Here is a 64384-nt window from a genome sequence, read left to right as displayed (position 1 = left end):
TGTGCTGAGAGGGGCCTTGGAACCTGGAAAGTGAGCTGACTGCAGACAGATGAGAGGGTTCAGAGCACAGACTGTAAAGATGGCCGACGTGCCTGCTCCCCTGAAGTGAAGCCAAAGTGACTCCATCACCCCCTAGTGGCTGCCTGCAGATGATTTTACATGCTTTTATTTCATCACGCCTCTCCTATTGAAACAGCCTTTTTACTTCCCTCACCCAAAAGTCTATTGATGGACTCCAGACTGAACAGAACTCAGCTGCCAGGCTTTCAAACAGAACCATAAGACCACATCACTCCTGTTCTAGTGTCTTCACACTGGCTTCCTCTATGTTTTAGAAGAGATTTTAAGATTTTGCTGATTACTTTTAAATCTCTCCGTGGCATTTCTCCCAGCTACATATCAGACCTTTTAGTATTTTACTACCCCTCACGTACATGGACATCCTCAGGCAGAGGTCTTCTCTGTGTTCCAAACACTAGATTAAAAACTAAAGGGGACAGAGCGTTTGCTGTGGGGGCCCCAAGACTCTGCAATAATCTGCCTGAGGAAATCAGGTCATCTGAGATCTCTTTTTACATCCTGTGTTAAAACACACTTTCATCGAGAGGCCTGGTTTCTGAATTTTTATTCTTTTTTTAATAAATGATAATTTTAACACTTCATTTAAAAAAAAAAAAGAATTATGTATCTTTTCGAAGTTCTTTTAAATGAATACTGTCTTTAATATTTGTGATTTGTTCATTCTTGCTTTGCTCTGTTTTATTTTGCTGCCGCTTGTAAACTATTTGTTTTCTATATATAAAAGTTATTATTAGGTCAAAACCTAGCTCCTCCAATATTGAATTCCCATCCACTGACCAACATTAAATGTACATATCAAATACCTTTTTTGATAGTTCTCATCACACTGATGTATGTTTGAGTGTTAATCTTTCAGTAGCTGTGGTTTCAATTGGTTATTGATGACATAAAAAGGGTTAAACATCATGATTGACAACTGGGGCCGGTTGGCGGTTGGTGAGGCGTGCTCGTCAGGACCTACCGATATTGCAGCCCCATCCATAGTCTGTTAATGCAGTCGCTAGCTCCACATGAAATAAAGGCCGAAAAATTTGAGAATTCCTATGTGCCATCTATTTTAGCTTCCTCTCTGGAAAGTGGGAGGAAATGGAGGCGCGTTGTCCATCTATATTTAGACACTATGGTTTGGAAGATGCAACACTGACACTGCTTTACTGCTATGAGGAGCTTTGTTTGACCTTCATGCCTCAACTACGTCCGTTACTATCAGCAGAGGCAAAAGCTTTTATTTGTACAACAAAACATTGTCAATTCTATTGTCACGCATTTGTTACTTTAATTTCAACATCCGGGGGATAAAACCATCACCTTTATTTTTACAAACTCATCACCATAATTAACTCTCATTAATAACATTCCTCTGCTCATCTTATTGTAGTAAGAGGATGCATAGCTGCAGTACGTCATGTTAGTTTAATGTTTTACACAGAGCAGCCAGATGATAGTCAGGGATAATTTGGTAAATACTGCCTCCCTGTGGTTGAAAGTGACTTTGCACAGAGAGGCTAAGATGAGTACATTTGAAGTCTATTTCTACTAAAGTTTTCTTTACGTCATCTTTTATCACATCACACACATAAAATACCAGAAATGATTCAAAGTCTTCTGAACAATCTATGAACACAACTGCTCCCGTTCAACGCATCAGCATATCTAACCACTGGGTAAGGGGTCTAAGGTCTCTGAAGCCCTTTCCTCCTCGCTCTGATCAGCGTTGTTCCCCTGACAATCCTCCTGTCAGGAGCCCTCATCTGTGCCCGCAGTGGAGACCTCAGTCCAACCCTGGGGTGAATCCTCGGTATGGGTCGCTCAGGCTGAGTGGATCTGCCGTTCCTGGGGTCGTCCACAAAAGCCTCCACTTGGTCAAACTTTGTGCTGAGGCTCCCCAGCTCGTCTTTTAGCGAGTTAAACTGCCTGTAGAGGTCTCGCAGTGCTTCTGACAGAGGCTGGATCCTGGACCAATGCAGAGACATTTGGGAAGGTGCAAATAAATGGTTTCAGTACGGCCAGTCAACAAACGGCTGGCACTGCAATGCCCCATAAGCTTTCATGTAAGTGAGAGGAGAACAGAGTCAAATTGGACGACCGCAACATGAAAGTCACGGCATGCTGTTAAACAGAAACAGCTCCATCATCTGCGGGAAAAACATCAGGATAACAGACATAAAGATCAGTACAAATTTAATGTTTTGGCCTAGTTTTAACAAAGGACAGAGCCTGCAGCACTGCTGGAAAATAACTGAGTACATTTACTCAAGCCCTTTCTGTATAGTACAGTGTTTATGTACTTACACTTGACATGGATATTTTCATGTTATTCTATATGCATCCACTCCACCACATTTCAGACGGAAATACTGTTCTTAAATTATACTCCAATACATTTTATATTTACTTGAGTATTCAAGTATACTCAAACATTTTACAGAAATGTAAAAGTAACACATCAACTCTTCTACTCGAGTAAAAGTAAGTACTTGCATTAACTATACTTAAAGTATTTGAAAAAAAGTAATTGCAGCTATTCCCTAACGTAAAGGCCCTCTACATTATTTTTGTCAAGTCTCAGCTCTGGACTAGAAAGTACAGATATGTGTTTATATATATATATATATGGAGTATTATTGAAAAGAACCTGAAAACCTAATTACAGTAAGGAAGTACATGTACTTTGTTTCATCCCACCACTGCAGGTTGCTTAAAAAAGGATTTTACAAAAAGAAAAAAATACAATACATTGTTAAAGATGAAAAAATTAGATTTCTCGTATGTTTTGATTTCAATAAATGTCCTAATGATCCAATATCTCAAAATAAATCAAAGTTTAGAGAAGAAGTCTCAAAAATAACTGAAAACAGATTTGTGCATCAGAACTTGGTTTTCTCATACTTTCCTCTTCCATTCTGATATTTCCCTCAATGGGCCTTCACTGGCCTGCACTCCACCGGAAATGGCTATTCTGGAATGTCCGTGTTAAATATGGTCCCAGCTGTTGGCGTAATTGTCTCCAGAGGAAAAGTTCAATGACTTTGAGTATTGTCTGCCAGGATCTCTTCACCAGAACAGGAGGCTGAAACATTTCCCAGCTTCCTCTGGCACGGTCTGCGTAGGGTGAGGTCATTTACAAAGCTTAAGGCTTGTCCTTGCAGGGACCTTGGCAATTCACCACCTCTGGCTCCGAGCGGTCCACGGTCTTATGTAAAGCTTAGCGAGTTGAGCAACAACCTAATTTAGTACGACTGCGAGGAAGAATCAAATCTTCACTTTCATCAGAGTCTTGTTATGCATTGCACATCCCCCCTCTCTTACTCAACATTTAAACTTGTTTTCTTTTCTAGCTTGTTTGTGCACCAGCACGGCACTATGGCCTACAGTTAGTCCAATAAGATGCTTGAGTGACCCACCTGTTGTATTCAGGGAGGACGGAGGCATGGTCATTAATCAGCAGATCTTTCACTTGGCTGACAATAGCAAATTTCCAGTTATCCAGAACCTGAGTCAGGTTGGAACAAGTTTTGCCGTAGGTGTGTTCTGCTGAAGACAGAAACTTTTACTAAGACTGTGTTTGGCTGCTTAAAGTAATTTGAACACAATATTTTTTTTTTTACATGTAACATCACTGTTAATCATTTACAGATTGTGGAGTGTGATGTCTCTGACCTGCAGCGTCCCAGCGCTGGGTTTTCTGTTTCCATTTCTGAGCTCCACACGTTGAGACCATGCAGAGAAGGACCAGAGCCCCCTTCATCCTCATCTTCCTCACTGAACAAAAACAGCAATATGGGACACGGGTGCTGCCGAGAAACAAGTACACAGGGAAGTGAAGAAGGACAACTCGCAAGTGGACGTGGCAAAGTTATAATTTAGATAAATGTGAAAATCATCATCATGCACTGGATTTTACGGTACCTTTCTGTGAAGTGTTTTTTTTTTCTTTCTCTTTCCAGGTCAGAGCAGGACCACGGTCTTTGCGATGGAATCGTTCAACAGTGACACACTGACAAACCATGACCTGGCCAGCACGCTCTTATAAGTGCCTCCCTTAACTCCTGCAGCCAATCCGCTCACCACCTGCCCCCGCCCACTCCAGAAGGGCTGTGACACACTCTGTAACATGTGAGCACACTGGACGAAGACACAACATGTTGAACACATGCACATGCACATGCACACGCACACACACACACACACACACACACACACACACACACACACACACACACACACACACACACACACACACTGGGGACATTTTGGGGACAATGCCTGCCCAAAATTTACCTCTAACCTTAAACGTGAGCAATTCTTACTTAACCCAAAACTTAACCTTGAGTTCAGAAATGATATTTTAACCTCATTAAGACCGGGCTTTGATCCCAATGAGGTGTACTGGTCCTGACAAGTTCAGTGTTCAAAGATAAGATAAAATAAAATTGTGTTGATCCACACACCGGGGGCAATTCACTTTGCAGACAAGTCAGAATTATTAAAAAATGAAAAATAACATTTCCAAAATGCAGAATATGTACATTCAGAAATATTGTTTGTATAGAATTTTTATTCAGTAAAGTGCAGTGGCACAGGCTGATTGCACAAGCATGTAAAACTGTATTTGTGCATAAGTAAGGAGATATTGGGATACACGTGTCCATATATATGCCAATTTGACTGTTTATACGTATATAGGCAGATACGGTATACAAAAAGAATATGAGTATAGCATAATAAATATAATGTGTATATTTGGTAATAAATTCTCCCTTGGTAAACAACATTTTCTATACTACAACTATAGAACGTTGTATATGATTATACAGGTATAAAGGTCCTTAAGCGGTAACAACAACGGGTGTACACAAACGCACACACATACATACACACATGGTTCCCAGGGGCTCTTATCAGATGTGTCTTGCAGCCCCCACATCTGCACTGTAAAAAAATAAAATAATAAAAGATCCTGAGTGGGAGGTCCTGATAATCCCCAATCTATGCTCCATCTATCCCCCATGTGTCTTTTAGCTGCTGTGAGTGTTGCAGGGCGACTGCACTCCCTATGGGCCCTAATCCAGGGTGGGTGTTTGATGTAGCAGTGTGGCTCCAGCCAGCGGAGCATTCTTACTGCCGACTGTAATCCAATCTGCTCGGCATCTGGGCTAGGACAATCCCGGCCAGCACTGGTCCCTTTAGTTGTCCTGATAGATCAAAACCCGAGGGGCTGCATTCAAAGCAGCTGGAAAGAGAATGATATGGTAATAATGTTTGTATTCTTCTTTAATTCATTGTGTAGTTATTACAGGAAACTCTAACCTCGGACAGGCTGCTCACTGATCCACTCAATTATTTTGCTCAGAGTCAGTTTAATTCACCTTTTGTCAACCCAAGAAATATTCCTTAAGTTTTAGGCGGTTGGACGCTCAAGCATTTCTTTTTCCAGTCAGAAATTAAATAGCTTTTGTTGCATCAAGTGTCTTACTCCATCTGAAACACTGCGCTGCAAGCTGTGCTGATGCGTGCAGGTATTTGTAATGACACAAGGTCAGCTGCAAGGTCAGCTGCTAAAAAAGGAATCTGGCTGGGCAACAGTCACATGGAGACGACAGAGTGTACTGCATGCTTTTTAGTTTCACATTGGTCAGCGCGGAAAACATTAAAGAATATATGGTGGGTTCGGCTAAGGGAGTGGGAACTAACCGCACCTTAAATCACAGCCTCTCAAAAGATTTATGAACAAGGAAACACTGTGATTTAAGGCAGAATCTCACATCCATCTTTGATTCTGTCAGCAAGTCACCATAACCTGTAAATCTGTATAATCTTATTTAGCTGTGAAGCACACTTCCTTTTCGATCAAATGATTTAACGGCTCATGATCGTTCCTTGTTTGTCAAGTGTAATATTTTCTCCGACACTGATGTGCAAGATACTTAAGATCCTGCAGTACTGTGTTTGCAAGATTATGTATACACCTATGAGCGAGAAGACATTCAACCTTTATTTATATAATAATTATTATTATTATTATTAAAAATGTAAAATGTATTTTTTTTTGTTTCAACAGATTAATATGGAAAGAGATTTATGACAGGACAAATTTCTGGAGTCCACCGCTCTGCAGGAGTAGACTGACTTTCCTCCAGCTCTGCCGCTTGGATCGTCACAGGCCGAGGAAAGTATGACAGCAGAGGACTTGCAGAGCCAGAGTGTGAGATAACCAGGCCTCAGTCTTTCTTTTTTTAACTCACTCGCTGCTGGTTATTGACCCACAGCAGCAGATCTTCCCATAATGACTTCATCAGAGGAGCCAGTCGCCAAACAAAAAGGTGAAACATGTAGATTCTCGCTCTTCCTCCTGAATCAAATGTTGGTGTTGGGCATAGACACGAGTCAAGCAGGATGATGAACTGAGCTGTTGTCGTGCGTCATTCGGATTCAAAGTCTGGCCTGGCAGGTGGAAAATAATCACTCCCACATTGTAGCTGCTACTCCATGCCCTCACTGCTCTAAACAAAAACCAGGGCAGATGTATTATAGCTTTAAAAAAAAGCATTTACAAAAACAAATACATACGATACTTTCATTTTGAAACGGTTAAATAGGCTGTCTCCCAAAAGATGAGCAATGGGGAGGTGAGAAATCTGTCCTTCCATATGTGTCATTTAAAAGGAGCTTATTGGTTCTACCAGTGCATGATGTGGTTCAATGTTTTTGCTGGGATTAATGCATGGATGGCAGCTCAGGTAAAAATACATTAAATATGAATATAATAATAATTTGATCGTCTGCCAGGTCAGTTCTTTGTTTTATTAATCAGGTCATGGTCCGTGTAGCTCTTATCAGCAACATTTTCTTTATGAAAAATTAAGAATTGAGAATTTAATTCATTTCAATTGATTTAATTTGGTTCTTACCTCTGCCGAGGAGGTTATGTTTTCCTCAAAGTATATTTGTCTTCTTAAAACTTGGTGGTAGGGTGGAGGTTTGGAAGAACTCACTAACTTTGGCCTGGATATTTATTTTTATTTTTAATTGCGTAAACATTACATTACAAATTTCTTTTTGATAATTTCACTCATTTTCCAGGGAATAAATCGTGGCTCCTAATCGATGAAGAAAATAGGGCATATCTAAGGGACTGATATAAAAGAGTTTGTGCAATTTAGTGCGGCTTGATTTGATTTAAGGACAATGTTGGGCCTCTGTTGAATGATTTTCCGCAAGTAAATTTCACGAGTCAAAAGCCTCTTGTCCTTCTTGGTTTGAGTTTCACTGTTGTGTGTGTGTGAGAGTCTCTCATACTGCGATGACCGTGTAATCCCCTCACTGTGACTCTCACATGATGAAGAAATCTCACGTAACACAGCAGCCCGGGGCTGAACGTGGTTACTCCACCTCAGCTCACATGCTCCTCTGTTGCCCCCCCTGTTCGTCTGTGCTCCACATTAGCTTTAGTCATTCAGACCTGATAAAAGCACGGGGAGGATCATCATCTCCCACTGGTTGACAACATGAGGAGATATTTGGATATAAGACGGATTCCTTTGCCGTGGTCGAGGAGGGACAATACGCAGAATGAGTCCAGTCCCCTCATACCAAAGGTAAGGGGCTGCATTTGAACTCTTGCTTTTTCACATTATGTTTCCTTCTGAACATCTGGCACCTCTTTGTTCTCAAAACTTTGGCTTTTATCTGTATTCGTGTGTGTCCATAGGCAGACTCAGCCAAAGAGGATGCTCAGGAGCTCGGCTATGTCACCGATGAATTGAAGGGGGCAGGGACAAAGAATGGACAGGACCACGACAGCCCTGCATTCTCAAGGATCCAAACCTACTACAGATATTCATTGATGGACTATTTCCTAAAATATTTCCTGTTCCTGTGTAACCTGGTGTTTACGGTTCTGGGCCTTGTGGTTCTTGGTCTGGGGATGTGGGGCCTCATCACCAAAGAGTCATTTGCCCAGGAGAAGATCGGCAGCATCGGCACCGACCCCATGCTGATACTTGTGACTCTGGGCTTCGTGCTGACTGTGCTCTGCCTGTCAGGCTGTGTGGGCGCCCTGAGAGAGAACTGCTGCTTACTGAAGCTGTTCTCCGTCGCCGTGCTGGTGCTTATCTCAGCCCAGGTGCTGGCGGCCATTATTGCCTACAGTCTCCAAGATCAGATCGGGAGCTACCTGCGGTCAGGAATGTTAACTGCCATGGCGCGCTATCAGGATGACCTGGACCTGAGGTTCATCACAGATGAGATTCAGTCAAATCTGCAGTGCTGTGGGGCAGATAACTACCGTGACTGGGAAGTCAACATGTGAGTAGTGTGGCCAACTTGCATATACATAAAAATATACACCATGACTTATTGTTCATGATGTAGAAATGCATTTAGATGAGATGTAATGGTCAGCACGTTATCCCCCTCCTCTTCCCTCAGATATTATAACTGCTCAGCCCCAGGAGTGCTGGCCTGCGGTGTTCCTGCAACCTGCTGTGTGGACCCTCTGCAGAACGGCACAGTGTGGAACTCGCAGTGTGGCTTGGGAGCCCAGCTGCTCGATGAGTTCACCGCTCAAAGTGTGATCTTCCTGGGCGGATGTCTGGGGGGGATTTCCCGCTGGATCGAGCAGCACAACGGCCTGATAGGGACGGTTGGCGTCGTCGTACTCGGGGTCCAAATTCTGACTCTGTTTGTGACTACGCGACTGCTGGAAATCTTCCAGAGGCATAAAGTGTATATGTGATCTATCATAGACATCGCATGAGTGCTGACTGCTTTTTTTGCATTCTGGTTTTGTTTGTTTGACACAACCACAAGCATTTTCTTTCAGCTTGCTTGTCAAGAAAGTTTACTGAACCTGTGCAGCTCCAGAGGAAAAGACAAAACAATTAGACATTTAGCTAACTAAAAATGTCGAGGTGCAAAATGCAGAATGCATTATTCACCCAGCGAATATACAAATTCCATCAAAACAAGCTAAGACACAAAATCACACTTGGCTGCAGCCTTCAGTGACCCTCAAAGAACAAGCAGCACAGATAATAAATGGGTGGATGAGACCCAATCTAACATTTACCACTGAATCCATAGTATGTGCCTTACACCTTCATTGTGCTTGAAAACCGTCTCTTCTCTTGGACAAGTTGTGTTCCTTCCCCCGACATCAAACCAGGACACGAACCGGTCACAATCTCACTAAGGTTGACTTGAACATAACAGAAGCTTATTTATAGCCTTATGACCTGTTGAAGAAAATGAAAATAATTCTCAAAGATATTATGTGATATTTAAAAAATGCACTCCTTTGATTTTGTGCCACGGGTTAAATGAAAAGATCAATACTTCCCTATCGGTACATTATTGTGAACACTGTAAAACCACAATTTGTCATTTGTATAGACTGTGGATATTGTACATATTAAACAAACAAAATATAACATGTTGGTGAGCTAAACAAGATTCATCAGCTATTTTGCTCTACTCTACATTTAAAAAGGGACAAATAAAGCATTATAATGGAAACGGTGTAATACTTCCAACACAGTCGCATGGGTTTCATGCAAAACTGTTCAGTTTGTGAAGAGGAAAATAAAGGAGAACAAGAAAATGGAATTTGAAATTGTTTTTAAAAAAACTTCAAAGCTTTATTCTGCGTTTGATTAAAGACAATAAACATGATGCCGACAGTTGTGCAGAAACCTCGACTTTAAAGCCAAGCTTCCAGTTACAGCTCCCACTATAACCTCCATGACATATAAGACACGTGCTTGAGAGTCTTACGAAAAATATATTTGATGTATAAAACAACAAAGAGCAGCATCCACAATATGCCGATACATAGTTCACATACTAGAATTCACACAAAGCCGATATTGATGATGACATTTAGTGGGGCCACACTGGTTCCCTTTGGTGAATATGAAAAGAATTTCACAGTGAGGAGAGTCAGATGATCCCATACTGAGCCAGTTCGTGTAGCTCGAGATGGCTGTTGGCTTCCCACGGGCAGATCACAGTGATGTCTAGAAGAGAGATGACAAACAGTGAGGAGCAAAAAGGAGATGTTGCCTTGTTTGAAGACAAATTCTCTAGATGACGCACCCGATGACGTCCCTCTTCGGAGGCTTGCTCTTGAACCGGCGGCGGTTCCTTTGCCTCCAGGCTTCGCTTGAGCTTTGGCCCCGTCCAAATTGACTTTTCTGTCGTTGGACATTCAAGGTCAATTTGCATCGCATTGCATTCCATATTAATTTGAGACTGTGGTCCTTGAAAACCAATAACTATCATCAAGTTCATCCCTATGATTATAAAATAAATGAGTATCTTAAACACACATGCACAGACGATGGAGGCTCCCGATATCTCATATACTCACATTACTAATTAAAACACCACGGTGCCTTCATAATCAGATCACTGAGAGGACTTGCTGAATCTGCTACTGCTCCCATAACCTAACAACAGTTTATAGATTACATGATAACATTTTCAGAGGGAGGTTTGAAAAAGGAAACTGCAAAACTGCAAAGCATCATCGAAAACAGGAGATATTGCACCCAGGTGGAGAAATTAAATTTAAAAATTGTTTTAATAAACCCACAGCAGATATATCAAATCAGATACTTTTGTGTAAATAATTTAACTACATGTAAACTATCGATTTTGGTCAGCAATATGTTACATTTTGTTTTTAAGGATTTATTGCATACACAGAGCCACCACTGTATTTGGATAAGAATAAGAATAAGAATACGAATAAGAATAACTGTATTGTAATGTTGAGCTTGACATGCATGAAAGCACGGTGATTTAGCCTTTTTTAAATACAATCCTAATAGAAGTGTCCCAGATTACCAAGTGACCTGTCCCAGATTATCAAATTCTGGCAGAATTTTTCTTTTTTGGCACAACCCTGTGTCATGTCTCCTCTGAGTATGATATCTCCATTATTTCTTCTGGTGTGGTTAGAAAACATTTTAAGGATCACAAGAAGGTATAATATGTTGATCCAATGTGTAAAACAGATATCGGAATAAATCGCAGAAGTCAGAAATAGCAACAATAAATCCCATATTACCTACCTACATATTATTACTGATATCACTAAGTTTGAAGCAGTCAAAATAAAAACAATGTCTGAGTCAACTACACTGCCCCCGCGTGGTGGTGCGCGGAAGTAGCAGCAGTTACTAAAGCCAATCAGGGTGTCCTTCCCGGTAAAGATCGTCTATTGTCTGTGCATCACTCTGAGACCGAATTAGTCCACCTTTCAGGAACCTGAAGTGATTTATCTCCATTTTTTTGTAATATTATATTCAACACAAACAAAACTCCATAAAGCAGCTTATGGGAAAGTTTAACCAACAAACAAGAGGCACAATGTCGTAAATCAGCCTATCGACCGTACAGACTGAGGTACCCGAGAACAGCGACAGAGTGAGGCCTCTTCTCTTCACCGCTCCCTGGCGCCGGAGGGGGGTGAGAGTTCACAGGTTAGAGGTCGTGCACGCTGCTCGCTCAACGTGCGCGGTTGTGTTGTCGTGCACTGAACGATCACACAGCAACATGGCGAAGAAAAGGGGGAACAGGAGCCGCACGGCAGCAGAACCGCCGAGGTAACGAAGCTCGTGTTTGAACCGAGCCACTGCTAGCAGGTTAGCTACAGCAGCTAGCTAACGTGTAGGGACTGCAGTTGAGCTAGCTACGGCAGCTAGCTGCTGTTAGCGCTCTGACGTAGTGGGGAGTGAACTAAGTTAAACTCTTTCTTGGGTTGAAGACGGGACAAGAACCTGTTATACACAACACCCGAATGCTTACGTGTATTTAAATGTGTCCTTGTTATCTGGGCTGTGTCTAAATATCAGCGATAAGACGCTCAAGTTAAAGTAGATGTCCCTGTTTGTTCGTCTAAAGCTACTTTAACCAAGATGGATATCCACGGTAGCATTTTAAAACGATCTCAGTCATTAAAGCACATTCGGCCACTGTGTGTGTGTGTGTGTGTGTGTGTATCTGTGTCTCTGTGTCTCTGTCTGTCTGTGATGATTTACCGTCCACTCTGATTCATATGCAACAAACATGCATGTTGTGAAAACAATCAAATGTCATTGTTATGTAGCAAACTCAAATCCTCAGTGCAATCCGCTTGGGAAGAGCGTCGCATGCGTTCACTGTTGGATTTCACGGTTTGTGACCTCTCCAAAATTGTAATCCGCTCTGTTATGTGTCTAAATATCAGCGATAAGAAACTCAGGCAAGATGGCAAACCCCAGAAAGCCAGAGAAGAGGACCACCTCGAACACATCCCCTTCAGGCTCCGAGAGATAATGAAGAGCAAGGAGAGAATGAAAAGTGGGCCATTGAAATCCAAAAAGCTAAAAGATGGTGAGTAAAGATGAATTCCACACGTGCCTCAGTCGTGACGTTGTTTTGTAAACAGTGAAGGACTGACTTTCTGTCCTACAGCCATCTTCCCCAAAGGTAAACCAGAGGAGTCCCAGGATGGAGACATACCTGTGCCACACTTCAAGAGGGGGAAGCACGAGAGCGTGAAGGGGTATCTGCAGCGCATGGAGGCTGAGACAAAACATGTCCTCTTCCTCACCAATAACCAGATAGACAGAAAGCCCGAGCTGGACGCAGACAAACAGGAGAAGTCCGGAGGCAAGTCGGAGAAAAAGAAGGAGTGAGTAAAGCAGCTGTTTGTAATAGTGATGTTTTGTGGTCAGACAAAAGTTTAAACTGCCTTCGCCAATATCTCCCTTTATTGGGATCCGAAACACATGGAATTTAGCTTCTTTAGGCTTCTCATTTTCTCATGGGGATTGGGAAGGGGATTCACCTCCCAGTACAGAAGATCCACAGCAGTTTTGTAAGAGGGGGGGCTGGTTCGGTATGAATTTAAATGAGCCTATAAGGGCTGTCTATTGGACAATGTAATTAATGCTGTCTGCTGTTTGTCACTAATCCCAATGCAAAATCAATGAAAATATTTTTTTAAATTACATTTGTCTGATGATTTGACATGCAATGACCCAAATACATTCAAATATTCACTATCCTATATCCACATATTTTGTTTTCTCATCAAAGAACAGCAGATCCTCAGAGTAGAGGAGCAGTAACTCAAAATTAAAGTGTCAACTGATAAAGTAATTGCCGATTAATTTGCCAATTATCTCTGCCTCACACTGTAAAATAAAATTGTAAAAGCCAGCATGCATTTAAATGTCCACACTTAGAGAAAGACTTGTATTATAATGCATTGGATGATAAATGTCTGATTTATTTATTCCTTGCCGTCTTTCTACAGGTATGATAAAGGGAAAATACAGAGGCTACAGCAGAAAAAGTTGAACAGACAAGAGGCCGAGATGGAGAAAGAGATGTTTGTGGGTAGGTGATTTAGTAGTTAGCACAATAAAGGTAGTGAGATATAGTTGTTCTTTCCTCTGTAATTTAGCACAAGAATGTATATTAACATCCTTCAGTTGAAACATGTTGAAGATCATTAGGAGGTATTTACCATCTCTGCAGTTGCATTGTGTTTGGCATGGTCCTTCAAGTAAATTGTTTTGTCCACAAGCCTTTCGGTGTTTTTTACACTAGCAGTGGTAGAAGGCTGTATTCTGTGGAAAATGAGAATATCAGCTACTGCCAACAGTTGTTATCATTAAAACACTCTTACAGACCAAGTGTACACCACGTTCACAGCACCCAACAGCAGGACGTGAGGAGAATTTAGTAGCTAAAGTCACGGATACCACAGACAGAAATCAGAGTTCCAATTAGAGTGACTGGTGGACTACGATGTGTAAGATGGACACAAAGACAACTCCAAATGACTGCTTATGTCGCTCTGTGTTTGATATGGGATATCCGTGTGTTTGACGGATATATATGTCTGGGCAATTATTTGCGAAACAATTAATCATAACCACTTTATAATCATGTTAATATTTCCAACATGCTGCACAGTGGCCCAAAAATGAAATGACATCAGCTAAACTTGAAGCTGAAAGAAGTTCTTTCTATAGTTAATCATAATTAAATGATAGTTTTTGTATTGTAGATCATGTTCCATTTGGGGAAGTTTCAATGGCTCCACCGTGTCTAAGCGCCAAACCCAAGAAAGCTCCGGTCAAATCTCAGGTAACAGCTCTGTGGGTTTATCACATTATCCCATTGATCTTAATGCTTGATTAAGTGGTTAACTGTTTTTATCCTCTGCCTCCATTATCTAGAACTCTTCGAAGGGACTGCTCCTCAACTCTCTCCTGGGTAACAAGGTGATCTCCACAGTTAAGCCCTCTATGGCCAGAAAGAGGATCGTGGAGGAGGAGAGGGAGCGAGCAGTGGAGGCCTACCGTCTCCTGAAGAAACGGAAGCAGCAGAACCAGGAGGCCAGAGCTGCCAGCCTGAAAAATATCAAAGACTTTGATTGATCTCTCATGTCACTGAATTCAAGCAGGAAGTGTGAATGACCGCAGTGAACATTAATATTCAGCCGACTGTATGTGTCAGAAAGATGGCTTACCACACTTTAGCTATCTGTCAGGGAAAGAAGCCTCCACAGGCGACAGTTAGAGGTAAGTTGCACCTCAATCCCCTGCCTCATATTCACTTCCATGGAGAACTGGATGCTATGATTAGTGTAACTGATAGCTCAACTATTAAATACATGTAGATAGTTGGATTTCATATTTTTCTGTTTTCATATTTCCATCTTTAGATAACCGCTATGGCATCAAGTGTGATGTGATGGACAATAAAAATAATGTTATCTCAAGGAAAATATAAACCTCTGATTGTTTTCTGTAGTTCCACTAGATGGCAGTCTTCAGTGGTTCCAGCTGGTTTCTTACAGTTTGCATGGAGGACTGAAGGCAAATGCAGGCTGAATAATTGTTGACCTTTTTTGCATAAAATGTATTTTTGGGTTGTACCCCATGCCATACAATACTATATATGCTTGTTAAAACTAATTTAAATTGTCTTTTAGCATATTTTAGAGTGGAAATCAAGCACAATTTTATAAATAAAGGAAAACAAATTAATTTAACAAACCAGTCTCACCATGATGTGTCTTTAATAGCTGTTCCGGAGCTTTTAATTATATCGCATAATCTTCATCAGCAGCAATTTCCGGGTTTTCCCTCTAAACCTCAACGTACCTCAAAGCTCACTCCTGACGGTGTAAACATCTGCTCAGAAAAGAATCTAACTATCGGGTCCAATTAGTATTTATCCTGTAGCTTTCAGTTATATGACCTGTAGATCTTTGAATAACATCCAATGGGCTTCTCAGCTTTCTCAGAGCAGTTTGCATTACCTAGTTGTTAAGAGGTTCTACATACAAATAAATTTGCCTCGCCTTGTCTTGCCTGCTGTTTTTGCCAGAACCATCAGTGAACCTCGGTGGAAGTAACATAAACAAAGCTTTCACGGAACAAAATGTAAAAACTGGTAATGCCTCGTTTCCCTTTGTACCTCACTGAGAGCCTGAATCCAGGGATAAATGAATCACATCGGTCTTTTTAAATGTGGGAGAATTGGCACTGCTATTTCCATTTGTAATCCTGAAAAGTTGAACCCTCGTGAACAAGGCCACTGTTTCATTATTGGCCTTAGGGGACGAACTGTACAAATTCATATGTTTGGTTTGAAACATTGATCTTTCAAAGCATCCTAGATCAAAAAGCAAACACTGCAATGTTAATATTTCTGCAATATCTATCTACTGAATAATATCACCTGATGGTAATAATAGTAATAAACCTGTGGGTTCAGTCTTTTCGGTTTGTTCAGCTTGACCAGCAAGTTTTGTTTTTTTTTCCGCTGTCTGTGTTTGTCCTCTGAGGGTTGTCACAGTGACAGGGAAATGCAGTAAGTGGGGACAGCTGCCTGTGATTGGTAGTGCTGACTCCCTCGAGCTGAGCCCAGCCACTCACTGGTCACGAAACCAGCCGTGTCCATGTGCACAAGACAGCCATTCATAACGTCAGGGGATTTACAGCAGCTGCCTGTCAGAGAAAGATGCTGTTTGTGTGAGTTAAGCACAATTCACTGATCTGGAATTAAAGTCTAATAGACTGTAAATAAGCGCATTGGCGAGGTTTACTGTATTTGCAGATCCCCTTTTCTGCAGAGTTGGACAGTAACTGCTTAGCAAAGACTAAACTGTAGTTAGACAAAATATTGTCTCAAACGTCTGTTCTCTTTTTGTTTACATTTGGATACATTTTTCTTGTTGACAAGCTGCACTGCTTATCTGCATGGAGTTTTTTTCTTTTGCAGCTCTATTCACAAGTTTGTTTTTCTCATGTGCACTGGAGATCAGATGGAGCTGTTTGTGATCTGACTGATTTCTAGTTTGCAAGGAATTACATGTGGCTGCTGACACTACGGGATGGAGGGAGTCATTGGGAGAGAGCTTAGTCAGCCTGCTGCTAGGCAGCCGCAGCTCACCCTAAACTGTGTGTGTGTGTGTGTGTGTGTGTGAGTAATTAAATGTGATCAAATGTTCCCCTCTGTGTAGTGAACAGGAAGAACTAATCGCAAGTCAATGTAGTTGTCCATTTTTGGTTTCCTAAAACTAATTTAACCACATTGTATATCCACAGTTGCGTTTTAAAACGGTCTCAGTAAATACACCACATTCAGTCTGTATATAGATGAGTGTATGAATTGTGCCATTACTCATGATTATCGACTGTCCACTCTGATTCTTATGCAACAAACATGCTTGATTCGAAAGCTCCTGGCAGCATTTTATTGTTGCTGCTTTCAGATAGTGTAGTTTCTATCACACGCTCCATCAAACCTCATTGTTATGCTCCAAACTCAAATCAATAATGCATCGACCTGGCTCTACTAAGAATATCGCAGTCCTAAATTCAAACTTGTGAGGAGCATTACATGGATTTACTGTTGTGTTTTACTGTCCCGTGCCATGTTTTTGCCTTGTAAAGCAGTGAAAAAACCGCTCTCCACAAAGTGAGCGCCTGCCCCTGTGAGCTTATCAAGCCAAAATATGTAAATAATTGTTCCAGGTTGTTCCAGATGGAAAGCCTGGTCACACTTCCTCTTTCAGTACCTGTGTCACCTCCCTGGCTGCCTCCTCCTGTTGTTTCCCGGTGAAAACCAATGATCCAGCCGCCTTTAGTAAGCTTCACAGGTTTAATACGTTACAGTTTACACCTTTTACATCCAATATATATCATTTCTTTATAAATCCAAGACGCTACAAAATCATACGGCTTTCAAAGGAAGTCTGAATGACTTTATTTCACAAGTGAACCTGACGAGCAACAGACGAGTTTGAATCAGCAGATTGTGACGGCACAAAAAAAATAATTGGTTATAATGTAATCGCAGCTAGAATAGACAAAGACATTGGCTTTACACTGCACACAACTGAGGCTATAGACACTTGTTTTATTCTGCTGGTACTTGATCCTTCTCTTTAGTTTTTTTTTTACACGACTAAAATATGCTGCTTTCACACATGCACTAAAGTCTGAACGTTTCCTGCTTAACCCCCTATTGTAAAATGTCCAAGTGACCCCTTGTGAGAATATTGTAGTGTGAGTGGACGTGTCAAAGATGAACACATGACGGACACAAAAGTGACACAAAAAGAATACGAATATCTCAGGATGAATACGACTTGCATTCTTCATATGTGAAAGACAATCTGCCCCGATCTGATTTTCCAGACATTTTCCGGAGTTCATGTCTGAAACCGACAACACAATTGATCAGTTGTCACCTAAAATTGACTATAGCTCAAAGAGAGATGCATACAGTACATTCTGCTCTTTCTGGATTTCTGGTTAACAGTTGAGAGTAAAGGGGAAAGCATTAGTTTCCATATACTGGTGAGAATGGAAATAAAATAGAGGAGCTACACTTGTGAACCTTTCCATATGGAAATATTCACATTGTTCTATGAATAGATTGGCCACCCGTCTACAGTAATTGTAATATTTTATTTATAATACTCTGCCTACTGCACAAACAATATAAAGTATAAAACGGGTAGGAAGCGTGTGAGATGTGCTCATAGTGCGAGATTCAAGCATCTTCCTGAGGAAGAGAAAGGGACGATGCATTACATTTGCTATTAGGAACTCTTACGCTTGAACAAACCCCTGTTGGGGATTCATTTCATCGCTTTAAAAACTGAATGTGCAATGTGTTCTCTACAGTCTTCCTGTGGGACACTCCCTAGGATGGCAAGGAATTTGCTGAATGAGGCGGGGAGCTGCTGCCGCCTCCTGAATTCAAAGAGGGGGATGTGGCTCGAAACATCACAGCATCTTGGTCCCTCTATAGAAACGCCCAGAGAGAGGAAGGATTAGTTCAGATGTGATGACGAGGAGGATTTTTTTTTTCTGTGGTGTAAAGTATCATGAACACACTCACCTTTGTCAGACCCTTGGCTATCAGGGCAATTTCAGTGGGCTGGTAAACACAGCTTCGCAACAGACCATTGTACCCCCCATATGGAGACACTGGCTTTGTGGGCACTGGTAAAGAGAAGGTGGAAGAGGAAAATGATCTTTGTTCAGTGGACTATGATACTTGTCTCAGGTCGGACTTCATCATAAACTGTAAAACAGGAATGACACTTGGAAGATAAAGAGAACAGTCATTTACCCAAACCTGACCAGTTATGTGAATCAGTATTTGCAGCATATATCAAGATAACCATGCACAAGCTGGATAAATAAATGGAACAGGAAGAAAACCGTCCAAACTTGCAAAGCCGCTACAACTTACTCTTTAATTATTTGTGGACTTACTTCAACTTTTAGATTTGCTTTTCAGTTAAGTATTATTCTTATTTTCTTCTCTGATTATTGCCATGTGGCTGATAATTTCCACCAAAAAAAAGTAGATATTTTATGCCCCTCTATTTAACACTATTTAAACACCTCTATTTAATTATTACTGCCATGTCCTACCTGTTGGAGGCTCGTCCATTGTGAAGGCTTTGTTCTCCAGGTACACGTTCTGATGAGGCGTCTCCATCTCCTTAAGGATGTTGTCACAAACCAGGCTCCTGGTGGGATAGATATGTTCTCCATCATGGGGCTCCTCCTTGTCTGGGTCTTGCTGAGTCAGTAAGCAGACTTCTGGGATAGTGTAGAGGAAGAGGAACACCCAGGCGTTTGACACCACAGCTACAGCCAGAGTGGGATCGTCCCAAGTTGGATTCCCGGCCACTCTGTTCCCATGGATGTACATGACAATCCAAGCTACCCAGATAGCCACAGTGAGGAGCCCTGTGACCAGGATGAAGGCTCCATCTCTGCGCCACTGCTTGTGTGTCAGTGAGGGTATAGCCATCAGCACCACAGCTAGCAGCAGAACCATTACATAGATGAGTGCCATCACAAAGTCCTGGTTAGCAATGCTGCAGGACAGGTCAGGGACAGTGACGTTGCCCTGTGGCCTCCAGACCAAAGTGATGACGAGCCACTCGGTGTTGATGATCACCTCAACCAGCCACAGACCCAGGGCTCCCAGGCACAGCATCCAGCCCCTGGGAACCCAGCCTCTCCGCTTCATCAGGGCAAGCCACAACCCATGCATCACCAGGCAGGCTAGACAGCCTGAGAACAGTACTCCGAACAGGAACCTGCGTGCAGCACAGCTGGTGGAGTACCGGTCCACGATGAAGGCGAACGTAAGTCCAAAGAGTCCCAGAGTAAAGATTAGAATGCCAGCCTGGAAGGCCACCGTACCCTTTCTCTTCTTGTCCGTCACAAACGGTAAGCCGGCCATGAGGATGATGAACAGGACAAAGGAGGCCACCACGCCAGAAGCGGCAACGACCTCCACCACGACCCCCCACATTTGAGTCAGGTCACACAGGTTGTAATATATGGAGCTGATGCTGGAGCCACATCCCCTCGGAGCACTGGTTGGGTCCATGGCTTCGCTGCAGATTCTGTTATTCTATTTGAAAACCTGCCACAAAACACATTGATTATTTAAACATGATTTAAAGGCAAATTGTATTATTTGCATCGCTTATTATTAAAATAAGATACTCTAGATATCACATGCATCGGATCACTCTGCTCCTTCACGGAGCAGAGTGATCCATGTACTGGGCCTGGGGGAGTTTCACAATGAAAACTGAACTCAGTGGTGTGAAGGCTTATCGTGCCAACTTTAAATTCATCCAAGTTACTGAAGAATCCAACAGTTACAAGCAACATTATCATCCAGATGTGAATTTGAATCAGACCAGACAGTCTATCTATGCTGAACTATTTAAGTTATAGAGGCACTGTTTTAGTTTGAGTTTTTTGCCACTGTACTAACTTTATACTTTATATTTTGTCATCTTGTTATGTATTTTTCTATCCATTTGTATTATTTTTCACTCTTTTTTTATATGTATAATTCTGCCTTAGGTTAGGCCTACTTGGGGGTGGGGGGTGTTTTTTGTTATCTTAAGCACTTAAATTTAGTTTGTATAAAAAGTGCTTTATAAATAAGGTGTTATTGTTTGACTGACTGATTGTTTATTGGTATTAATGTTTTACATTCACATAAAAAAAATCTACAGTTCTGAGTAAATCCTTAAATTAGGACTTTGAAGTTATAAGTTAAAAGAAAATGCTTGTACTTCTTCAACAAAATAAACCATTGACAAATCTATTTGATTTGTTTATTACTTATTGATTAGTTACAAAGCTAAAAAAAAAAAACGAGGTATTTCCCTTTGCTCCTAAAACAAAAACACAACACTGAATACAAAGTAAAAATCGAATGTATTTACAGGAGTATCACAAGTGTATGGGGATTGTTTGTTTGGGATTTCTTACCTGGACGGATGAGAGCAGCTCCAACAGGTGGATGAGCTCCGGTGAGGATATCCCACCTCTGTAATCACACTCGCCTTGTTCCCGAATTAGATGGTTTTATCGAGAGTGTTTGGAAATTATTACAGAAGTTAAACAACCCACTTCATCGATCCACGACTTTCCTTTTCCCAGTTTCACTCATACACAGTGCTCCATCCGCCCACTCCTTCCTTCTCCGGCGTTATTAAACCATGTCGTCGTGTTATTACAATTATTGTTCTTATAATTTTAACTATGATAGTTATGCTACAGATGCATTCGTTCCTGCAGCGTCTCGGCTCCAACCGTGTCTCTTCCTCCTCCAGCCACTCGGGTGTTTGCAGCTTTGCATATTCTGCGAGATTAGCAGCCAGCCCTACTTATTTGTTTCAGGCGGTTTACATCCAAACAAAGGCACCACTCACCTCTCCTGTGACACTTCCACCCCTACACACAGGCTGTGCCACATGTTCTGAGCTGTGACCCCCACCCCCCACCCACCCCCCTCACATGCAGAGACTTTCATTTCACTGATGAGTGGTGATTAATGGCGTTAAGTGATTTGATCAGTTTTGTGATTAGTCAGTTTCAGGGTGAGTTTCTGAGTTTGGCCCATTTCTGTTTCCTGGAGCAAAGTGCCCTTCACACAGTTGATGGATTTAAGGATGATCAAACTCTAAAGTCCGGCATTAGGTGCATGCTTTAATAATCACATTAATACCTTTTAAAATGACATATATTCCAGTTTTTTTCCCCCTCCCATGTAAAAGTACTTCTGAGCCGTCATCATCCAGTTTGCAGCGCCACCTGCTGGATTTTGTTTGTCATTGGAGGACTCCTTTGTTTGTCAGAGAGACACAATCGAATTAGGTTACACAACACAATAGATCTTGCGATTGATCTGCCGCTCGGCCACGCCACTTAACAGCCATTTGATAAATGAGAGCATTGACTGACACCATTGATTTTAAGCTTTTAGAATAAAAGTTACGCTCTCGACGGTCAAAGTGTTGTACATGTGAAATTTGCTGAAATACTGGGGTGTGATTCCATTGTTGGGATTTGAAAGTCAAAAGATGATTTCAAATGTGAAATTTAACAAGTTGTGGACATGACGAACTGTGACAAACACTTTTTCCATCAGACAATACAGTGGTCACATGGTCCTTCCTTTGCCAAGAATCACAAAACTAGTTAAACTCTTACTTAGCCCATTATTGAGTTGTAAAATTGTATATCATAACAAGGAAAAACCTGTGCTGCAAAATATTGAGCAACCACCCGATGCAATTGCTAGATTTAATTTTTGACATAATAATTTCTCTACATATTCCACTGTGTTACTTGGAATAATAAGATGTATCACTTTTCTGTTTGTTTTTATCATTTCATCCATTCTTGCATGTAAACCTTTTACACATTGATATGCTTTCAGCACATTTGTCATGTTTTGGAGACCTGATTATCCGGTGCATTCCCTCTGGGTCCGGCACAAGAGTAAGGTCATCCAGGACACCTTGTTGAAGCAAACTCTGGCATGCAGCCTGCACTAAACGCACTGTTTATACTGTGTGATGGAGCTCCCCTGTGGTGCATCGATCCCTCGATAGATCTTGTCCCGAGGGGGTCCTCTCACAAATCCAGCATCCATTCCTTTGCACTGTGGTCCTGTTAGCAGATTCTTAATAGGAGCTGAACTTGAGGGGGGAAGCAATGTGACCTTAATGAAGGACATACTCATTTTCAGATGCACACATAATTAAATGGGCTCTGGGTCTAATTCTGTAGTTAAAACAACTGTTGCCTGAATCATATTTTATTGTCCAGGTACACTTTAAATTGCCTATTTGCATTCATACATATTGATTGCACTGATATAAAAAGGATGTATTTTATGTTTGTGCATCCGCAGTCACTTTCAGAAGACGGGAGATCCACAAAGCCTGGTCCATATTGCCTCGTCCAGTTTGTTGCAGCATGCTTCATTAGGGCACCTCAGCACCGCTCTTCTCCACGAACCTGTCAGGTTATTCATAGCAGTGGCTCAGGTTGGGGTCTCGCAGGACGTCTCCTCTCCTGCATTTCCACCGCAGCACCCTCAGGGCTTCATCACAACCCGAATCCCTCTTTGTGTCCGTCCCACAGTGAGCATTGTATAGAACTGGAGCTCTTTCACTGTAAACACCTTCATCCCAATGCAGTGCGTTGGTATAACTATTGCAACTGGACTAATGGCTCGGTCGGATGCATTGATGTTTTTTTGTTTTTTTTATATCCAATCCATATTTTATAATTTTAGGGATCTCAGTATTGACTGACCCATTTCTCTGACTACCATTTCACTCCCTTTGTATTAGTGCATGTTATTCTAGGATGCATGACTCTCTCATGTCACGTGGGGCTTGGGCTCACTTTGAGTCATTACAGCATTTCATATTGATTATCATAGCTCTGAGGTTAGTATGTTCCCTGCCAACAGCAACATTAGCTCCATGCGTATCCAGCAGGAAATGGTCTATATTTTGCACAACCTTCTGCACTCTGTGAGGTTCGTAGTCCCACAACTGCTCTTTTTCGTGGCACCTACAAAATTGTTTTTTCACACGGGACACAAAAAACATTTCAATTTAAATCTCAGTAGACGACATGATAATATTGAATCCTGATTGGCAGTTGAGTTTTATAAACAGAGCTCGCCTTAAATTGAGTGGACCCAGCATCAATGAAATTATCCTCCCATTACTTTGATTAAGATGCCGAGAAATAAGACGATGAGAAATAATTACTGTCAGATGAAAAACTGGATTATGAAATTTGATTGACTGCGGTATAGGTCATACATATCAGCACTTCAATTACTTTTGGCAGATAGTCTCAGTGGCAACCTCTTCTAATTAAGCTCTAATTAATAGATTAATTAAATGGCACTGATTGTACTTAGCGTAGATATCATAAACAAAATGTTGCCGTTCAGAGAAGTGTTGCATTCTGAGTTCCATTCAAACATGAAACAGTGTTAATATTGATTGTTGATAGTGCTCCCCCCCCCCCCTGACTTTTAAACAAACATTAAGCCGCTGATCAATGCCATGTATCATCCAAAAGGGGAGAAATTCAAAATCAAAGCTGTCGCTATAGCAACGCCCTACCAGATTCCACCAATCAATGGAGTCTGTGAGGTTGCGAGATGCGCCAGGGAAAGGCCAGCGTCCTACATAAAGAGTGCGGGACAGGGAGCCGGGCAGCACAAGAGGGGCAACGCACCTTTCTGCGCTCACACGACCAAGGCACAGCAGCAAGAGGACGGGTCAGGAAAGAGCGGCACTGAGAAAGGAAGAGGAATAGCTGAGAAGATATGGTGCGCTCATCTGAACAAGGGATCCCTGCCTGGGTCTATGTGGGCACCCTGTTCTTCTTCATCAACTTCCACTCAGTCACAGTTACAGGGGGTAAGATAACAAACAGCATGACTGGTTTGAATTTTTTTGCTTTGGAAGAGTCAACCCACTTTTATTTTTTTTTATCTTTTTGTTAATATCCTATATTGTGAGTAGAGGCTGCATTGTTCTATTTCAGTCCAGCTTCCCCCATACTGTCAGTGGGTAGTAGGGCACAGCATGAATGCGTGGCTCTCACCCAGCCTCGGGGTCGGGGATGGATATTCATCTATTCTACTCATCCTGTCCTCATCTATCTGTCTGCTGGGTGCAGGGATAGACAGGCGAGTGCATTTGCTGCCTGGCTTAGTGCCGGCTCAGTGATACAGTGCACTACAAACACTGAGGGGAAGCTTGTCTTACTCCTAAGAAGATCTGACTTTGGCTGATTTCGACCAAAGCTTGAAGGCCACATTCCTTTGCTGTCAGATTAGATTTCATTTGAAATTCCTTTTGAGCACAGATTCATCTGATCCAAGATATTTGGGGAACTGTGTATAAAATGTTCCATTTAGTGTTTTCATTTCTTCTCAGCTTGAGTGGAAGACACAGGGGAATCATTCTTTATACATTGTTTTCATTGTTTGTTTGTGTCGACTTTAAATTGAATCTGCCTTGTGTTGTTTGTTTTAAGAATCAGGAATAGAAAATGTCCTAAAAGATTGTTTTGTTCTCCAGTTATAATTAATTTGTGCCACTAACTCAGTCCTGCTCAGCTGACTCAGGGTGCTGGCTGACTAATTGGAAAAAAGGTGACTTTGAAGTTGGGGCACTTGATTGTGGTGAGGAAATGAAGACTGTGAGAGGCATCCCGGGGAGCCGAGTGCGCTCCCCCTGTGTCTCATTAAACCCCCAGTAACAGGCCAGCAAAGCTGCTGATGGCTGTGGCAGTGCGGAATGGAAACAGCAGTTTGTCATGCTGAGTCTTTCATGTTTAGATTCTCCAGTAAGTGCCACTTGTACTTAAACTCGAGAGTGCCCATAGAAGCAGCAGCCATCTACAATGGTGCAGCAAATTCAGGATCCTTTTTCCCGGGCACCTGGTATCGGAGGTTTTCTGAGTCAGCCGCCTGGCTTTATGCTCCCTTTCCCGTGTTAATTGAAATCCGAAGAACAGACGGATTTTGCAAGTCTCCTTCTTCCGTGACACACACACAGTATTATCAGTTGTGGTTCAGGTTGGGGAGGGCTTTTCCATTTCTTGGTGTGTCAAATCTGAGTTTATTGAGCAAATAAAGATGAATTCTGCTGTGAAATCCCAGAGAGCAGAGTCAGGTTGATGCAAAATAGGGCCATTAGGTATCATTTCTGAATGCAGACGTGAATAAAGACAATCTTATGAATCCTGAAATAGCTGATTCTCTGGAAAATTGCAATTGCAAGAGGACAAGAGAGATGTCCTTTGCATGTTAACGGTGGTTACAGAGTCTCTGTCGTGTGTTGTTATTGTCCATGTTCGTGCTCTTTCCACAGCTGCTCTGAAGCAGGAGGCAGCGTTGGACAGCGGCGCCACAGTGCTGAACAACTCCATGGGTTTGGTGCAGCGCATGGAGACGCTGCTGGCCATGGGGAACGGCAGTGATGTCACCCTCCGCGTACAGACCATCAACACGGACGAGGTGAAGGTGATCCAGGCCCACAGCCTGCTACTCACCCTGCAGAGTGACGTGTTTGAGGATCTGATGCTCAGCCGCAACAACAGTGCTGTGGTTTTGAGGGAGACGCCCGAGTGTGCGGCTGTCTTTGACAAGTTCATCAGGTGAGGGTGACTCACAGTGGAACCATTTGCTTAGAGCTAATGAGTTTTGGTTGAACGAAACCATTCGAGAAACTGTCTGCAGATGCCTTTGGATTTGCCACAGGTACCGAGTTATAGGTCTTTACCCGCCATTTTGCTTCTCTTCTTTCTATTTGGAGAAGTGGGATGCTCCATCCTGCGAATTATTCTAAATTTACACCTGCTGTTTGAGGCTCAGTCAAATATCGGACAGTGTGGGTTTTTTCAGTGACTCAGAGCACATAGCTTCTCAATGCAGTGAGCTTTTGTATCAGTTTTTCATTTTAAGATGACTGTCTCAGGTTGTTTCTCTCTTGCAGGTATCTGTACTGCGGTGACATCTCAGTGCGGCTAGATCAGGCCATCTCTCTGCATAAGCTGGCCAGCAAGTATCATGTGTGGGGCTTGCAGCAGGGTCTGACCCAATATATGACCCAGCATCTCTCTAGTGACTCCCCCACGGGTCATGTGGTTGGTTGGTACAACTACGCACAACAAATCGGGGACATGGCCCTGCGGGACAGCTGCCTGCAGTACCTGTCCTGGAACCTATCTTCCGTGCTGCAGAGCGGAGAATGGGGTTCCATCAGTGAAGACCTGCTCCTCTCCTTGCTCCAGCGCTCTGACCTCATTTTGCAGAGTGAGCTGGAGCTTTACGAGGCCCTGGAGGCCTGGATTAGCCAGAACCAGCCAGTCAGTTCGACAGTGGAGAGTGCCCTTAAGGCTGTTCGATATGGCATGATCCCACCCCAGCACCTCTTCCGTCTTCAGAGGCAATCGGCCCTCATGCTCAAATATTACGAGTCCATCCGCGATCTCCTCTACCTGGCATTCCAATTTCACGCCGCCTCGCCTATCCAGCTGGCCAAGTACTTTGATGTCAACTGCAGCATTTTCACTCCCCGCAACTACCTGTCCTCTTCCTGGGGCTCCCCTTGGGTCATCAATAACCCCACTCGTGATGACCGCAGTTTCAGCTTCCAGACTCAGCTCGGGCCCAGCGGCCATGACTCCAGTAAGAGGGTGACATGGAACGCCCTCTTCTCCCCTCGCTGGCTCCCGCTCAGTGCCAGGTCAACCTACACGGAGCTGGGCGCTATGCAGCCCACCCGCACAGACGGAGGCCGGCCTCGCATTATTGTAACACCAGCCACTTCTAGTCCAGACTTTGCTGGAGTGAGTTTCCAGAAGACGGTGATTGTAATGGCAAAACAGCAAGGAAAAGTGCTGGTTCGCCACGTCTACAACTTCCACCAAAGCACAGAGGAGGCCGGGGATTTCCTGGCCGACGCTGACCTGCAGCGTCGTGCATCCGAATACCTAATTGACAGCTCCCTCTATCTGCACGTTATTATAAAACCCCTCTACCATACCCTCCTCGTCGCTAGGAAATGAAGGCAGGAAATTGGCGTGGCCTCATCATTCAACCTCCACCCACACAACCACATGCACATATTCTAAAGTAAAGTACAGTCATATCACAGGCACGCATGCTTATGTGTCAGGTCTGTGACATCTCCATTGTTATTTAGGTTGTACACTTAGTCGTCTTCCAACTATTTAGCAGGGAGTTGTCTGGTGCAATAAAGGATTCACAGTTTAACAGCTCAGCTTTGATTATAACATCAGTGGTGGTTTTTTTTTCATTAATTCATGCATACTAAGTAAACCAACTCACTGTACTGTATCTGTTCAAGTATTTTATGATGGTCCGACTGTTTGTTCCTTGAATGTATTAAATCTGTGTGATGGCAAAAGTACTGTAGAAGATTTACTTTAAAATAAACTGTTATTGGTGTTAAATTTAGGCATTTCACAATTCTGAATTGAAAAATAGATTTTTAGTTCACCGCTCTTACGAACCAAAATGTGTAAATTAAAGTGCAATCCTATTATCAGTATTCCTTTGTGTACAGTAGTTGACTTGCAAGACAGTTGAACCAATGGTATATTTCTTCTCTTATTTACAGTTACAAAAGCATTTTATTCTTGCTTTTAAAGCAACTTTAGAAAAGTATGCATTTTCGTCCTGAAACCAATAAAATACAATAAAGTAAATATCTGTTGTGTCCTGTAATTAATATATGATCTTTTCACTTTATTATTTTTGATCATCTCTGCCAGGGAGGTTATGTTGTGTTATGACACCCCTGTAAATTTGTTTATTGGTTTGTTTATTTGTTTGTGGGATTATGCAAAAGGTACCGACTGATTACCGCAAAACTTGGTAAAAGGACGCGGCATGGGTCAAGGTACAGAACCCATAACATTTTGATGTGGATCCAAATCAGAGGGCGGATCAAGGATATATTTTTTTCACTTTCTTTAACATTGCAAGATAACATTTCCCTTGATTTCTCATTTAATCATTAATGGATCTTGATGAAAAAAGAGAGGCATGTTTAGGGAACTGATATTCATGAGTTTGTGCAATATATGGCAGATCCAAATAAAAAATCTGGATCTAGTGAATTTTAATGAGTTATTTATTGAGTCACACATTGAAACCATAGACCGTATACAAATATTAAATACTACTACTAGTGCTAGTGCAAGTAGTATTAGTATTTAATAAAATAAAAACATCGACAATAATAAGATAAGATAGGAGATAAGATAAGTTAATCCTTTATTAGTCCCACAATGGGGAAATTTGCAATATTACAGCAGCAGGAGTCAAAAGTAGGCATCAGTAAGTATTAATAAGTAACATGCAATACTTAAGTGCAAGGATAATAATACTTAAGTGTAAGGAAATATGTGCAATATGTACAGTGAATGGATTGCACATGAACCATTGTATTGGACAGGCGGAATGAATATTGCACAGTTAAGAGCGTCAAACCCGAGTTAAAGTGCAATAATTATTAATAATAATGTATTGTTCATATTATTAATAGTTCTTTGTATATATATACAAAGAACTATTAATAATATGAACAATTATTAATAAATAATAGCATTTCATATTTATATACAGTCTATAGTTGGAAGTTATCTTGCTTTGTTCGGAGCAGTCTACGGTTCTGAGAAAAAAGGCGCTCACCCGATCCAAACTCCACCTCCCATGATGCCCGGCGCGCGGCAGGAAGTACGTCATCACGTCGCTTGACTCTTCAGCTGTCAGACTTTGGCCACCCTAAAAAAAAAAAAAGTCCAGGTCTTGTTAGGAAACTTAACTCGAAGTGTCCGAGCCGCGGAGACTCGATTTAAACTCGTGCATTGATCCGCTGATCGAGCTTAGGACGCGCGAGCCGCAGATCGAAGCGCTGCGCGTGCACGGAGACGAAACATCGCGTTTTTAATCGCTGCTAGTTTTTCTTTTTTTCTTTTCTTTTTTTTTGTGCACGACAAGCCAGCGATCCTGAGCGGGTGGAAGGGTAGATGCAGGGAGGGAGTAAAAAAAAGGCAAAAGTCTTTGTGCTTCCCTTCCCCCTCATCACAGCAAAGGGGAAATGTCTCTGTCCAAAGGAGGTGAGTGCTTTTTGTTTGGTTTCATCTTCACCCCCCCACTTCTTTTCAAAACTGTATTTTACAAAAAAAAACATGGAAGTAGTTCCGCTCGCTATGTTTGAAAAAATGTAACCTCGCCAGGTGGAAGGCTGCATGTGTGAGAGCTGGGGGAAGAAGTAGAAGAAGTAGAAGCTAGCTAGCGTGTGTCCCTGCCGCGCTGTCCCTTCACATCCCCGTGTCTCATAGGTGTAAGCTAGCCATAGCATGTCTTTTTAACGGTTAATATTTCTGAAGCTAAAGGCTACACTCGCACCGCGTCGTTTTTTTTAAACGGTGGCTAGCTAACTTAGTTTGCGGGCTAATGACGGGAGTGTGGCCGGGGCTGTGATTCTCCACCAAGTCGTCCCAGAGCTGGAAGTGACCGCGCACACAGGAGTTTGTCCCCCCGGGTGGAAGCGACGCAAACTGGGACCACAGGTGTTTGTGTTTTTCGGCCTCATGACTCATCGATTGCGGCGGGTTCTGTCCAGGTTTGACCGAATATGTCAGCTTCAGTGTACAAATGTGAATTCATGCATACACGTACACGCATCTGCACAGATTTAAAAAAAAAAAAAAAACTTCCCCTTTTCCTTGTGGTGTTTTTATAAAAAAAAAATTGTACCAAGGAACCAGGGCGCTATCACACACTTGGCTTCCGCCTGTCAGTCAGAGAGTGTGTGCTTTGTAATTACTGAATAAAACACACACCTTGGCAAAATCAAGGTCCTTCCTCTGCCACACACACACCTCGACACCCTTACACCCTAACCCTAACCCTTTGACGACACTCATTGACATAATGCATTTCCTAGCCCCTTACCCTAATCTAAACCATCACAACTAAATGCCTAACCTAACCCTAACCCCAAAACCAAGTCTCAACCCTCAAACAGTCCATTGAATTTGTGAGGACCACCCACAATGTCCTCACAATGATGGTATTGAACCAAAATTGGCCCTCATAACTATAGATGGACATGCGCTCACACACACACACAGACACACACACACACCCAACATGATGGCGATGATGTCAATTTACATTTCACGTTCACCGCTGCTGCTGTTACACAATCATACTAGCGTTACCATGGTCGGGAGTACACACGGCTTCCTCAGAGCCCTGTGCAGATTGGCTGTGTTGCAGCTCAGGCACTCGCAGCCTTTGGCCTACCGTGGCATGTTTTGACTTGCAGCACCAATACCTTGTGCAGCCTCTCTCCTTTTTGTTGACAGCTCGCTGGCTGCAAGCAGACACTCCATAGCTGCTGCACAGGTTCTGACTGCGCTGATATTGAAGTTGTGTGCAGAGAGGCAGGCCCCGAGATGTTTCCGTGGAAGTGCCTTTTTTATTTGTTGTTGGACTCGTCCCTTCCCTGTTAATGGGTGGAGTGGGCCTAAGTTAGTTGCAGCGCTGCTCATTGTATTGCCGAGGCATGTTCAGAGACTGGGTTCTCCCTCACAGCGCTGATAGGGTAGCGTGGAAGATTATCTGTGCATGAGTCATCGTTGTCTGTATAAGGACCCACACTCTGAGCTCCAGAGCTTCCTGATGGTGACTTGCCACACAGCTATTGGCACTTTGATCCAATGCACAATCCAGAAATTCTTGTTCCCATTACGTACATGGGTACTTTCCACTGAACATCTTTGGTTTTCTAAGTATGACTGCATTTCCTGTTAAAGTGCACCAGTTTACTGCTAACACGGCATCAAAAAATATTAATCTGATGAAGACGCCATAATCAGAATAATGAATTGCTCAGGAGAGGGCTGTAGAGTGGAGCTGGCCTCGGCTGGCCCGAACAGGGACAGTGAGCTCCAAGCGGGCCAAGTGAAGTGACATCATATTTCCCAAAGGGTCCTGACAGTTGTTGTGTTTTCAGCGGATGTGTCCAGTCTGACTGGCCATGAGTCATATCCCACCCCACAGCCCTGGCTACAGGGTCACTGCACACACCACCCACTGGCTCCCCGAACAGGACTGCTTCCTGAGAGGGCCAAACACTTATGATGTTAGATATAATGGACAATATGCAGTTTATTTTCTGCAGGAGAAAAGGATTGTTAAATATGTCAACTTGAGTAAACCCAATTTATGTCATGTGTAGGATGCTTTTCAACTGCACCACCGTGTTTGTGCCCTTCATTTGTCTTGCTGCATGAACAAAACATTGTCCTGCGATGGCTGTGAGTGCTCAATGCTCATATACTTTATGCCACGCAGAGGAACTGCAAAATCTTTTTTTGATTCAGCATGTGTGAGTAAATCACACTTCAAACTCTCCTTACCACGTGGAACTATCATAGTTTGTCCAGACACCCTAGGCCTATTTTAGGGCTGCAACACAAAATGGATCTGTGTGATGTTTTCAGTGGTCGGCCACAGAATCTAAAAACTTCACTTCCCTTCCAGCTTCATCTAGCTGAGGAGGGGTTTGCCCAATCGTACTTCCTCCAGACTGGAGTGGTGTGAGTCACTCATTCATAAATACAAGCCCACAGAAATAGTGACAGTTAATTTTTTGAAAACTTTTGCTAGTTTTATTAAGTGTTGTTGCATTTGTTCCAAAGTGAAGATACCTTGCCAGTGCATTTAGCCAGTTTCTCTGAACTGGGGTAGAATCATTACACTTCTTGCTTTGACCCTTGTTTGCAGCAAGAACAGAAGATAACCAGTTGGGACCATATTGTTTTTCATCATATAATCCCAGTGAACATCTGAACAAGTCCTAGCACACGCAGATAAAGGTCAAGAAAAGTGTTATGTTTTTCCTGTTGACCTTGCAACACGAGCAAACATGCTGAACACAAATGTCCATGTCGAGGAGGGTTGGGCTGTTTTTTCCCCTGTTTTTGCTCGTAAGCCCGGTAGCTGTGTCATTCTGGCAGAGGCTCCCAGCCCCTTGTGGGAAGTCCTAAAGGCTGCTGGTAAACTGTGTTTATGAATGGACTGCTGTCACTGACTTAACACAGAAATATCCTGGAGCTGCACAGTTTACAGCAGACATGCAGAATATGAGACGACTGCTAAACTGAGACAAAACAGGAAAACGTATTGAGAAATGATTTTCCAGCAAAAAGTTAAAAAAAAAATATGACAGGAAAAAGCCCCCACCGAAGCATTTGAGTCATCATACCAATGTCGATTAGTCACTCAGTCCACCTCCTCTGTGTTGCTGGGCCTCAGCTTTGAGTACACCTAATCTCCAGTGAGATAACAGATCATTTGGTATGGTTTGTGTCAGTGGAAACTCCAAATTGACTGCAACCTTCAAAACACTCCTTACTACGAGAATAGAATACAATCTATCAATAGGCCAATATGGACACTTAGTCGGCACTGAGTGGTCTGATTCAGAACTTTTGCGGAAAGCCTCTGTTTTAAATTCAGAGTAATGTTGCAAATGGACTATGTGGATGTGCAGTTAATTTGCCTCGGTCCAGCAAAACACTGCAAATTATACTCGCTTGTTGTAGCTTTATTGATTGGGTCTGAGATTGTTATGGTGTTCTGTGTTCTTGTCTTTAAGGGAAGAAGAAGAACCCTGGGCTGAAGCTGGCCAAAGAAGTGTTTGCGCAGCCCCCACCAGCAGCACCAGCGTAAGCCTCCTTTTTTGTTTGTTTTTTTACAATGGCAGCCATACCATACCATCCTTAGAGGGTTGCAAAATTAGGGTCTCACTGACACACTGGCTTGGTCAATTTATAAGCTACAGCGGTGTTGGTGTTTATGTCGGCCAGTAAGGAAGAATAAAAAGATGTACATACACAAAAATATCATATTTTATCAAATTTTTCCTCCACTCCACTATCATTTGGGCTTTATGGTCCATCTTTACATTTCCTTAATGCAGATGAACACATTTTAAACACACCAGGTCACACTTGGATGAGGTACATATTTGTAAGTATTGCAAAACTTTTATAGCATTAATTTAATTTTGAGGATGCAGCACTCTCTCGCCCTCCATTTTAAAACTCCTCTTTCAGATGCAGAGATGCATGGATTCACAGAGAGAAGATGCACAGTTTCTCTCAGCATATGAATATTCCATTAGGGAGTGAATTATAGTGTGCTTTCAAAACTGACCACACACTGTTGCTTTTATCACAGGTAGTTTAATTTTTTTGCCCTCTCTCTGCAGGGCCCCTCGAGATCTTGACTCTAAAGCTTGCGTCACAATTGGAGATCAGGTAAAGCTGGCTCTCTTTTCCTACTCTATTTTTTGGCCGAGCTGAATCCATACTTTAATGTCACGTATGCCTCCTCCTGTGCAGAACTTCGTTGTGAAGGCGGATGACTTGGAGCAGATTGCGGAGCTGGGAAGGGGAGCGTATGGTGTGGTGGACAAGATGAAACATGTGCCCAGTGGTGTTATCATGGCTGTCAAGGTAGGGTGCTAGGCTGCCACTCAGGTTACCTGATTTGGCATCTGTGTACATGCACCATGCTTTTTATAAATAGAAGCCTCACAGATGTATTCAGGATATGAGCTCATCCTTTAAATATTCAGCTCAGATCTGTTAGATCTGTGATATGTTATTTTAAGAGGTCTTAAGGTGCAGGGTTATAGGGTTATATACTGGACACCATTTGATTTAAGCTACATGTGCCTGTGATGACACAGCCCATCTATGATGTTTGTGTTACCAGAGAATTCGTGCCACAGTCAACAGTCTGGAGCAGAAGAGACTCCTGATGGACCTGGACATTTCTATGAGGACAGTGGACTGCTTCTTCACTGTGACCTTCTATGGCGCCCTCTTCAGAGAGGTGAGGACAATTTTTATATAAATCATCTCTGACTGCTGTGACACCCTGTCTTCATCATGTTTCCTTTTTTCTGGACTTTTTTTTTGTATCCAGGGAGATGTGTGGATCTGTATGGAGCTAATGGACACGTCTCTGGACAAGTTCTATAAGAATGTTATTGAGAAAGGCAAAACCATCCCAGAGGACATCTTGGGAAAGATCACAGTAGCAGTACGTACTGTCCCTAAGATACCCAGTGTGTTAACCTGATTTATAAAGTAACGGTCTTCAACCTTTTTCTGGAGTCTTGTTCTTTCTGAGAAGTACAAGATGTATGGGTTATCTGTAGTTAGTCATTTATTGGCGAACAACACCCAGGTGCAGTGAATTTCTGGGGTCTTGTTGTCACAGTGAGGTTGCCAGGAAACCTGTAATATAGTCTGGATGAAGTCCTGGGCTTATGAAATAACTACGATTCGCAAAGAAAGTGTCACATCACGTAATTCCCACTAAAACCACAAACACATTAGTGTTCGTATACAGATTAAATAATAAAAAATGTGTTGATTTTTCTTACGTAATTCTCAGAAAGAAAACAATTATTTACCATTATAGTTCCCCAAATCTACAACCATCACTAATATTTAAAATAATAAGGCACAATGCATTTTTAATACATTTTAATATAGACAAACACTCCAAAGTTTGTCTTTACTGCAGGTTTGTTGTTAAACAAAAATTAATGTGACTCCAGGAAATCCTCAACACCAAACCCAACCAACAATAGACCACAGATAATGAATTTGTGTTAATGTGCATGTAAACACTCATTGGTATCACTGAGATACCATCCGCGGCATCAGTTCATGTGATCATCTTTCCAGCGGAGTTCAGTCTTTTTTCTGAAATGTTCTTCTACTACTCCACAGATTGTCAAGGCATTAGAGCATCTGCACAATAACCTGTCAGTGATACACAGAGGTGAGCAGATCAAATCGTCAGTGGTTACTGTTTCCAGGTCTCCCGCTGATGCTTCTCATATTTGGTTTCCTTTCTTCTCTCTCTCATGATCCTCCCAACATTGTCTCTTTCCAGATGTGAAACCCTCCAATGTCCTGATCAACACGCAGGGCCAAGTTAAAATGTGCGACTTCGGCATCAGTGGCCACCTGGTGGACTCCGTGGCCAAAACACTGGACGCAGGCTGCAAACCCTACATGGCGGTGAGTTGGGACCTGGGAAAATCAGAGAGAAGATTCCTGGTACCGGCAAGCTGAGATTTAAGGAAAGGATTTTTTAGAAATGTATGGAAGGATTGGAACGCTCATTGAGGCCTGGCCAATGTTGATCGTCAGCTGGAGTAAAGCCAAAAGTCCACAGGCCAGTAGCTGTAATCGTTTTGAAATCTGGATCCCAGACTCATGTTTATCAGGCTTCTACCGACATCTTGTCTGGAACGCAGGATCACAAAACCAGTGCATGATTTTAAATCCTGCCCAAAAACATATTGGAACTGACAAATTTCTTTTCACCAAATCACACGTATTCTCATCTTTACGTGGCTTTTTAATTCTTGACTGGATTTAATTCAAGGTAGAGATTAACCGTGCTGTTATCGAATGTGATTTTTAGAATTTTAATTCCTTTTTTGTATTTTAATATTTTACTTATTTATAGCTATTATCGATGTTGTTGGTATTTATCTATATTTCCATTTCAGCCCGAGCGGATCAATCCTGACCTCAACCAGAAAGGCTACAGCGTCAAATCAGACGTATGGAGTCTTGGTATCACTATGGTGAGTAGTGATGGATTGTTGTAACTCTTTTGGTTAGTTAGTTAGTTAGTGCAGTTTTCATGGAATTAATTTACTACAGTAATTAATGTTATTGCTGCTCACCTCAAGACTATAACTGCTCTTTAATCTGATTTAAACATTAATAAAAGCAATTTCTGCTACAAAATAAAGGCTTCAAAGTGAATTCACTGTGTTACTATCATATATTACATTATATATTCCACCTAAATGGTTGCAAGAAGTACAAATATACAAACCTAATTAAGATAACACATAAAAACGGTAAGAGTAAATACTTCTCTGAAATGTCTAAAATGGTTTGAGTTGCAGCAGACATTTATCATGATAGTAAATACAGTATTCTCCAAAATCATAAAATGCCGTCATGAAATTCAAGATCCTACATGTATGATTGCCGTTAAAGCAGCTTCCTCCTGTCTCTCCTAGATTGAGCTGGCCATTTTGAAATTCCCCTACGACTCATGGGGCACCCCGTTCCAGCAACTCAAACAGGTGGTAGACGAGCCGTCTCCACAGCTGCCTGCTGACCGCTTCTCCCCAGACTTTGTAGATTTCATCTCCCAGTGGTAAGTGAGCCTCACGCTCGATGACGAGTGTCAATGATGTGTTGCACGTTCATCTTGCTTTTGAAAAAGAAAATGCAAAAGTAGCCGTGATGACCAGCAGGGGTCAGTGTTTGCTCTGTTTTTACTGACAGAAGTGGCGAAAGTACAGTAGAGCTGCAGTTTAGCTTTAGATGATGTCCATGTATTTATCAATTTCGAAACCCTTTTTTTTATGTCAAGCTATGATGTATTTAAATGCTCTTTTTCTCTCTTTTGAATTAATCTTTTGTTTTTACAGCTTAAGAAAGAAGCCAAATGAGAGACCAGCTTATACAGAATTAATGGTTTGTGTTTTTTCTTCATATTTTCATTTCATTTTCAACACCAACAGGTGTGATTATATATTATGGCGCTTTTCACCATTAATCTCCCTGCTGTAATGTTCAGTGTGCCCAGGTTCTTGCTTTTGCCCACAAGAGGCCAGTCTTACCCACCTAACCCACCAACACTTACATGATTTTTCACAAGTAAATAACAGCACAGGTGTCATTTAAAACATTGTTTCTCAAGAGCATGTTTCAAACTCTGTTCTTTCCTCCTTTTGATGCAGCAACATCCATTTCTCACCCTTCATGACGCCAAAGAGACAGATGTGGCCAGTTTTGTCAAGGTCATCCTGGACGACTGATGGGCTTCCCCCCCTCCCCCCCCCAGGCTCCACCCCATCAGGGTAGGCGGGACCTCTCAACAAACGAACCAATGGCCTATACTTATTTTAAACCTCACTGGAATGACCGACTCACATGCACCTACACACAGCAGGCGGGTGGGGATGGGGGCGACCCAAAGACTGACAGCAGCCCAGAAGCACTGGAGTGGGAGGGTGGCGTTAACATGAGCGTATACGGTCAACTGGAGAGGTTCAATTCCCTCCTCCACGCCTCCCGTGTGCGCAGTTATCCAACATGACAAATATGAACCGAACCTGATTTGTTGGTTTTGTCTTGTTCTTTTTTTCTTCTTTTTTTTTTCTTTTCAGAATGAACAGAACCAGCCATTATCTTGATAAATAATGTATGAAAAATTTGAATTTCATCTGCAAAACCAACAGTTAATGTGTATGTTGTTGCATATTGAAAGCTATATTTGCATATGCGTTTGTATGTTTTCTCATTACACAGAGTTTTGATACTGTATATCGTTGACAAGTGTGAATTTTACCAGACTCGAAGGCCTTATTTGATGGCGTCAGGTGAACATTTTGACCCAGTTCTGCCCTGAGGCGATTGGTCAGTGTACAGAGCTGCAGTTGCCATGGGCCGGGTCGTCGGAGGCTCCATGGCGGCGACAAAACGTAAGAAATGTTAAAGGTCACATTCTGGGCAAGAGGAGTTGCAAATCATTCCTAGATGGCTTGGCGGTGCGAGGCAGGAATGTAAAGCATCTCATATAATCAGTGAATCCTGGGTGTAACCCTCCATGGAGTGACCCCTCAGTGCTCTTCTTTCTTGGGTATTAAAGAGCAGGCTCCGTTGTTACTGCCTGGAAGTATCTGGGGGTTGCCTAATCAAGCTCACAGCTTTAGCCTATGTCTGCGTGCCATTTTCCAATTACTTTTAATTTTTTCCTCTTTTTTTTGACTCTTTCTGGCCTTAATTTTTATTTTATTTCGGCAACATTTACACTTATTAATCCTTTTGCCTACCCTTCTCATTTCTGGAATCTGCATAGTCTTTACATATGAGGCACTTAACGTTTTACTTTTTTTTCCAGAGACCTTAATATGCCTTACACATACAGTATGGTAGGGAAATAATTTATGCGTTGTAGATGTAAATACTATCCTTTTTTTTTTTTTTTTATGTAACATGGCACTGTCCCAATCCTGGCAGTGTAGATGAATGGTAGACTGGTTGGTAGTAGTTAGTTTTAATCCAGCTTGAGGCGTGTACACGAACACTTGTACTCACGGTGCCAGCTGACTGTCGTGCGCCTGCTTTGGACAGACATCGCTGTTTGGCTCCACAGGTTTCTGTGCTCCCCTTCTTGAGGAGAAGACCCCCCCTCACCTGCCCCGAGCAGGCCACACTCTCCTCGAGTGCTGGACCGAGAGCCTCTTTTCAGTTCAATCGGGGGCAGCCATTATCTCCCCTGTCAGACCATGCTATGCAGAGCCCCCTGGACTCAACAAGAAGCCCGTATCCCCACTCCAAGTGTTCAGAGACTGTGATGATGATGGTGATGATAGTAATGATAATTGCTGTGCCTCTGCGCATGGCTAGAACTCATTGCCTCTCTGGTTTACACTGTAGTGCGACCTTTATCAAAAGTCAGTGAGTTAGGAGTATTTATGATTGTGAATAATAAGGGAAAGTTAGCAACACCACAAAGAAGCTGCTGTTTTTTTTTGTTTTTTTTCAATAAAATTTGTTTTTGTTGCTTCTTTTGTTGGTTGGCCTTTGGATGGCCGTTCCCTTGGTGTGTAAAAGTGAGTTTTTACGCTGATCACAATGAGAATGGAACACTTGCTCTACCTCTTACTCCTTCACTCTATTTGCCACCTTTTTATTGGGTGGGAATGACAAACTTGAACTATGGAAAAACAAAAAAAAAATAAAGGCTTTATTGTTCAGTATGTCTGTTTTATAGCATTCGTGTCATGATTTCTTCAGGATCAGCAGTTTAGTAATTTGTGTGATAAATTCACGAATGATATACTGTTAATAGTCTCTGTCAAATGCATGGTTAACTCCTTTTTTTTTTTTTTATCCTTTTTTGTAAAACTACAGTGCCTAACTTTTAGGAATTCACTCTCAAGGGAATTTAAGATTAAATCAAATTTATGATCGATTTTAAAGAGTTGGTATAAACTAATGGACTTGAGCTGGAGTTCCACGGGCAAGACAGAAGGTGTTGAGGGATGTGTACTTGCATGGTCGGTTTTGGTCTTATAATACTTTATTCCACCAACGGATCCACTTAGATACGTATTCCTGCAATCACACTGTAATCAAGATGAGACACTGGAGCTGGTGGATGCAGCTGATAAAAAAACCTCTTTGGTTTTCCACCCACAGCAGCCTCCCACTCTCTCACCTGTCAGACTGTTTTCCATCCTCTCACGTGATACTGTAAAGACGCTATTATGTAATGAAAGACTAATTGAAGCAAGAGATGGAAAGGGTACACCTGACCTCAGCACATGTACCCAGAGTTATATGGTAACTTAAACTCACCCGCCAAGAAAGTAAAACCTTCAGCTTCTGCAGTTATACGTCTGAATTGTGGTCGGGACAAATTGTTGCATATTAGGATCCACAACAGTCAAATGTCAGACAGTTTTCAGTGCAGCTCATTTCCAGATCCAATTACTACAATTAATGTTTGAAGTGCATCTGTTGCCAGCAATATTCCAGTTTCTATGTGTGTAAACACCCTTATGTAAGTCCACAGAAGTGGATGCACACTGTTTGACAGGTCGTGATTCTTCTGGATGTGTGATGAATGGAGAGAAGAGGCTCATTTTGATGGCTCTTTCTGAGTGCTTTTTTTTGCCATGAACATTAACAACAGACCACTCCGCTCCGAGTGTGTCAGTCAAAGACCGATGACTTCATGCCAGGATGGGAAAACTCAATGCCAGCAGACTGCAGGCAGTGGTCCAGGGCTGTGCAGCAGAGCGGCAGTGGGCAGCCAAACTAAAGACACTCTTTTTTATTTTAGGAGAGAACGCCTTTGATGAGGACTTACATAATGCCACTCAAAACATTGTCATGTGAGAAGAAAGTAGCCAGCATCAAGTTGAATCACTGTCCCGGCTCAGTTCAGTGTGGACTGTGATGCAGAAGAGTTTCACCACTACTTAGAACTGCAGATGGTCATTATAGGAATGTAGCCGCGTGGCAATGAAAGTGAATGGTCACACGATCCTGCTTGTTATGTACGAAATGAATGTTACGAATGACGGACAATACTTAAGAAAATAACTAACTTGACATATACTATACGAATATTTTATTGCTTAGTTATTGGAGTTTACATATACAACAAATAAGCTCATCAAATATATATAGTTATTACTTGCACAACATTATCATTGCACAATTTTTGCATTATATTGAAGTATTTCTATACTTAGATAAAGCAACATTCAGGAAAACTAAAATTCGCCAATTTATTTTTTAGTTTAGATAATTAAGGTACAAACACTTAAGTACACAAAAATAAAAGCCCCTAACCTTAGTTTTTCCTTTTTTGAAAAATCAAATACATATGTACATTATACATGTATAGATACACATACATTCATACATACATATAGAGTACACACACACAAAACATAATAAAAAACAATGAAAAGTAAGAACTTAACCCCCCACTCTTCAAACTAGTTGTTGATTAGACTTGGTATATCCTGATACATTATTGTGAACATTTTTATTTATTGATAATCAATTGTCCCAAGATTGCAAAGAATAACCAACAGGACAGCTGCTTCCAGTCTTCTACCATACTACGTGTAGTTAGGGATGGACGGATGGGTCTATGGACGCATGGACTTTAACGATCCCAAACTGGGAAATTCCTGTGTTACAGCAGCAACGTGTCACACTATACACAATATAAATATATAAGAACAAAACTGTACAAAAATACAGAATCTAGTGTTTGTTGAAAAGTGATTAAATTGAGGCCTATTTTTGCCCAGAGAAGTAAAGTTTGGGAACTCCATTTGCTATTGCCCCATGGGACTATTACAGATGGACAGAAGAGTACCAGACAAGACATGATATGTACGTCCACTCCATTTTAGAAATTATTTCCTTCACCGTATGCCAGATCTCACGATCTCCTGACCTGCCTACGTCCTGGAGATGGAAATCCAGGGGCAGTGTTTTGCACACCACCCAGCAACTCATTAGAGTGCCACACACACACACACACGCACACAATGTTCTATACACTCGTCCTGCTGACAACTGCTTTGGACCAATTATAATAATTATGCATTGTGAATATTTAAAATGGACAAATGGGAGTTGTGGGTAAACTCGGGACATCGTCCCTCCTCAGTCCTCCATGCATCTGATTCTGAACCCCCCCCGTGTGTCCCTCTTGTCTCTGTGCCTTGCCAATGAAAACGTGGCCGTCACTGTGCCCTTAGAAGGCAGATTTACAAGCAGCAGATCACGTGGTTTGAAGTTTGCAGGACACAGGATGATTTGTGATGGAACGTTAGAATGGGGTCCCTGTTCTGAGGGCAAAAGAATATTTATGAAACCGAATCTTCTTAGGCTTCTTCTTAGGATTCTGCGGGCTGACACTGCAGAATCTTATGCAACATACTGTACTGTTGATGGGCTCCTGTTGCACCGGGAGTCTCGGTCTGAGAGGGGCAGAAGGAGGGGTAGTGGGTGTTGAAAGGGGCTCTTAAAGACACGACCCTCTGAGTGGCCTTCAGTATCCTCCTTACAGTCGAAGTTTCAGGGTGTCTAATCTACAAATTCACCAATAATAAAATAAACAAATATGTTATGTCTGAATCCTTTTCCTTTTCAAATACATCCACATTGTTGTGGCTCAGCAATAATAACCAAATTATTGGTGATACAGTATTTTTGTCAGTGGAGTCAGAGGATTTTTTGAACATTTTTATTTGTTGCAAAATTCAGAAGTCACATCCCCATGCAACTGGCAAAGGTTTTGTAAGCAAATCGAGAGAAAAACTCACAAATAATATAAATATTTGATTGTTGTAGGACCACCAGGTGGTAAACTTTTAATGACTTTTAATGAAAGAACAGAAGTTAAGAAATAGATATATAATGCAACTGATCCAAAAAGATCCTTTACTCAATATCACAAACTATCCCAGTCCTGCAAAATCCATTGTAGAAAATATACCCTAAATGTACTGGAAGTATTAAAGTACATTCACCATGCTGCCAAAAATGGGTCTGTCATTGTTATGTTATTACATAACATGCCATTTAATTATTATTCATTTTTTTAAACATGGTAACCAGAGCTGAGAGAAGTGCAGCTTAAAATAAATGGAGGAGTTTGTCTTCTCGACAACTGCTCATCTCAAAGACCTGGCTGTTTTGTTCTGTAAGTAGTGACTACACTTGATTCAAAACTGCTTCTGGTAACTACAGCTGCCAAATAAATCTATTAATAAAGCCCAATATTTTTTATAATTAAGTACAAAACAAGAGTAAGTATAGTTTCCACCGGAGTACAAAAAAGTGTATCGATCCCCCCCCCGTGTGATCTGGGTCATTACATGGAGAGAAGGGTTCAGATAAGTTCTGCAGCATAAAGAGCATGGTCAAATCTAATGTTGGTGTTATAATGCCAATGCTAGTGTCTAACCTCAAGGGAACTTGTGCAATGTTTGATGTAAACTTCCTCCCTTTTGTCCGAAGCCTCGAGGGGAGTTCTGTGCTCTCTGGATTCAAAGGATTGGGTGACAAAGCAGACGCTAGGCCATGAATATATCTCCTGCAGAAAGGAAAATGTCTCAGAGGGACTCATACAGGATGAGGCAATTACATAATTATGCTTTCGTGAGATCTCTGGGAATAAAAAAAAGGGCCAGCAGCTCGGGAATATCCACTGTTGTATTTTTCAGCTTCTCAGATGTCTGAATCCAGTGGGAAAGGAGTTATGATACAGCTCTTACATGGCGTCAGATACGAGGGCACGGCGCTGGGTCTTGATTGTTTGAATATTTGAAGCTTTGAATAGAAACAGGAAAGGGCATCGTGGATCATGAGTGGCACCCACTTGAGCAAGATTTCTAAACCTTGGTTGATTGATCGCTCTTTTGCGTTTTGCTCAAAGTATATTCTAGGACACACCCTTACAATCCAGTTGAAAAAGTTTGCTGGATTGTGTGTAGGTTAGTTCTTTTCTGTTGTTGAAGCTGATACATTGAAAGATTTGACAGTTGAGCCTGGATTAAAGCATAATCGGACCTCGTCCATCACAATGATAAACAGAAGAGAAGCCTAAGTCTGCCAGCAGTGATCTTTTTTACGAGCAGGTTGATATGTGTGTGTGTGTGTGTGTGGATGTGAGAGAAAGAGGAGACCACCATCATAAATTGCAGATGACAGCATATTTAATCAAAGGTGAGCGATGTGCGCTCTCTCCAAGGTGCCAACTTCCTGCCGACGCCATGTTTAGTCAAGCGATGTATTGCCAACCACTCGGCGGGGAAAAAAATACACAGCATGAAGTCACCACATTCACTATGAAACATGAACGGAGGCCGTAATCGTCAGTGATAGTCCGTAGAATTGCTTCTGTGAATAATTACAGTTTCCACATTCACGAGATGCTGGCCGGCTATACACACAGGGAGGGCGTGTGTTGTTGACTGCATGATTCGGAACATTTGGACTATTTTAAAACTCGGCACGGCCAAACAAGGTGAAATGTAATATCTCTGCATTCGCTGCTGTAGGAAGAAGACGTAGCATGGGACGGACGGGTGGGACAGCTGCAGCAAGGCAGGGCACCCTCTCCTGCCTCTCCTGTCAAACCACAGCTGTCTCCATCTGGTCAAATGAACTCGCGTCAATTTGTTTTGTTTTTTCACACACATGCTGGAATTTTATTCATAATTCCACGGGGTTTCGTTCTCTAAACTAAACTAGACCTTTTTTTTCTCTTTGTCCTGACATCTCCCATTCGCCTGATTACATAAATGTGCTTCCGTGTTTCCATTGATGACCTCCAGCATTACTGACAAGCATCTATTGATCCACCAGTTATGTTGTGGTAGGCAGCCGAGCAAATGAGGAGAGACACTGCACTCGAGTACTACTCAAACTACTAGAATATTCCTGAACAACATGAATGGATGCTCAATATTTGTTGGAGCCTCCGGTCTAATACTGTGAGTGCGGTCACCTCAGGATGATTTTGACAACTGCTGATCTCCAGATTAAGCGCAGTTCCATCATTAGTTCAATGTTTTTTTGTTTTTTTTTAAAATTGTTTTTCACTAGCTTGTGTAACGCTCTCATTCAGCACGTCTTCCTGCAGTTTACTTTTCTTATCCCAAGCAGCATCTCCTATAGCAGCACAGAAATTGAAGCCATTGTGATTTTCCTATTGAGAAAAGCTCGAGGCTCACAGCTGCCATTTTGACATGAAATAGTATACACGTTAATTTAGGCTCTGCATCGTAGACTGTATATAAAGATGGATGATGCATCTCCACTTCCTCCCACTATCCAGAAATGAAGCCAAAATATTCGAACACTGACGTCATGGGCACTACGAGCTAGAGTCTGTGCATTAGCAAGGAGGGGAAGGAGCCACGGTATCGAGGTCCTGCCGATGCACACGCTTGACCAATCGTGAGTCAGTCTCAGCTGTCAATCAGGACGTTTCACCCAGTTTTTATTGTATCAAAATAAGCACAAAAAATCAAACTTACAGAAAAAAATAGCACTTGGACATGTGATATCAACCACCAAACATTAGAGCAAAATTGGATTTATAGCTTTTAGAAATGAGCCTTTAAATATTGGTGAGACCACCTCTGTCAGTGCAACCATAATACTCAGTAGCTACTTTACTTATTTCTTAAAAGCTTGTAAAGAGCTGTGAATGATAAGATTCTGTTGTACTCCCGCTCTTACCCTTTCTTTCGCTTTCCTCTTATTTCAGTTTTCTTTATTTCCAAATTTCTTCCTATCGCTTGTCATCACTTGTAACAAACAGACTCTTGATAATGTTAGTAGCATGTTTTTTCTGCTTCGAACCAATAAATAGGTCACCAGCTGAGAGGCTTTATTTCCTCAGCACGGCCAGGCTAATACGGCGATCAAAAAGAGTCTCAGGCGAAAACATATAGTGCTCATAATTCAGTCATATACACTAAAAGCTGTTGTTGCACGCAGTTGGTAAACTTCATATTCAAAGTAAAAGCCCCCCGGGACAGATTCCCTTAAGTCTAAACAGTGTCTCCCCTGCCTCTGGCCACCTGTTGCTGTTGACACTGGAGTGAGGTCAGCAGAGGAGTGTTGTCTTTGTTGCCATCACATGGCCCCTGGTTTCTCATGGCGGGGAGCGAGGCCGGCCGCGCAGGACAGGAGAAGTGAAAGAGCAGTGGCCCCCTAACCCAGGCTGCTTTCTTGGAGGAGAGTGGATGCGTTTAGAGCCCAGCTGGTCTAATGGAAACATGCTCATCCCCAGTGACAGTGAGTGTAGAGAGACGCTTCTCATCAACGCTGCCTCGCTGCATGTCTGTGCCTGTTAATGCAAAACAACCAGGACTAAAAAAGAACCAGACCGCTGAGACTTCATTTTATATATAAACCTCCTCCAGTCTTCTAAGTGTGATGCAGCCTGATTCGGTCATGAAGCTCGATCACGCGGTTCCTCTGAGGATATCTTTCTGCAGCCACTGTTACCATGCCTTTGCATCATATGGGTCACCTGGCTACATTTATTCAATGACAAGATACAGAGACGTTGGAAAAAGATTTGGTTTTACACTTCTGGGACACTTTCAAATTGACAATGTGACCATAGAGAAGAACCACAAGAAAATGTACAGCATGTGTAAGTGTGTCTGAGGCCGACTGTCGAGACAGGGGTTAGACTAGGTTGAGGATTAAGTTCCGAGCGGGAGAAGTGGAAAATCCAGCCAGACAGTCCTCATCCTGAGGCCTTTGAAGGTCCTCTAAGGGTGCTATCACCTTCAGACTTTTCAGTGTAGTCCGAACTATGACAGATGTGAAAGGTGCCTCGGACTATGGTCAGAGCACAATTTAATCCGACCAACAGAGGTCGTCTCAGGTCGGATCAAACTGAACCATTTCAGTTCATTTGCAGTGTGAAAAATCTTTTTTGGGATAGTTCAGACTTTTGGACCATTTGCACGAAGTTGGGTAGTGGAAATGTCTCGCAGAATTGCTTAAATAATAATTCATAATAATGTAATATCATAACGATATTACAGTGGCAACAAAATAAAGAAAAAGTCAACTGCTCCAATTATTTTCTCCAATTATCGTCATCCAGACGAATTGACAACACGCCAACGTCAAACACACTCCCGTTTACAAGCCAATCCACGTCAAGTATATGTAGATGCAGCCCAGCTGATGATGGCTGGACATAAATATCTCAAACCGAAGTCTTAAAGGTTCAGTGTGTAGAATTTAGTGACATCTAGTGGTGAGGTTGCATGTTGCAGCTGAATACCCCTCACCCTCCGCTTCCAAACATGAAAGAGAACCTGAGGTCGCCTTCAGTTGGCATAAAAACTCAAAAGGTGTTTAGTTTGTCCAGTTTGGGCCACTGTAAAAAAACATGGCGGCCTCCGTAGAGAGGACCCGCTTCTGATGTAAATGTAAAGTATTTGAATATAAAAGGCCCAATCCAGAGAAAACAATAATTTGTACAATTTAGATGAAACACACTAGTGAAAACATAATTAGGATTATTTCATATTACATTTCTGCCAATAGATCCCTTTCACCTAAGTCTTACACACTGAACCTTTAAGTCCACTCCACAAACTGCAAAGTGAAATTAACACTAACGTCATCAAATGTAAACAATCTAACAAAAACATTGAGCTTGGTTTGGACCATGGTCCAGACTTTCAGGTAGGAAAACGCCCTAAAGAGAGAATAGACTTTGTGTTGTTGTCCCTTATAAATGGGTTGATGTATTGTTCCTAAAGTAGACTCGGTAAAGCGTTTAAAATTGGACCAGATTTACAAATCTACCAATATTTAAATAACACAAATAACCCTGGTCCTTGAACAAAGGCAGATTTTGTATGTGCTCCGAATTCATGGATTTAAGAAAAAAGAAAACTCACTTCAAACACTCCTTTATTTTGTCCTTTGTGTAACTCGGCCTGTGTTGGTATCCGCAGCTTGACTCTTAATCGCCAGGGCCTCGCGCTGCACGTCCGGTGGTGTAAGTGACAAGGAAAGTCAAAAGATCAGAACTCAACAATGTTCACCTGAGCTCTCGAGTGTAACGCTGAGCCCTCACTCTGAGGCAGGGACGTTCTTAGGTGGCGTGCCGCTCTTCTCCTGTTACCCGTTCCTGTCGGCGGACACGGGCGGCCTGCCCTGTTTTCGGCGCCCTGCTGGAGTAGAGACGGCTTCCGTTACACTTGTCGGCCTTGTACATCGCATTAATTAGACCACACTGGAGACCAGCTCCTTTCTTTGGCATCGTACCAGGAGAGATGTTGTGTGTTTTTGTGTGCGTCTGCTGTTTCGGTGTCAGTGTTGTATATTACACATGTTTGACAATTTATGCTATTCCGAGGCACTGATATTCCGGAGCAATCAGCTTACATTTAAGATGATAAGGCTGATGATAATAATGTGTGACCCTAAACCTCTGTGTTTGATTCTGATCACTAGAAACTTGCCCATCGCGTCAACCTTGACCCACTCTTATTCTCTCTCTCTCTCTCCACTGAGGACTCTCTAATCAGACGTCACATGTCATCTCCTGCAGGGCTTGTGTTGCATTGCTTCCCTTATGGCGGACCTGCTTAAACCAAGCATAAGCCACCTCTGTAATCTCACACCGGACAGGGGAGAAAATTGTGCTGTGACGTAAGGAGTAATCTTCTTGTTGGGAGAAATTGCACTCTGAGCAGAATGAGGAGATCACTTGTTATTTTTAGAATGAAGTAGCTGTTTGCTTATTAACAGTGAAACGTCATTTAATTGAAAGATTGTGTGCGTGCCTGTGTTAAGTCAATAAAAACGTTTACTTTTACAATTTGTGATATTTTAGATTTGACTTGAAAATTCAAAATCTTTCGTCAGCCTGCCGTTTACATGGCTTTAAATCCTTGTACATTCTGGGTCTCAGGTATAGCTTGACAACATGGGAAATTCAGCACCCCGCAACCGGATGTCGCAGGAAAACATTCACCTGTAGGGTCTGAAGCCGGGGAGATAATCTCACCTAGAAAACGGAGATGATATCGACCATCTGCTTCATCTGAAGGGGATTTGATTGGCTCGGTGCAGCAGAGCGGGGCAGTGCGGGTGATTAGGCCTCCCTGGTGTCCCATTCCACTGGGTGCCAGGCTCAATGTCACCACTGATTGGATCCTCTAATCTTGTTCTGTGTGAATTAAATCTTTAGTGGGGAGGAGGATGATCGCTTTTGCCTTGTGCCCTGATTTTCTGTGTCTGGGTGAGTGCGTCGCTGTACCTCCGACTTCCTCCCTCCCATGATGAACAGGTACAGTATGAGCTGGATGAGATGGCGATCCTGGCCCCGGACAGGGATCTGTATCTCTGACACCATTTCTACCTGACTTTATGCCAAGGGGAATCTAAAGCAGGTGCTCAGGGCAACATTTTATCTGTGAAAGCAATTTACTATGAACCCAATGGGGAAACATATCAAATAATTAATGAGCACTTGATAATGAAAACTTCTGTTCATTTATGCAGTAAGGGAGAACATGAGCAAAACCTAAACCTTTAGTTTTTAGTTTCAGTGGCTTTGGAGTGTCAACAAGCATTATGCAATATGAGTAACAATATTATATAATTTAATTTATAATAATAATTTTTCGGTGTCCAGAATCAGGTAATTAAATATATAATATGTAACAATTCTTTATTTTAATAACGTTTAAGTCTTGTTAACTGTTCTATAGTTCCCAGAATTGAGTTCAGTGGAATTTTTCACCAGACACTTGGTAAATGTTCACATCCTTAAACGTTCAGTATGTAAGATTTAGGTGAAAGGGATCTATTGGCAGAAAGTGAATATCAATGTATCCTATAGTGATGTTTTCACAAGTGTGTTTCGTCTAAATTGTTTACGAATTGTTGTTTTCTTTACCCTAAAATGGGCCCTTTATATTTGAATACCTTATATTTACATCTGCAGTGGGTCCTCTCTACGGAGGCCACCATGTTTATTACGGTAGCCCAGACTGGACAAACTAAACATCTTTTGAGTTTTTATGCCAACTGAAAGCGACCTCAGGTTCTCTTTAATGTTTGGAAGGGGAGGGTGAGGGGTATTCAGCTGCAACATGCAACTTCACCACTAGATATCACAAAATTCTACACACTGAACCTTTAAGGTTTAACACCTCCAACTTCCTACTCAAGCTTTCAGTTTCAAAAGGTCTCAAAACCAAGAGGTAATTTAACTTTGACATGGTGAGAATCAATAACTTCATTTAACCCTTCGCTGATATAATTCATCAAATGACAAAATGTATATTCTGTGTTACATGCATGATTCATTTCAAATAATTAAAACCAAAAGTAGTCACAGAGATATATCAAGCAAAGCTATGTAAAACATTTTAGTCATGAAGAAATGTGCATGTGCTTGTCAATATGAGCCCCAAAAATAATCATGTCATTCGATCATCATCCTCATCTATCTTTGGACACCGAGCAAACAACAAGAGTTTGCTTCCAAGTTTCTTTCTGTCCCTGTCCATCCTCCAGAGGCCGGAGATGATGTCGCTGGTTGCCCAGATATCGTTATAGTAACCCTGGCTGTGGTTTTTCCACTCTTATTGCTCTTTCATGTGCGGAGGCTGCTTCTTCCTGAGGGGGGCTGGTGCACTAAGCAGTTCGAGTAAAGCTCCATTCACAAAAACAGGTGCACAACATACAGTAAGAAGCCTTTAACTTGGAGCCAGCAGCAGTGCCGGGTACAGAAACAGGCTTGTGGTCAGAGTGAATCTCCAGGGAAGGCTGACAATATGTGGGTGAATGAAGTGAAAGAGTGGATCTTTTCTGTGAATGTGTCTTAGTGTATAAATGTGGGGCACAGTCTTCCTACATCTGAATTCTCCACCTGAATTTACTGTATAAACCTTTTAAAGAGAGCAATCCTTGTGCAAAAACAAGGAAATAGAGCCAGGACAGTTTGGCAGACAATGCACTGTTGTCAGTCTATGCAGTGGGAATGTATGAATGGCTGGTGGGACCAGTTTGGCGGTAACCTTCATCACTGAAGGGCTGGACACAGTTCAGAGGTATCCATATCTCCTCAGCTGTCCTCATAAACAAGCCCCTCTCAAGTGTCCCCTGTGCTTTAAATTCTCCATCCTGGACATCGCCCATGTTTACGAACGAACACTTTTATATAATTACTTTATTTTTCATCATCTCCCCCAGGCTTCGCTCACTGATATGTAAGAGATTTTTTTTGTTTTTTGAGGGGACACTTGACAAAGGCCACTGCAGGATAATCAAACACAGAAAAATGCGGAAAAAAACAAGAAATATCACAAACAAACGGAAGAGCGTTGCTGATCTGTCACCTTCAGATCAGTGATATTTACTGGTTTTAAATGTTTTTCTGCAGGTTAATCTATATTCCCTGGCAGGGCTTGTTATCAGGGAGCCAGGTATCGTAAATGGAGGCCAGGGAGGTTTAGTGCACAGTGCTGTGGCTAACATGCTGTTGCACCTCCATAGGCAACAGTGTGACACCGTACCGAGCCAAATTCTCTCAGTGAGAGGTGCGACATGGCCAAGAGCCAACAATGAACATAAAGTAGGTATCACTTTTGTTTCCTGGCTCTGAGTGTATTTGTCAAGGTCAGAAGAACCCGAGCCAGACGGATAAAGGTCGGTGGCATGGACACACGGCCGCTTACTGACGGAGAAACAACAATGTGCAAGACTGTCAATGTATATTCACCTTTTTGTATTTTTTGAATGACAAGGAAATGCCGTGAAGAGTAAAAATAAATCAATAAACGAACTAAAGTGCGCTGATGGATAAACACACATTTGCACGTATAAGCTGAGATGTGCCAAATGTCTTTTGTTGCTGCTTATGTGACCAGACACACCCGCCGAGGATAAATATAAATATTCACTTTCAGCAGGCTTGGGGGAATGGAAAAAGCCTGAATCCTGTCCAACATATTGTACCTGCTGGATTCTCCTATTCCTCCCCTGAGTGTCATGAGACACTCAGCTGTCAGCGCCGAAATGAGTGTGAGGTGTGTGTGTGTGTGTGTGTGTGTGTGAGAGTGAGAGAGAGAGAGAGTGTGTGTGTCTGTGTGTGTGTGTTTATGAGGTCATGTCAGGTTATTATAGTTCATAAATTGGAAACTAGAATGAAATGTAAGGAGAGGAAAACTACCAAGCGAAACAGGGCAAAAGAGACATTGTCATATCAGTATTTGTAAATCTATTTTTAAAAAAGTGACAGATAAAATAATTACCGTTTACAAAATACAGCTAGTAAACCACTAATTGACACTAAAAATAACTGTATGATGAGGAGACACATTTCTTCAGGGGTTTCACTGTCGCAAGCCAGAAATCCCCTTCACACACACGCTCACACACCCCTCTAACCCTTGTAGACGATACTGGCAAGTGTGTCAGCTGTTGTTTGTTTGATGAAATCTGTGATCTGATACTCCGGTGCTGTTAAACGTTAACTAACCTTTATGAGTCCAACAAAACAATTCTGTTTACGGGATAATTTACTTGAGTGTATTGTAATATCTCAAATCAGGCTTCATCAGACTAATTTTAATTTGATCAATTGCACAGAATTATGTGGGATTACAACAAAAGAGCTTTTTTGAATGACCTTTACATGCAAAACAACTATTTGTTTTACCTACACAAACTTAAATTGCATATGCGATATTTGGCTGTATTATGAGCCCCTGAACCAATGTGTGTGCTTGCATCCGCCACCTCGTCTTGAATCCATGTTGGCACGATACTCCTGACTTCAGGTTGCATTTCTCCACATTAATTGCAGGTCACAAAGACATCAGATGAACATCAGCATGTTTGACCCTCGGGCGCCACGAGTCCTCCGTCATCCCGCTGCCATCATGCATCGACTGGCTGCCTGCATGAGACAGCAGGTCTTTGCTGCACCGTCAAATCCACTGCAGGCGTTATGCAATCGTCATCAGAATTATATAATTACCTTATTTAATCCCACTAGATTCTAGGAGGATGTGTAACGCAGATTTTTGTTTATGCCAGTTGTGCTGCAAGGCTTTCAATGACGCCGCAAATGACAGGGCACAAATAATTGCTGATGATTTCTAATATACTTGCATTTCAAAAGGGAGCTGTTTGTATTTGATCACAGGCCTCAACATCCCGTCAATTCCCATCTTGCTATGAGAAGAACATGTAGCAGGAGATGTTATAAAAGCAAGGTCACAGCCACCATCGTGCACATTCCACAGACTTGCATCGGCTCTAATCCTCGGGGGAAAAGCTCGCTGTCCCACTTCCAGACACATCGAGGCAATCAGTCACTTTGACTGAGAGGTTACAGTTCGTGGACGTCACTGCTACTACGGCCTCATTTTACTGCCAAGATCGTTGTACCGCTTTCTCAGAAGTGACGTATCGTAACAGAAACGACACATCTGTCAAATGCTGTTGAATCTTCGGATGGGCTTGAGCAGCATCGCAAACTACAAAACATGCACCTCAACAACTCGTTTCATCAGTCGACACAGAACTTACCAGTTTCACAAGTAATTACCCGGGAGATGATCAGTGAGGGAATTCATAAAATGTTTGGGCCTTTAGCCTTTATGAATTGAAGTTCACCATGAGTGACATTATGCTATTTACAAATGTCACTGTTATGTTTTGTGTCGTTTTTTTCTTGCGTTTTTTATACTAAGCCCTTTGTATGCGTGTATGTATGCGTGTGATGTCATGCGTGCTTTATTAGAACAAATTTAAAATAAATATCTGCCATTATATGGGGCCTTTCTGTTTTCTCTCTCTCTCTTTTCCCCTTTATAAATGTGTTATTCCCTTGGTCACCTGAGCTGTTCTATTTTTTTTTTTTACGTTTTAAACCTTCGATTGTTGTTATCTGCCATCTGATTTACAGTTTTAATGTTTTCTATTACCTCTGCCGCACACACAAGACATGAATTTAGGCCGAACATGTAGTTACAGCTATTTATGAAGCAACAGGCTGTGGATGTGTCCCATATAAGACCAGATTCAGATCATTTCTTCTGATATAATACTCTTTCTAAATATGTTCAGGAAGGACGACACTCACTTCCTCCTGAGCAGTAAATGTGCCTGTGATTATAACACTCTGTAAAAATTATGTGTATAAACTTTCCCTAAGTGACAGTCACTGAGATTAAACAGGGGTGTCCCTGTGCTTTCACGAGGGGTATGCTACCCGTCCACTGGTCATATCTTTACTTTTTATCGGTTCACGCCGAGGTCCCGAGCATGGAATATGTCCGATGGCCAATATGTGTATGGAAACTGTTACCTTATTTAACGTTAAACAGATAAATCAAGTGCTACGTGTCATATGCTGCCCTAACTGTTTATGTTTCTGTTCACCCAGCTCATGTGAAGGTCGAGCCTGTTGATAAGCAAGTTCAGGGGAATTCGCCGGAGAGACGTCATCATCGACATTGACGGGAGCGCTGCGGCCAACACGGGCTGTCAATTTCTTTCAAACAGTGCAGCCACCGAGCAGCTGCCATCCAGCCGCAGTTAAATGTCACTGCAGAGGTTGCAGAACTTTAGGTGATGGGGCTGAAATCAAGAGGATCTTTTTAAAAGGAACCTAGCGATAAATGATCAAAAGGCACATAGAGTCGTCAAAAAACAACAAAAAAGAAAATTCTTAAAAATGTACGCTGTGAAAGACAAATTTAGTGAGAATTACCTGAAATTTTCTTTTTTTAAACAAAAAAAGTCCCAGTTTTCACCCCAAGCAGGAGCTTTGTAGCTGTTTCATTGGCTAATGTGGAAAAAGCCCAGAGGCAGCACCCACTTCCTATGGAGAACCAGATCAAATTGGCTCACTGCCTCCCTGTGGACGCGTCTGATCAATAGGTCCCCCGACTACGTCTCATGCTGGCGGAACACGGCCGTGGATGGAAACTAACTAAATATGCTGACAGATGCAGTCATACTGCAGACACAGGGTCATCCGTTTATAGTGGTTTTTGCAAATTTAGAGGAGTTGGTGGCTGATCACACAACGCTGGCTGCTTCCTCTCTATTAGATTATTATGCAATGTGTTAGTCTGCATGGTTTTAGAGTAAGGTCGCCAACCACAAATATTTCACTGTTCTCAGAAATCTCTGAAAGAAGCCAGAATTTTGTGAAAACCAAAAAAAATACAGATGATTAAGGGAGGATTGAGTCATTCCAGCAGATTATATTCCAGCTAAATCTACACATTCACACCATTCATCAGGACACCTCATGGCCCAGAAGACACTTATTTTCCACAGTTTACTGAAAGAGATAAATGGGATGAGGTGTTCTTTCCACTGCTGTCGTCGAATCATTTCCAGCGGAGCAGCCTGATATAGCATCAGGGTCTCTGAGGACTTTCACAGTAAATGATGGTGTGAGCTTTGACAGCTAAAAGTGTGGAATTTGAGCCACAGCTTCAAACTGAGCGGGCCTCTGCTCACCAGCTGCAGGTGTCAGACATTTCTGGTCAAGATGCAAATCCTGAGAAAATCCTTGCCCTGTAGATGCGTCGCTGAGCTAAACATAGAATGATGGGTACTATTTATTAACCAGTTCAAAAGTCATACATGTATTTGTTGTTTACAATCAATGCCTCAACTTGATAATGATTTTTGTTACGTTTTTTATTGAAAAAAAAAAAAGAACATAAACAGTTTTCAACAACTGCAATATCAATATACAGTATTTGCATTATAAAAAAAAAATCTGTACAGTCTCTAGTTTGTGCAGGAAGGTGGGAAGACCCTGGTAGAAAAATGAAGACATAAAGCAGGAGAAGTGCCAATGTGAGAACAGATTTCCTTACCAGAGAAGCAGCACAGTATGTGGCTTCCCACTGACGTTATCCGAGCATGACTGTGTCACGACAACACCCAAAGAGAAAAAAACGGATTTGTGACAGTAAATGAAATATGAGTCGACTGACCTGATCTTTAATGAGACAAGGTCCCATTCAGCAACGACAAATAACTTCACAAGACCTGCAGTGGTGAAGTGAAAGGGTTCTACCACGCCAAGAACACTGATGTTTATATGCAGAAGAGACTACGTTAAAAAAAAAAAAATCAACTCAAGTAAATCATTGGTGCAACAGCCAGACACTGTTAGATGAGGAGAAGCTCAGGTTTCAAATCAACTAGCAGATAAGTTTGTTTGTCTCTTATATATATATATATATATGTACACATTTGGCTTTGGGTAAAAAAAACAAAAACAGCAGTTTCTGTTGGGGGGGTAAATTCTCTGGTGAGGAAGAAAGTGCACTAAAGCTCTGGAAAACACACTGACAGAATCATGCTCGTCTACATCTAAAAATAACATTATAGGCTGCATCTGCAATCGTCAAAGTGGATACTTTAAAAGACAAATAATACATTTTGGCTCCTAGATTTCTCTCTATACACACAATATGTATCTTAGCAGCACTTATCATCAACATTCATAACCTCCGCTCGGCTCAAGCCTCCTGTCACATTCTACCACTGGACTGTATTGCACATTTAGAACATGGAGACCTGTGAGAAGTGGGGCCGTACTGCGAATCACCTCTGAATGCCTCCTCCCATGACATCTAATGCAGTGTGTGCTCAGTCGAAGCCAAAACCTGCTGAGCGCCTCTGCCGGGACTGAGACTTTTGTTAAGGCACACGTTGCAATAGATGCTTTACTCAGAAAAGAGGATAGGTTGAGGAGCGTAGTGCGCCGGCGCTCACCGTCCGTGCAAGACCACGAGCGTCATGAGCACACACCCGGACCGTCACACCGAAGGACATTTAGACGCACAGTTTGCTAAGAGACCAGCTCATTAACAAACAGTAGCCTGTTTTGTGCAAGTCATTCAACTTCGACGTTAGTCGCCTTTAAAACGCTTGTTGAATTCAAAATGATTAAAAATGCATACATTTAAGTTGCCATTTGAAATCAAATCTGAAAATTAAATATATTAAACTATTTTAGCCAGAAAAAAATATTGTGTGACTTTTATGACACAAAAAAAAATTTGTATTACATGCAGGATGCTCAATGCAAAATGTGCATCCTGGACATATAGACTTGAATAAATTAACAAATGTAGTCAACCCAATTGGCTATTCTACTAGAACCATTTAGGCCAGTATGCACAGAAACAGGCATCTACGCCATTTTATCTTTATGCAGCCACTTCATTAACCACCATTTTGACCATATGCATAGATTGTACTTTGTTGGTGTCTTGTGCATAAGATTCTGCATAGAGAATTTCAAACTCAAATCACAGTCTTTTCAAAGTGTCATGCATTATTGACAACAGCAGTCTGGACCGAAGTTCAACATACCCTGTGGTAGTGTTTTAGCCCTCTTTCCCCTGCAGTCATATTTCTGATTCTGCCGTCAGGGGGGTTGATTCTAAAGGTAAAGAGTCCAGATTGCATTCAGAGTCTGACACAGCATCTGTGTTTGTGTCCTCGGGTGCGCCGACCTCAACACCGCTCATCTGCCTGGTCACATCCTCCTCAAACTCCTCCTCCATCTCGACTTTTTCAAGAGCCACCTCGTTCTCGTAGCAAAAGGAGTTCCTCAAGCTGGATTCGTTGGACTTCCTCTCTGCTAGTTCCTTAGCGCTGCAGTCGGGCGTGCTGGGCACCTCGTAGGTGTTTTCGAAGCGTGAGTAGTCCACTTTGTAGTAGTTCTTCTCTTCAAAGAGCACCGGCTCAAAGCGGTGGCCCCACAGAATCTCGCTGGCCACATACGAACTCCGACACTGAGTGGTCATGGCTGTAGCCTCGACCATGCCTTCCAGAATCACAACGATCTCGAACTCTGTTGTCTCCAACTCCCGTTTACTCATCTCATAAAACGGGCTGTCCTCATCAATCTCATGCACAATGGTGATCGGAGACACCAGGAATATTCTGTCAATGCCACTATCGAAGCCCACGTCGATGTCTACCTGATCCAGAGGGATGAACTCTCCCTCTGCGGTGGTGCGGGACTTCAGGAGCTGAGCCCTGACGTGGGCCTCCACCAGGTGACTCTTCCTCAGGTTCCCCACTCGCCACATCAGACACAGTTTGCCATCCCTCATGGCCACTGTCGCATAGTGGCTGAACACCAGGGTCTCGTTCCTCTTTTTGGGCTTGGCCATCTTGGCCATGACCGCACCGATGATGAAAGCGTCAATGATGCAGCCCAAAATACTTTGGAAGACGACCATAAAGACAGCAACGGGGCACTCCTCTGTCACGTAGCGATAACCGTAGCCAATTGTGGTTTGGGTCTCCACTGAGAACAAGAAAGCAGCGGTGAAGCTGTCCACATTGGAAACACACACCTGAGTCTTATTCCCTAAGTCTCCATAAGAGAGGGCAACTACCCAGAAGACAAAGCCAAAAAACAACCACGACAGCAGGAAAGAAAGGCAGAATACGAGCAGCATCCAGCGCCAGCGAATGTCCACACAGGTGGTGAAGATATCTGCCAGGTACCGCTGGCCTTTTTCACTCATATTGATAAACTGCACATTGCAGTGACCATCCTTCCTGACGAAGCGGCTCTGACATTTGCGCTCTGTGTGCACCTTGTTGACGTTGCCGTTTCCGTAGCCATTCGGGACGGCAATAGTGGCCAGCTTCATGCCATCTTCCTCAGAGGACACAATGCTGTAGCGGTGGCTTCGCACACTCCCCATTACTTCCGCCTGGGAGGGCTGGGCCGGTTCTGCTTTGGAAAACAGTCTAAGTTTTTGGTAGAAGCGTTGGAGAAACAGTTTTGAATGATCCTGGGGACAAACTCAAGCAGAAAATGTGAACAGCAGGACTGCTGGGGATCGGCAGAGACTGGGCCTGTGCTTCTGCAGGCATGCACCTTCGGTGAGAGCAGGTCACTCCTCTCTGACGGCTGGTTTGGACCTCATCAGTGAAGTGGGCTGTGGTAATTACGAAGAGAGAGAGACAAAAAAAGTTTTAAAGTAATTGGCAGGAACCAGAGCAAAGATCAGCACGTGTCAGTGTGTGGTTACCTGCTGTCTAAATAATGGATCGCACACTTAAAGTTAACAACACCATTCTTGCATTAGTTGAAAACATACACAGCCTATGCAGTGCACTCGGAAAGCACAGGAAACCATTGTGTGTGCATTATCAGTACTAGATAAGACATATTACTCAAGCGCTCAGATAGCTGACAAAGTGGGAGAGGATGTTTGCTCTGGTTAATCTAAGTATTAATTACGCAGGTCAGTCCATGGGGAGCTGAGTCAAATTACTGATCAAGTTCATGTTGATCCTGTGAGCCACTGGAACAAAGTTAAAGTACTGTGCAGATGTGTTTCTAAACTCAACGCACATACGAGAGAATGCAATGCTTCAAAATGTTCCATTTAAAACCTGCTCACCAATTATTTCACTTCACGCTATGTCGGCTACAACATTCGCATTGCACGGCCATAACTAATTAACAACCAGCAGCTTTTCGGAGAGGATGGCAGACTTTCTCTGAAAGTCACAGATTGCATCATATGTAATAGAGCAACAAGGACAGCTAAATTAGAAGAGCTATTGACCTGGTTTGTGTGTGTGGGTGTGTGTGGGTGGGCGGCCCGAAAGGTCCATTAAAATGCAACACCACAGGCTACAAAAAGCCATGGTCAGCCAGGCATGCTCTGCTAGTGCCAAAATAACTCTCCATCTCATCTTAGTAGCTCTATATTGTGTCAAAGTGAAAAGGCCATTAATGGATAAGTAATGGATAAATAAATAAAAAATCAAGCGCAGGAGCCTTTTCGGTAAAAAAAAATCAAAATTACTCTTGTGTCTTTGATTTAAGTTCTGAAAACATGACGCAGTTGTTAAAGAGGACGCCGTGTGGACATCGGTCATTTCGGTCCATCACCTTATTGTTGTGCCTGTTTTGATCAAGTGACGAGAGGTAAGATGTACAGGGATGTGTTCCTGCATCCTCTTTGCTTTTCACAACTGATGATGTCACCCATGGGTTGACTACAAATAGCAACCTGTCACGCACTCTACTGGGAATTACGGGGCTCCATTCATTCACAGCTCGGAGCAGGCCAAAAAATTTTGTTTTCTGGATTTCAGAAATTTCATTTGATATCGCAAATGCTGTATTTGTCTGTTTTTGTGCTCCATTCATTACTATTGAACTGCAACATTCACAAAACCCGAACGTTTTCCGTCTGAGAAAGACTGTTTCCTTCATTCTTTACACGATGCTGGTCATTCATCAAATTTTCTTTTTTTCACAGAGTATTCGACGCAAGCAACACTAGGCTGTATTAAAGCCTAGAATTTATACCAGCCACTGAATATAAGTAAACACCAAGAGGTCACCTCTTCGTCCAACAGAAAGACAGTTCAGAGGGTACTTGTGTAATATCTTTTATCGAAAGCAGCCTTCACTTAGCGTTGGTGATGCTCCAGTGCAAATCCAATCTCTAACACAATGACACTGAACACATCACTAACTGATGTCCCTCTCTCTTTCTCTCTCTGTCTCTGCCACTGTTTACTATAGCTTCTTTTTTTATCTGTTCACCATATCGCCTCACTTATTACTGCAGGTTGGTGCACGGCGACGGGCGAAGGCTTCCAGAGGCTGCACAACCTGTGATTGTTTGTTTTGCATGTGTTCTCAATTAGCGCCAACAGCTGAGGCAGATGGAAACTGGTTACATAAAGCTGCTCTATTTTTTATTACACAAAATCAATAAGTGTGGACAATCATTCAGCAGATCGGGCATGTTTTGTTCTCAGCTTTTAGCAAAATATGTTGTTTTATAATAGTGCATGTACTTTGGAATAGTTTCACAGAATTCTTATTTTTCTATTCATTATTTACAGGATTCAGTAAAGCATCAATAAATTCAGTTTATGCAAAGATATAATGAGTTAGTCCAGATCTAGTACTGCAACATTATGCAGTATCCTTTGTCCCAGTAAAACAATAATAACAATAGATTATTATTAATATTAATATTAAACCAATAAGAAAATATGTTGTTGTTGTCATCACGATTAATATTATGAAACAGGAAACAGTTCGTTTTAAATTTCAAAACAAATTCCCGTAAATAATAAATGCTCAACACTCCCCCTAAGTTATCACAGACAGAGGATACATTTCTCACTATATGAGAAATAGGGAGAAATCATTGCACCTACCTGTTGGTCCTCGCAGTGCAAATCTGCCGCTTTCCTCCTGGAATAAGTCCCATGTGCGCAGAATATGCGCACTTCCTGTCTTTTTACTCCCGCTTCTCTTTTACTGTGCTCTCTCAAGTTCCCGTCTGGCGCTGTGAATTCTGCCATAACCGTCTCCGGCAGCACTGAGGTACATCGATGTCAAAGAGCGACTTAAAAAAAAAAAACCAACACGTGTGTCTGTCCCCCGCCCCCTGTCACAGCAGCAGCCAATGAGAAGCTGCAGCGCCTGTCCGAGGCTCTGAGCCTTTTGTGTTAGATGCTGGAGAGGAAGATGAAAATGAAGTTTTCTCAATGGGAAGCAGCACAGTTGACTTTAATTTTCAAGAATTTGGAGATAAGAGTTGCTGTGTAGTGTCAGACATATCTATCTTTCTATCTATCTATCTATCTATCTATCTATCTATCTATCTATCTATCTATCTATCTATCTATCTATCTATCTATAGTTCTTTCTATAGTTCTTTCTATAGTTCTTTCTATAGTTCTTTCTATAGTCTATCCATATTCTATCTATCATCTATCTATCTATCTATCTATCTATCTATCTATCTATCTATCTATCTATCTATCTATCTATCTATCTATCTATCTATCTATCTATCTATCTATCTATCTATCTATCTATCTATCTATCTATCTATCTATCTATCCATCTATCTATCATCCATCTATCTATCTATCTATCTATCTATCTATCTATCTATCTATCTATCTATCTATCTATCTATCTATCTATCTATATATCTTTCTATCTATCTATCTATCCATCTATCTATGAGAATCAGACAAACACACTGGTTCCTGTGGAGAAAGTCTACTTAAATCTGTGCTGTTATATTGAGTATACTCAGTGAACACACGGTGGCAGTGTAGAGCTGCACCGGCATCACATTACTATAACACACGTGAGAAGAAAAATAAACTAATTCAAGACTTTTATGAGGAAAATGTCTCTTTTATTTGACCCAAGACTCATTCATTCATTTGAAGCTTAAAAAAAAACATTTGAATATCACATATAAATATATTTACAAGAGCGCATCTCATCACGCTGTCCTGACAGAAACTAATCTTCTGGGAACAGTCCAGCGTGCACTGTGACGTATTAGCTACAAGAGGGTTTGTTGCATCCCCTCCACCGTGATGTCACGATTCACCTGGTACGTGTGTCCGTTTCTCTTGCCTGGCGGTAGGAGCTGACCGTGGCCCTCCGCAGGAAGCTTCTCTCTGTCTTGTTCCTCTGCACTGAGCTGGGGCACCGACACCCATGTGGTCACATTGAACAGAGAGTAGTCCACCTTGTAGTGCCTGCTGCCCAGTTTCAACATGTCCTTGAAACGCTGGCCCCAGAGGATGTCTGCCGGTGTGTAGGAGGTGCGTGTCTGGTGGAGCATACCCGTGGAGTCTCCTGTGTACGTGAAAGACACCACCAGCTCAAAGTTGTCCCCCATCAGGTCGTCAGGGCCCAGGCTGTAGAGGGGACTGCCGGGCTTCAGCTTGTGAATGATGGTGGCTGGTGTGGCGAGGACAATGTCCCTGTTCTGAATGTCCAGGTCCTGATAGGACATCACAATAGACCCCTGTTGCTGTTTTACATAGCGGACTAACTGGGCCCTGACTACCCCATCCAGGATGTGATTTCCTCTGAAGTCTCCAAGGCGCCATGACAGACACAGCACCCCGTCTCGCAGGTTGACTATTGCACAGCTGCTGAAACCCACTGTCTGAGCTCTCTTACGAGCAGACGCCATCTTCGCCACAACGGCGCCAATGACAATGGTGTCAAGGAAGCAGCTGAATACACTTTGAACCGTCACCATGATAATGGCCATGATACAGTTCACACTCGTCCCCCTGAAGCCATAGCCTATAGTCGCCTGGGTCTCCATTGAAAACAGGAAGGCTCCTGTGAAGCCGCGCACATTGTACACGCAGGGTTCGTTGTCTGTGTCGTCGATGTCTCCGTGCACAAACGCGATGAGCCAATAACAGAGGCCAAAAAGGAGCCAGGAGAGGATGTAGGAAAGGGAGAATACGAGGAGCATCACACTCCAACGGATTTCCAGAAGAGTGGTGAAGAAGTCCATCAGGTATAGGCTCCAGTCTCCGGGGGCCTTCTGGAAAACTACAGAGAACCTGCCATCTTTCTGCATGTAGCGGAGCCGCCTGCCCTCCTTTCCACTTTGCCTTTCCAGCGTGTGAATGGTGGTGTAGCTGGTATCGATGACGACCTGTTCGCCCCGTGCTGTGCTCATTGTGACCAGTCTTCTGCAGACACAGAGGGATGAGATGGAAAATCAAGTTTAGGATTAAGCATCTTACTCATTACATGTGACCAAAATGTAAAAGTCTCTGAGACTTGCTTTTTTCAACTGAGCCCTTCCTGATTGAGCCCTGGGTCAATCTGTGCCTCCAGCTGTCAGTGGAAAGTAACTTGAGCAGTGCCCGGAACTGGGTGTGAAAAATGTACTCCAAGAGCACGAGTTTCTTCCTGGTTGATTATTTACCACGAGTTCCATTACAGTCTGGAGACGGTCCAAATCGGCTGTGCTAAAAGCTCTCCATAAACACCATGATGTCCGCATTACAACCAAATGTCATCATGCAGGTGATTTCCATTTTCCATTCTGCTTGTTGCAATAAAAAAAATAAAAAATCAACAACAAGTAAGAGCCATTAAACACTTTATCAATCAGTGTGGTGGAAGCATTAAAGTTGATGCTTAAATTCATTCATTTAAATACATTCATATGTTTCTATATATTATTTGTTTATATTCCTTACACTTACGTATTGCTTGTTACTTATAACTTGCTTTTTGACTTTGCTACTGTAATACTGCAAAAGTCCCCGTTGTGGGACTAATAAAGGACTTATTATCTTATCTTATCTTATTTTAAATCACAGTCGGGATGAAACCTGTAGAGAACCGTAAAACCTTTTAACATATCAGGTTTGCCAACTATGTAAACAGGAAATCCGCCGAACAAAGGCCATGTTTATCATGTTGATCTCCTGCTTATTTAGATTTCTGTAAGCTTGGTTGCTTTTTGAGAGAAGCAGTGTTTTGATTTGTTATTTATAAAAAATATATTTTTTCTATTTTTCTCCCTATGTTTCTGTTTATCTATGGAAACAACTGAGACACTTTTTTTTTGTATAAATCCGACAGTGTATAAATGGTGTATAAATGGTGTATGACAGACAACGCGCTGTAGGAATGTGTGTGTGAATGGGACTTGTGATGTGAATTGCTTTGAATGGTCAATAAGTCTGGAAGAATCATGATATAAATAGAGTGTTAAATAATGTTAAAAAGATAAAAAAAAGTGCATATGTGTTTATTTCTTTCCCCATATTCCAAATTATATTATGTGTTCCCAGTGACATGAACCTAAGAACCTTAT

General features: G+C 42.2%; 8 protein-coding genes across 9 annotated transcripts; 4 read left to right on the top strand and 4 right to left on the bottom strand.

Annotated features, from left to right (window-relative positions):
- Positions 1-1281: 1281 nt before the first annotated feature.
- si:dkey-282h22.5 (uncharacterized protein LOC107988040 homolog) lies at positions 1282-4117 on the bottom strand. 2 transcript variants are annotated; one of them, XM_047344023.1, is made up of 4 exons: positions 3991-4117; positions 3742-3875; positions 3486-3615; positions 1282-2034 (listed from the first exon to the last, which is right to left on the bottom strand). In XM_047344023.1, the coding sequence occupies exons 2-4, from the start codon at positions 3833-3835 to the stop codon at positions 1755-1757; spliced, it is 504 nt and encodes a 167-aa protein (XP_047199979.1). In that variant the 5' UTR covers positions 3836-3875; positions 3991-4117; the 3' UTR covers positions 1282-1754. The 2 variants fall into 2 exon arrangements, with proteins under 2 accessions (XP_047199979.1, XP_047199980.1); XM_047344024.1 differs by having other exon boundaries at positions 3486-3612.
- A 3434-nt stretch (positions 4118-7551) lies between these two features.
- LOC118123586 (tetraspanin-10) lies at positions 7552-9884 on the top strand. The gene is made up of 3 exons (XM_035181074.2): positions 7552-7679; positions 7793-8388; positions 8512-9884. Exons 1-3 carry the CDS (start codon positions 7590-7592, stop codon positions 8816-8818), a joined length of 993 nt encoding a protein of 330 aa, XP_035036965.1. The 5' UTR covers positions 7552-7589; the 3' UTR covers positions 8819-9884.
- A 1649-nt stretch (positions 9885-11533) lies between these two features.
- On the top strand, positions 11534-15140 carry ccdc137 (coiled-coil domain containing 137). The gene is made up of 6 exons (XM_035181314.2): positions 11534-11690; positions 12314-12459; positions 12541-12760; positions 13388-13470; positions 14147-14226; positions 14319-15140. Exons 1-6 carry the CDS (start codon positions 11641-11643, stop codon positions 14517-14519), a joined length of 780 nt encoding a protein of 259 aa, XP_035037205.1. The 5' UTR covers positions 11534-11640; the 3' UTR covers positions 14520-15140.
- A 2188-nt stretch (positions 15141-17328) lies between these two features.
- On the bottom strand, positions 17329-21405 carry LOC118122833 (G-protein coupled receptor family C group 5 member C). The gene is made up of 4 exons (XM_035179714.2): positions 20919-21405; positions 19044-20052; positions 18502-18605; positions 17329-18405 (listed from the first exon to the last, which is right to left on the bottom strand). Exons 2-4 carry the CDS (start codon positions 20014-20016, stop codon positions 18304-18306), a joined length of 1179 nt encoding a protein of 392 aa, XP_035035605.2. The 5' UTR covers positions 20017-20052; positions 20919-21405; the 3' UTR covers positions 17329-18303.
- A 2746-nt stretch (positions 21406-24151) lies between these two features.
- Positions 24152-28208, top strand: btbd17b (BTB (POZ) domain containing 17b). The gene is made up of 3 exons (XM_035180972.2): positions 24152-24385; positions 25847-26132; positions 26471-28208. The coding sequence occupies exons 1-3, from the start codon at positions 24292-24294 to the stop codon at positions 27543-27545; spliced, it is 1455 nt and encodes a 484-aa protein (XP_035036863.1). The 5' UTR covers positions 24152-24291; the 3' UTR covers positions 27546-28208.
- Positions 28209-29269: 1061 nt separating this feature from the next.
- On the top strand, positions 29270-39400 carry LOC118123527 (dual specificity mitogen-activated protein kinase kinase 6). Its single transcript, XM_035180973.2, has 12 exons — positions 29270-29624; positions 33179-33248; positions 33794-33842; positions 33927-34040; positions 34303-34422; positions 34516-34632; positions 35331-35382; positions 35497-35624; positions 36122-36199; positions 36647-36786; positions 37064-37109; positions 37376-39400. The coding sequence occupies exons 1-12, from the start codon at positions 29606-29608 to the stop codon at positions 37451-37453; spliced, it is 1011 nt and encodes a 336-aa protein (XP_035036864.1). The 5' UTR covers positions 29270-29605; the 3' UTR covers positions 37454-39400.
- Positions 39401-55382: 15982 nt separating this feature from the next.
- Positions 55383-61108, bottom strand: LOC118123674 (inward rectifier potassium channel 2). The gene is made up of 2 exons (XM_035181189.2): positions 60936-61108; positions 55383-58681 (listed from the first exon to the last, which is right to left on the bottom strand). Exon 2 carries the CDS (start codon positions 58442-58444, stop codon positions 57128-57130), a length of 1317 nt encoding a protein of 438 aa, XP_035037080.1. The 5' UTR covers positions 58445-58681; positions 60936-61108; the 3' UTR covers positions 55383-57127.
- A 978-nt stretch (positions 61109-62086) lies between these two features.
- Positions 62087-63232, bottom strand: LOC118123355 (inward rectifier potassium channel 16-like). Its single transcript, XM_035180704.1, has one exon. The coding sequence runs from the start codon at positions 63230-63232 to the stop codon at positions 62087-62089; it is 1146 nt and encodes a 381-aa protein (XP_035036595.1).
- Between the last annotated feature and the right edge of the window lie 1152 nt (positions 63233-64384).

Source organism: Hippoglossus stenolepis, chromosome 16 (assembly GCF_022539355.2).
Source record: "Hippoglossus stenolepis isolate QCI-W04-F060 chromosome 16, HSTE1.2, whole genome shotgun sequence".
Taxonomy (NCBI): Eukaryota; Metazoa; Chordata; class Actinopteri; order Pleuronectiformes; family Pleuronectidae; genus Hippoglossus; species Hippoglossus stenolepis.
The sequence above is the reverse complement of the archived record's forward strand: the minus strand, read 5'-3'. Positions and strand labels throughout refer to the sequence as shown.

Coding starts and splice junctions, on each gene's coding strand:
- LOC118122833 (XM_035179714.2), bottom strand. CDS start 20,016: ATGGACCCAACCAGTGCTCCGAGGGGATGTGGCTCCAGCATCAGCTCC. Junction 18,606..19,043: donor AATGGACGAGCCTCCAACAG/GTAGGACATGGC, acceptor TCTCTTTACCAG/TGCCCACAAAGCCAGTGTCT. Junction 18,406..18,501: donor TAGCCAAGGGTCTGACAAAG/GTGAGTGTGTTC, acceptor GCGTTTCTATAG/AGGGACCAAGATGCTGTGAT.
- LOC118123586 (XM_035181074.2), top strand. CDS start 7,590: ATGAGGAGATATTTGGATATAAGACGGATTCCTTTGCCGTGGTCGAGG. Junction 7,680..7,792: donor CCAGTCCCCTCATACCAAAG/GTAAGGGGCTGC, acceptor GTGTGTCCATAG/GCAGACTCAGCCAAAGAGGA. Junction 8,389..8,511: donor CGTGACTGGGAAGTCAACAT/GTGAGTAGTGTG, acceptor CTCTTCCCTCAG/ATATTATAACTGCTCAGCCC.
- LOC118123355 (XM_035180704.1), bottom strand. CDS start 63,232: ATGAGCACAGCACGGGGCGAACAGGTCGTCATCGATACCAGCTACACC.
- LOC118123674 (XM_035181189.2), bottom strand. CDS start 58,444: ATGGGGAGTGTGCGAAGCCACCGCTACAGCATTGTGTCCTCTGAGGAA.
- LOC118123527 (XM_035180973.2), top strand. Junction 35,625..36,121: donor GCTGCAAACCCTACATGGCG/GTGAGTTGGGAC, acceptor TTTCCATTTCAG/CCCGAGCGGATCAATCCTGA. Junction 36,787..37,063: donor GTAGATTTCATCTCCCAGTG/GTAAGTGAGCCT, acceptor TTGTTTTTACAG/CTTAAGAAAGAAGCCAAATG.
- btbd17b (XM_035180972.2), top strand. CDS start 24,292: ATGGTGCGCTCATCTGAACAAGGGATCCCTGCCTGGGTCTATGTGGGC. Junction 24,386..25,846: donor CTCAGTCACAGTTACAGGGG/GTAAGATAACAA, acceptor CTCTTTCCACAG/CTGCTCTGAAGCAGGAGGCA. Junction 26,133..26,470: donor GTCTTTGACAAGTTCATCAG/GTGAGGGTGACT, acceptor TCTCTCTTGCAG/GTATCTGTACTGCGGTGACA.
- ccdc137 (XM_035181314.2), top strand. CDS start 11,641: ATGGCGAAGAAAAGGGGGAACAGGAGCCGCACGGCAGCAGAACCGCCG. Junction 12,460..12,540: donor ATCCAAAAAGCTAAAAGATG/GTGAGTAAAGAT, acceptor TCTGTCCTACAG/CCATCTTCCCCAAAGGTAAA. Junction 14,227..14,318: donor AAGCTCCGGTCAAATCTCAG/GTAACAGCTCTG, acceptor TCCATTATCTAG/AACTCTTCGAAGGGACTGCT.
- si:dkey-282h22.5 (XM_047344023.1), bottom strand. CDS start 3,835: ATGAGGATGAAGGGGGCTCTGGTCCTTCTCTGCATGGTCTCAACGTGT. Junction 3,616..3,741: donor CCAGCGCTGGGACGCTGCAG/GTCAGAGACATC, acceptor TTCTGTCTTCAG/CAGAACACACCTACGGCAAA. Junction 2,035..3,485: donor GTCCTCCCTGAATACAACAG/GTGGGTCACTCA, acceptor GCATTGGTCCAG/GATCCAGCCTCTGTCAGAAG.